The 71,306-nt window shown below is 41.0% G+C and overlaps 3 protein-coding genes across 4 annotated transcripts; 2 read left to right on the top strand and 1 right to left on the bottom strand.

Annotated features, from left to right (window-relative positions):
• Nucleotides 1–615: 615 nt before the first annotated feature.
• Nucleotides 616–29,217, bottom strand: PTDSS1 (phosphatidylserine synthase 1). 2 transcript variants are annotated; one of them, XM_084212140.1, is made up of 13 exons: nt 28,929–29,217; nt 23,573–23,664; nt 22,026–22,070; nt 19,773–19,897; nt 16,593–16,751; nt 13,875–14,026; nt 12,152–12,293; nt 11,127–11,239; nt 9,589–9,654; nt 6,625–6,724; nt 5,405–5,473; nt 4,805–4,874; nt 616–3,505 (listed from the first exon to the last, which is right to left on the bottom strand). In XM_084212140.1, the coding sequence occupies exons 1-13, from the start codon at nt 29,105–29,107 to the stop codon at nt 3,396–3,398; spliced, it is 1,422 nt and encodes a 473-aa protein (XP_084068266.1). In that variant the 5' UTR covers nt 29,108–29,217; the 3' UTR covers nt 616–3,395. The 2 variants fall into 2 exon arrangements, with proteins under 2 accessions (XP_084068266.1, XP_084068265.1); XM_084212139.1 differs by having other exon boundaries at nt 616–3,508.
• Nucleotides 29,218–29,353: 136 nt separating this feature from the next.
• On the top strand, nt 29,354–45,415 carry MTERF3 (mitochondrial transcription termination factor 3). Its single transcript, XM_084218469.1, has 8 exons — nt 29,354–29,472; nt 29,862–30,210; nt 32,510–32,662; nt 33,643–33,832; nt 36,795–36,942; nt 38,098–38,169; nt 40,899–41,060; nt 43,390–45,415. The coding sequence occupies exons 2-8, from the start codon at nt 29,880–29,882 to the stop codon at nt 43,582–43,584; spliced, it is 1,251 nt and encodes a 416-aa protein (XP_084074595.1). The 5' UTR covers nt 29,354–29,472; nt 29,862–29,879; the 3' UTR covers nt 43,585–45,415.
• Nucleotides 45,416–45,954: 539 nt separating this feature from the next.
• Nucleotides 45,955–50,628, top strand: UQCRB (ubiquinol-cytochrome c reductase binding protein). The gene is made up of 4 exons (XM_084226655.1): nt 45,955–46,017; nt 47,259–47,330; nt 49,043–49,209; nt 50,391–50,628. The coding sequence occupies exons 1-4, from the start codon at nt 45,999–46,001 to the stop codon at nt 50,466–50,468; spliced, it is 336 nt and encodes a 111-aa protein (XP_084082781.1). The 5' UTR covers nt 45,955–45,998; the 3' UTR covers nt 50,469–50,628.
• Nucleotides 50,629–71,306: the final 20,678 nt, after the last annotated feature.

Genomic DNA, 71,306 nt, shown 5'->3' on the forward strand with positions numbered 1-71,306 from the left:
CTTTGCAATCAATACAGAGCAATTCTACCCAAAAATTATTAAATATGTGGTAACATCTGTGTCCTCTTGTGATAACAAAGTAAAAAAAATTAAACGTTTTAACAGCTGGAACATCAAATGATGATTTTCACAGAAAAGTAACAAAAGAATTGGTGGAAACCACGCTCAAAATATTTAATAAGATGTGGTGTGTGACCTCTGCAGCAACCTTAATACTGGAATTCAGTACTCAAGATGAGCTCTGGTTCATTGTATAGATCTATGTTAAAACTCTCCATTTTTATTTAATCTACTACTTAAAGTTCTTGCTACTACCCTCTGCTTACACCACACTGCCTCAAATTAGCCTCCCTTCAATGACTGCCATTGACAGACAGCCTCTGGAGGGCCAATTCCAATCTCACCACAGCAGCACAGGAGATCACTGGAGGACAGAGAAAGGAAAGAACATCAGGAGCAGGAAAGCAGGAATGAGAGGCTGTGGCAGAACAAGTAGTTTAACACAGGACAGCACATCCATGACTGTTACAAAACACTGTTCAAGCAGCAAAACTCACACAGGGATGCTTGTTGCTAAACAGCTCAGTGATTTGTCATTTATAGGTGCTACACACATACAGAATTCAGCAACAGCACAGTAGCTGATAAAACTGAGATCACTAATTTTACAGCAGTGATCAAAAAGCACCTTTCCAATGCCTTCCAGTGCAAAGCTCACATCCAAAGTGATGGGCTGAAAATACAGTTGTCAGTCAGTGTTAGAACACATGTGAATTCCAGCCAGAACTGCTGATAGAAGAGACAAAGTGCCATTTACCAAGCAACACTTGAATACTTCACTCAAGTTTCCCTTTTCCCTAGCAATCTCTCTTTCAAGTAAAGTAAAGGAAAAAAAAAAAAAAAACCACAAGCAAAAAAAAAAAAAAAAAAAAAACCACCAAAAAAAAAATCCTATCAACCAAAAAAAACCCCAAAACTCCCCAAAACACTCCCAAAACAAGTAACAAAAAAACCCAAACAACCAACACCCTCCCAACGCCCCCCCAAATGAAACACCACACAACAACCAAAAAAATCCAATCAAACACAAAAATTTAAAGTAAAAAGACTTAATTGGAAATAATTTAAATGTGTTGTCAAACAACATTTTTTCAGGACAAAGCTGTTGTGTACAGAAGTCAGCTTCCGTCAAAATGACACTTCAATATTTCTCTTTCCAGTATTTTTAGGGTGCAGTTCAGGAATGTGAGCACCAGGCCTACATTTACAAAACACGTGCTTGTCCCCAAGGCAGGTAGATGATGTATTTCAGCATCTGTTTACACACATAAGTTTTCTATACATAGTTGGTGTGTATACCCCTTGCAAGTACAAAATAGGCTCTCACACTGGAAAACCACAGTACTTAAAATACCCAAACCATTAGATTTCAGATCTCTTGCTTTGGTATTGAATCAATAGAAAATTTACAATGCCATTCTTCAGTCTTACACAGGCTGAGTTTTTAACCAAGGAAATAAAAGAAATAAGTCTCAGTATCCAAAGAAATCTACAAATACATTCATCAATATGTAGTACATTACAAATACAAAGGCAATATATGGAATTGCTATAGTATGAATGAAAACCAAGTAGTTGTAGGAGAGCCTGAAAGTCTTCCTAACATATTTTTTCATGTAACATTAGAAGTCACTGTGGCAATGATGATACAGCAGCTTCTACTACATAACTTCCCAAGTTGTACACTCCATGTTTGATTGAAAAGCAGGGTAGGAAATTAAAGGCCTCTGAAGAGCTCAGCAGCAACACTTAAGTGCATTGAAAACATTGATAATCTGTGGCACATAGGAATTGATGGATTACACAGGGTGCTTTCTTCTATTTACAGTATCATACACTTGTATAAAAGTCTCTGCTGCATTTTTTCTTTAGTACCTAGCCTGTGGCAAATCACAGTAATATTAGTCAAAGAAAAAGCAAATCCTATTTTCTCATAAAGACTAAGTAACTAATGGGTATTACTTATCCTTGCTTAAGCTACCTACCCCTCTGAATGCCTTGAATCCCAAAATTTAATTGGCACTAAAACGTTTTAATAACTTAATACAGAAAGTGATTGCTCATGATTGCTTACCTCTTGACTTAATCATTACATTCACTGCTGGAGAATTATCCACTTTGCTAGATGTCACAATTAATACATTAAAAAAACCCAAAAGAACACCCAGACAAAAAGTAAAAAAACCCCAACAACCTGCAAGAAAGAAAAGAAAGAGAGACTTTGCTTTTGAGTATCTGATGCATGATAGGAAACACCAAAGCAATGGGGTCTATCACGTCACGCTGCCTCTCAGACACCAAACACTACTGCAAGTCTTCACAAATAATTGGGTTTATGCAGATAGTAAGCAACTCAGCTGCAGCAAAAAACTGCCTTATCACCAAGCTCAGTAGGGCATCTGAGCCTTCAAAGCAGTTTCTGATATCTGTCTGAAGGCAATAGGATTTCTGGGTCCAGCTAGGATGGAAGCAAATAGAAGGAAGTAGGAAGAAACATTGCACACAATGTGGCATAGATGAAAAAAAGACATATTTACACTTGAAAATGCAAAACACACTACAGTAGAGGAGGAAAAAGAATGAAATAACATGACCTTTGTCACTGAGGACAGGAGGCATGGCCCTCTACTATGAAGCAGATTTTTATATATGTATTTGAAAAACTTTAAAAAATTGAATATGTATGACTCAAGCAGGAGGACAATGTAGAACAAAAAAATCTCTGTGTTTGAAAATCAGTTTCACATCCTTTACAAGAAACCTGGACCCATTTCCTTCATGTAAAACCCTGACATAAGACCTAAAGAGCCTTTAAATAAAAACAAGCAATATGAAATTTTTAAATACTTACTAACAGTTGCAAGGGAAACTATTGTTGTGAGACTGAGAAAGAAGGGCAGAGCTGCTTTTAGTCAAAGGGTTGCATACTCATCTAGAAAACAACACAATAAACCAAACAAAAAAAAATTCAATCAACTACACCAACTCACTATCAGTTTACTAACCTTTGGGTTGAAGTCCTCAACTAATCTATTAAAAATGACCTTGCAACACCTGAACACAAAACAGGGAGTACCTGCTATGATAAAATGACATTTTTTGCCAGTATACCCCTCATGAACACTGAAGAAACTAGATTTATATCAGTGCATGGCAAGTGTCATCAGGCAACGATCTGCGCTACACTGGTGGCTCTACCTTCATCATCCTTCTCTTCAACACCTCCGTTTTTAAACTTTAATTTAAAAATTGATCTTCCATTTGGTAATTCAGAGCCAGGTCTGATCTTCTTTGTCACTTCTGGGCACAACGTAGGATGTCTTTAAATACCACTCTTATTTCTTCCCAATTCCATTTGATACTTTTGATTTGGAGTGTCGATTCCGCCTTCTAGACGAATGGCTTTCACTATTGACTGAATGTTTTGGTGGACTATTGTCAGCACCTGCTGAGAAATAAATATTTATTTAATGCATATATATATTTATTTAGTTGACATTGTCAAGCTCCTATCCAAAAGGCAGTAAGGCTTTTTAGAGCTACAGTGTTAACAGTATGGATTATTTCAGGCTAATACAAATTGGTTGATACTTGTACTCCATCTAGTGGCCTAGTTTATTTAAACCAATTCTTAAGACTCCTGAAAAATTCCTCCCTACCCCCCCTCCAAAAAAAAAAAAATTCAAAGTTTGCTATAGGAGAGCACAGTGGTGAAACATCTTCCAATTTAAATCATCAATATTAAACCTCCCAATTTTTCTTAGTGGCAGAAATTAAGAATTATGTAAGCAAAGACTTTTAAGAGTACACTTCTAGATTTCAGTCTTTCAGATGACAGAATATGTTTTCTTCTGAGAAAAAATGGGAGGCAGTGGAAACCAAAACAAGAAATCAAGAACAAAATGTGAAAGAAGCTTGAAGCCTGTAGTTAACAGGAAGTGACAGAGAAGGGGTTTTTTTGGTCAGATTTCTTCAGCATGCATAAATAGGAAAAACATTCTGAGTGCAAATAATTTTTCTCCAAAATATAAAAGTTCACAAATTTACTAAACTGGGAATAAACATCCAGAAAAATAATGGACGAAATATAAAGAAGATCTGCTTTAGGTGCTTTTCAAGCTTATGATAAATAAGAAATATTTTTAATTTTACAAACACATGGAACATAAACTCTAACAGATAACTTCCAGATGTGAATTTTTGATATTTGTTCAATAAGCAAGACCACACCAAAAAGCCTGTGGAGGAGGCAGATAACTGACCTCTAGTGTAGGGAAAAGAAGTAGTCAGAAAGAAGCTGCCTTTGCTTAGTGCAGAGAAAGCTGCTTGTGACCATCAGGACTGCAGTGACAAGGCAAATGTCAATAAGAACACAAGCTCCAGGGCCCATTGCTGACTATTTCTTCACAAGAAGAAATGAAAGTACAGCAAATCAAACATGCAATGTTCAGAGAGAAAACCTGCTCACAACAGTTATGAAATGCATAATGCCCAACACCTACAATAATGGCCTGCAGTAACAGCAGAAAAATCAGCTGACACATTAAAAAATAAATACATTTCCAAGAATCAGAATTTAAAAGTGAGCAAAGAAAAATAGCTCTGCAGATGATTTATCTGCATTGGTCCTGCAGAGATGTTAAAACAAGTCCAGCTGAAACTAGGCAAGTTTCTCAAGCTTCATTTTCTAGTGCTGAGCCTTAATTGTACCATTTCAGGAATACAGCTACAGAAGTACCAATACCTCTGCTGAATTTAGAATGAAGCCAGGAAGCATCCGGACTGTAGGGACTGTCTTCACTTTCTGATAAGGTCTGCAAAAACAAGGACACATGTCACTGGGATGCTGGTGGTTCATGTTATCAGTACTCCTCCATTTGCAAAGGGACTTAGAAACTGTAGCAGAAGTCCTCATAAAACATTCAGACAGTACTTTGGACTTTTCCCTTCCTAGTTAGAAATCACCACATAGATGATACAGTAAGAACTCACCACTTGCCACGTCATCTGTTGTGTAACCAAGTATTCTTAATATTCCCCTAGCATTCCACCTGTACAATGGGAACATTAGCTAACCATTCATCCTTGAACGCTGTGCTAAAATTACAGCCTCATTTTGAGTAACTAAGAGGACAGCATTCTTTAGAAACCACAGTGTAATTTGGGATCTGTCCAAGGCCTGCTGAATTCAGAGTTCTTTCTATTGACTTCAGCTACACTCTAGACCATCCCCCCCAGCCCTATTTACGCTAACTCTGGTAAAGAATTCCAAAATCTAGGAGCTTTGGAGTCTTAACTCTGGAATTAAAAAAAAAAAAAAAACAGGCTTCTTTTATATAAGTACCTTTTCTCGGTGGCCATAGTACTCTGCATACCAAACCATTCCATATAAACACAGGAAAGTTGTAAAGGCCTAAACAAGGGAGGAGAAGAAAAAGAACAAGAAGAAAAACTATTTGTCAAACTTTTTCCAAATTCCTTGCTGATTCAAGGTCTCAGAGTCCCTGGAGGTGCCACATTTAGACTTTCATGCTCTGTTTCTCCCTGCATCTTTTGTCAGGATGAGTAAAACTCATGTGTCAACTTCAAGCTACACACAGAGCCTGCCACCATGGGGTATGCAGAACAATTCTCAATGGGAGCAGGAAAATACATCCAGATCACCTACAGGAAACACTGACAGCAGGATTTCTGTCCACACTCTGTACAGTCATCACACAAGGGCAGTTGGTAGGCACTTGTAGGTATATTATCAGGAACCACCAGACTGGGAGAAATCCAAATTCTCCTTCTCTGCCCTGTGCTTCAGGCTAGGTTACATACTTGGTTTTGTGATACTCTGATCTGAGAAGCAATTCAGTACTTCTCTCCTCTGAAGTACCAGGAATAAAAATCACCATATTAAATAAGAGAACAATAAATTCTGACTCCCCATCACCTGTTCAAACTGTGTTCCCAATTAGAAGGGAGAAGTATTTATCTGTCAGCCCATTATAAATGCCTTATTTTTCACTGACCATGAAAAATGTGCTTGGCATCAGAGTTACAAGTCTGGCAAGACAAGCGTCCATTTACTGTTATAAAATGGGCATTTCATGCTGCATTTGCAGTAATCACACTGAAGCACAGAAAGTTACAGGCTTAGTGAGAATGATTTGCTTGATAAATGAGGGTTGTTTATGTAGTTGTAAGACTTCAGTGTGACACAACACACATTGCTTATTAACACTATCCATTAACTCCTGCTCATTTCAAGCAGGCACTACAGCAAGCTCCACCAAAGCTAGGCTCAATCAAACTGACAGATAAAACATCCTATAACTACTGTTTGTTTCATTGTTAAGCACCAGTAATCTGCTATGTCAAGAAATGAGAAGTTATTCTAGTCCCTTCAATGTGAGTTCTAAGCAATCTAGCATTTGTTTTTACTAGGACATGCATAAAGCTCTTTACCAGCATTACCCCACAATGATCCCCTGCTGCCAATGTTCCAGAGAGGAAGCTATTTAGATGCTTTCAATGCTTTTGTCATGCTTTATGTTTCACATGAGAAATTTCACTTACCACACAGAGAAGCCAAAAAACAACATACAGTATTTGTGTTTTGGAAAAAAGATCTTGTCCAAACTTTATGCACACAATAGCTTCAAGGAAGGCAATTACCCTGTGGGCAAATGAAAGCAGGGAGGAGAGTGATTAAAAACACCAAGGATTTAACTCACATGTTCACAACTCAGACCCCAGACTGTCAACTCTAAACAAGCACTACCCTCTAGTGAGCACACACCTCCCTGACACCACCATTAACTGAAACTCTTTGATAAATATAATTTTCTATCTATACTTTTCTCAGTGTAAACAGTACACAAAAAGTGATTGACTGGCAGTTCACTGTTCGATGGGGCTCAATGGAACAAGGAGTGTGTGCCAATAGCAGAGAATCTTCAATTGTGCTTACCACTGTGCATCAGCTCTCACCACATATGAATTTCTTTTCCATGCTGAACACCCAAAAGTCTCCCTTGATGGATGAACTAGAACTGTGCTTTGTTTATTTCTCTACTATATGTAAATTTACTACAATTCTAAATTGTCCAGTTCGTTTGCTTCACATGTATTTCCCATATTTTCAAATATAAGAAGATTCATATGAAACAACATTTCAAATTCTCTAAGAATCCATGCATTTGCTCTGGTTTATCTGTAAACTCAGATCCACACAACAGCCTGAGAGGATTTGGGGAGAAATGTGAGAGGAAAAAAATGCAGTTTTTACTTTCCTCTCTGACATTAAAAGGATCAAAAAAACTATCTCCATCTCTCTCCCTGCTACTAGGCCTTTACATCTTTTCAGGTTCAAAGCTATCAAGGCCTTTCCACTACTTGTTTATGAATCCAAAGTTTCTATTGTTTGCCATGAAAATAAATCTAGTTTGTATAGGTCCTGAAGAGAAAATTACATATGTTTAACAATAAGAGTGTAGAAAAGGAACACTAAAAAACCTGCATTAAAAGTGCAGGAAATTGACTCATCTCAATCTGAAGCAAATAATGAAAAACACTATTAAGTGTAATAGCTTGTTCAATAGAGACTTTAAGGTTGTACATCTGAGCAAGGCATGAAAACTCCTCCTCGCCTAAGTGCAGACACAGTTAACATCATGTCAAGTGTTCCAGTCTCCCAAGCTTGACACTGCAGGACACATTCACACATTCCCTACCAGCACCCTCAATAACCAGTTCACAAAAAAAAATGGCACTACTGCCTTTCAGGGAAGACCCAGTTTCCCCACAAAAGAGGAAGGAAAATGTGTGCTTGACTAAACCACTTGTATTGCAAAGATGGTCCTGGTGCAAGTAACAGATCTTAGCTTTCCCTGTCCTATTGAATGTGACTTTGAGGATGATGAGTGGGGCCAAAACTTAAAAGTGTGGCAGTAACACCCAACTGACCAATACACAAATCCATGAGATGTATATTAGCAAAAAACTGAGAGCAGTATTACTCTCTTTAGTCACTAACTATTTTTCTTTCTTGATTTTATATTATTCTTACTGATCCAGCTGCATAGCTGGATCATAAAAAATCATGAAACCAGAGTGAGAAGAGAAAGACCACCATCAGGAAACAAGCATAAGGTTATGATACACTCAAAGGCATAAACAAAACGATAGGCTATTTTTAATAAGGACTCAAAAAAAAATACAGCTGCTTGCCCTGAACTTACATATTCTTTCTGTTATTCCTGTCAAGAATACTTGGGTTAAACACATTTTACAATAGAAAGCTATTACAGCTGATGAAGTGGTAAATCAAGAGAAGGAAGGATCCTAACAGTGAAGGGTGTTAGTATCCTACTGAAGGGTGATGAGAGTACTCCATAGAATTAAATATGGTAAGTTTTCATTCAAGCAAAATGATCTTGTAACATTCTAAAAGATTTTCCTTTTTGAAAGGCTTCATCTTAATGAAAATAGTGCAATTTCAGTAGGGCTGTTGCACTGGCCTTGTTCATGCTTTACATCACTTACTGTACATCTCTCAAGAGTGATGCAATAGTCATGTCAAGTCAAAAAGAAACAGTTTCATACTAATGAAAGGCACTAATTTTAATTATACCCATAGTTAGGCTGCTTAAAATTCCCTTTGTGCCTTTAGAAGTGTCTCGGTTACCACAGAGATGAATGTATCATATACTTCTTTTAACTGCTTCAGAAATTATATTCTAGATAGTTACACTATCTAGAATACTGGAAGATTTCCTCTTTTTCTGCAATCAACAGGAACTCCTAGTGATGCTCTGCTATTTCTAGCAGATTACAGAAGTGAGCAGTAGGAAGAATACTTATTCCATACACATTTCCCATTATTAGATCAGACTGTGGCTGAATGTTCTATTGCAGTTCTTGTAAAGCAATCCTGCAGACATATTTGGGTATCTATTTATTGACACACGTTACATTAATGTGTTCAGAGAGCGCTGGACCAAAGATGATGGGTTCTGTAGTCCTTAACAATTTTTCAGAAGCAGCCATGCAAACTCTTCATTTAAAGGTATGTTCTAAGAGAAAAAGAGATTGCAGTCAAGGTCACCATGGCTCATAGTACACTCATAGAAACAGTGGATAACCACGCCTTGTTTCACTGTCCTCTGCTGTGATTCTGCTAACAGCAGCAATGCCCACCTTAGCAGCCAGGGAAACACTACCCTCACAACCATCAAGCAAAAGCAAGCTGTAGAGGTAAAGGCTTTTTCCTTCTCGCCTGACTGAGAATATGGGCAGAAAGGCCAATGGTGCTTTGAAAGAACCTAGCTTTATCCAGCAGTTCCTAGTTATTCCTTCTGTTGTCCTTACTCATTCCTTTACTTCCCATGTTCTACCTCCAAATTCAGAATCTCTCTTTCCTCTGAACTTGCAAAACCAAAACAAGACAAGGGACTCGCTCCACAGGAACTGCCTGTTCCTGTGCTGGACCCATCCTTGACACTTGTGCAAGTGTGTCAGGAATGCAGCAAGAACACTTACCCGAACACCCAGCACTGAGTTCCCACCCTCTTGCACTGTGTGTCTGTGAGGTAAGCATAGTATTGCCTGAGAAGGAAAGAAAGAAAATTCTTCAGTGCAGTTGAAAGTCCCCAGAATATTTACATTTAGGAAAAAAGCTTGTGTTACAGATGTATCTATGGTGAAAATGAAGTGCTGATGGTTACATTCACATGCAATCATTCTGGATGTCTACCAGATGGCTTCAATTCTAGTAGGACAGATTATCACATATCAAATAGCTTGAGACAACACAGAAAACAATCGGGAGAGCAAGGACTGGGAAAGTACCCAAACTAGTAGGCTAGCAACATTTGTCTCCTGCCTCTCCACTGAGTCTCCAATTCTTATAGGCAAACTGCAACAGTTTCAAAAGAATTAGAGAATCCCTATTTTTTTTTCCACAGTTCATCTTTTATTTATTAACAACCACATTTTCTTGAGAAATGTGGGCTTGAATCTTTAAAGAATATGGCTATTCTATATTATGTTTGAATGGTCTAACCATTGGCATATTTTCCTCTCAAGAACAGTAGAATTTTTCACTGTTCTGAAAACAGTATCAAGACCATTCTGCTCTGCTCTCTATGCTCCAGAAATTTAGGAGTTTAGAGAGGGGAATTCCAAAGAAGTGGAACCAAAATTTCTGTTCTCAGTTTCTGATTTCCACGGACAGATGGAGAAGACAAGTGTTATTACTCCAACAATATAAGGACTGCTAAAGAATAAAGACTTCTACAAGTGGGCAAGTGCTACAAAGGAAAAAAAAACCATACAAATTCACCTATACAAGAGTTCACAGGGTATTCTGGGTGATTTAATTAATAGTGTGAAATCACTGCACATAACTTCAAACACTATTTGAGGAATAAACCAATTCATGACTGCCATTTAACTGTCCAAGGTAACATCACTTTGGACACGAACAGGGTATTATCTGCTTCTAACTTCAGATCTGTGTGCACTCTGTCTACCTCCAACTATGGAATGGGGAAAAAAAGAAAATTAAGGAACTTTGCTAACAAGGTAAAATGGCACGCATGACCAAAAGCAGATCCATGTTCCTATACAGCTGTCAATGCTGCATAAATACTGTTCTGTTCTCATAATAAGCTACTGCTCAACCACAATCAGGAGCTGTTAGAAAAATCAACAGCTCTGTTTTTCCCCTACACTTTTGGGAGCACCTGACTCATTAACTTGAATAATTTCACATGCAGTCCTCAAGGATAACATATGCAGCTACCTCACAAAATGGAGAGATGCTACACAATCAGGAGAAGGAACAGACTGGCTCTGCATCCCTGTGGCAACACAGTTGTTATGTGCATTTTACCTCATTAGTTTATTTGTGAGGAAATAGATTTTATTGACAAGAGATGATAGCTTTGCATTTCATGGTGGCAAAAGCATACATTTTGTGAAATGTGCCATACTTATTCACAAACTATATGTAGTTCTTGGATGCCTAGAAGTTAAGTTACTTTAAACTGAAAAAAACACCGAAGCAAAAAAATTACCTGACAGTGGGTGCTGTAATGATTCCTATGAAGAGAATTCTCCCCCAGCTTAAAGGGTGGCTTGCTTGGAACACAAAGATATGTTTCAAAAAGAATGTGTTCAACTCAGTTAGCTAGATCAAAAAAAAAGCTAGTTAATAGTGTTCAACTTACATAACTCCTAATGAATTAGTACAGAAAATGTGCAAAGATTAATATGGAAACTAAAACATAAGGAATTCCTGCTCTGTCTTTTGCTAGGACAAGCAAGTAAAACAAACAATTCTCCCCTAGAAACCTCTATCAAAATATTTGCTCTCCTTCCCAAAACTCATTAAGGGACCAGACACTAATTCACCCTGTACAGGTCTTCTGATAGCTTGCATGCCCTAAATCAAGTACAAATAACCAAGGCAATTTTGGGAGAGAAGCAGAAGAGATAATATATTTAAAAACAAGAAAACAAAACAAGCCTCAAACAACTGTATCAAATATTTATGGTTTTCCTTTAAGACACTAAATTAAGATTTTTTTTTTTTTTAATCTCAAAAGTTTTAGTTTTAAGATTTTAAGGAATTGGGACACACTATAGAGTCTTGCTGGATCAATGACAGTATTCTGAGTATCACTGATCCATTCAATAGTCAATGGGAAAGGAAAAAAAAGCCAGGAAAAGCAAAGCAAAACAAACACACACCCTCCACACAAAACAAACTTAATCCCCTGTAACATCAACACAACAACACCAAAATAAATTAAAATTCCACCACCTAAACCCTACTGACTAGCAGTTTTTACATGTTTCAATTGCAAAAAGCCAATACAGCAATCTGTAACATTTGGCTTTTCCCACAGATTCTGTAATTACACTCCTGAACTACCACATAACTCCCGTGAAAGTGCCCTGTCCAATTCCTCATTATCAATTCATTTAACTGTGCACTTCAGTAACAGACATATACTCCATCAGAATATTTTTTAGTCCAACATAGCCAGCAAGTAACTGAGCTGATGGCAGCTCTGATTTCACAGAATTGATTTCTTACCTGCCAAATAATCATGAAAAGGTAGACTCCAGCCACTCTCTGAAATGAAGACTTTGGGTCAAACCAGCGGACATAGGTCCAGCTGGCCGGGGTGAACTGTAACACAGCTCTTTTGATCTTCCCTGTGGTTGTGTGAATGTCCCTGGGAAAAACAATGGCTGGAGTAAATACAAGGAATATGCCAGAAGGAAAAAACCAAAAAAGCAACAGCTCTGTTAGTGATGTTTCTGAGGAACAATCACATTTTTTGGGTCAGCAGAGATCTTCTCAGACACAACTATGTACTAGGCAAGGGGGGGATTCAGAAAAATAATCTATTAAGCATTTCAGTCAAGGTGTGTATTCTGCTATAAAGTCTACCCTTCTCTATCCTCAGTCTATAACTCAGTAACTAACTACAGAACACATTTATCATTCTCTTCGCAAAGAAACGAGGACAGCAATTTTGCAACTTCCTTGGAAAATCTAGAGGTTATTTCTTCCTAGTTTATGTTGCCACTGCTCTTACCCCAAACACTCCTTGTTCTAGAGCTCACTGACATCAATCCTTCAAGAATCTGTCAGATTCATTATTCATTATTTGTATCAGGAACTGGCTCCACAGGTTTAATAATACTACACCTCCAGCACACATAAGCCCTGCTGTTCTGATAGCAGATGCATATGGACCTCCTGGAGAGGTGTGATAACATTGTTAAAAGCTAGAAAGCATTTAAATTCCATTTTTAAAGGGGATTTTAATGCAGGCTCATCTGACGCGCTACTGATTCTTGCTTTTGATAATATTAATTCAGATGAGCAACAGCATCCAAAGGACACAGAATCTAAGAAAAACTCAGAGCTTCCTCCTCTGAAGGAAGACTAGCAGGACTAGAAGCCATTTTTCATCCTGTTATTTCTCTGGCCCTTCTAGACAAAAAAAAAAAAAGGCAGGAAAACTGAATTCAGACTAAAGGCTGGATGGTTCTTAGAGTAATTAAAAAATCTGTGAGTAAAAAAAGAAAGCAGTACAGAAATTCACCCAAGGTACATATTTGGAAGTCAAGATCTGAGTTCCTTTTCCATCTCAAGGCAATTCACTGCACTTGACCATGTTTCAGACATACCATCGGTAATGTGCAGATAACCATGCTTGCTACCAGCTAGCAGGGAAGAAGGCAGGAGAGGGGCAAAAAGCTATGAAGAAACCACACCTGGACAGCTAGGAACTGGCCATAAGCTGTTGCCCTTTTACACAGCAAATGCCTCTTTATTTTACAATTACTCCATTTATTTTAGAAGGTCAGCAACGAGGTAAAGCAATTCACAGCACAGGCACCATCAGCCCCATGCCCTTACTGCAATTACAACTAGTGCTGACAGACTGCCACACTAATGCATCACCAAGGTGAGCCCAAACCTAGCTGAAAAAGGTATGATGAAAAAAACAATCACAATTTGTTTTGCTTCCTGACTTCCCCAAAGTTTTAGGTATACAAAATAAACTGAAAATGCAAATAGCTTTACTATTTTGTATTGTCCATTGGCATCAATGCTTGTAACTTAAAATTGCAAAGGAAAATCATCTATACAGTCACATTTACAAACATATACATACAGGAACATTGCTATGACACTGATATTTAACATTTAAAATAAAACTACAGCACTGTTAGCAGAGGCAGATTCCATGCTACTTTTATACATGCAAAACAATGCTTATCAAGCTTTAATTTAGACCTACTTGAAGCTTGCCCAGTGATAGGTCCTCATCTCCAAGAAACGACAAACTACCATGCCCAACCAGATGCCACCCCCGTTACAAAGCAGGATGTCCAAAATGACTTGATCCCACCAGCATTCAGCAAAATTAGGCAGAAGGTGCATGAAGAAGAGCTATAGAATACAGCAAAAAGACTCTGGGTGAGGAACAGCATAGAATTAATATAAATTCACTTTTAAAGTACACATTCAAAAATCATCTTTTCAGTACACAGCATACTTCAAGGGCGTTGAGCCACAGCCACTGAAATTTGATGGACATCCTTCCATTAACTTCAGAAGGCCTTGAACAAAATCACACAAGGCATCAGAGGTTTCCTTCTCACTGTTTCCTGTTGAGGTTATGCTGTATATAAGGATATCATGCAGGTGTTGGTTTCTCAAAGATGATACACGACACATTAATAGAAATGTATGAAACAAACAGAACTACTGCGTTTCTTGGATGAGATAAGGTGGTTTGTGCTTTAAAAAATAAAATTAAGAGAATCTTTGTTTCATTTTTGCTAAATAGTTCTAACTGGTATGTTTTCTAAACTAGCAACAAGATGCAGCAAGTAAAATGGATGCATGTGTAAAAGCTGTCAGTACTAAAGCATGGTGGTGTTCAGGACACAGGCCTTCTTTATTTTGAAACTCTATTTTCATGAAATTTAGTGACTGTAAGAAACTTAAGAGTTCAACAACATTTCAGACAACATTTCAGCAAGCTTGGCTGCTATACTTAATACAGAATGACTCAAGAAGTTTAGAGGACATTCCACTCTACTGATGCAGTGAGGGGAACAACTGGCCAGTTAAGGCAAGATAGAAACATATTTTACTAAGAGCTAGAAACGGATTCACTGCCTCTCTTTCTCATTTAAGAAAGATAATTTTATTCTCTTATTCTATGAGAAAAATCACTGCAATCCAGAAAAACAGACGGGAAAAGTTATCCATGGACAGGAAATCAAGACAGACTTAAGCAGTCCCTCTGCAGTACTCAAGGAGATAGTTAACAAAATACACAGCAAACTAAAGAATGTACCTCCACAAACACAGCGCAATTCTTGTCAGTTAATGTACATATACTCTGGCTGTGGAAGATTATTGGTATGATTTTGTAATAAAGTATCTTTTGTTCAGAGATGTAAGCATAAAGCACTGAAAAAAATCAGATTTGAGAAAAGGAACAAGAATGTTTTCTGTATACAACAAGAATGAATGCTGGCCCATTTACAGTACATTACAGTGACTAATACAGGCAATGACAATTCCTGTGAAAACTCTTGCAAAAGTGTATCAAAAGCATTTGTTTTTCTTTGACAAAGCTATGTGGATTTCAACCTTTACAAAAAAGGAAATTTGAGTTTCTCTTCAGGAACCAAGTGATACAGTGCCGTTCATTGTCCTGGTAAAGTTTCCCTTTCATATTTTTAATTAATTTAGCCTGAGAGGGGTGATAGCCTACAAATGTCAGCGAGATCCAGGCAAAGACACCAGAATTTACAGATAATGAGGCAGCAAGACCCAGAGCACAGGTGTTAGCCTGACAGCCTCTAAGGTTCTCTAGCTGCTTTCTCACAATGGGAGACCAAGGTCTGCCTTCTTCGCAACTTTAATCCAACAACAGTATGAAACATGAGCCAGTTTCCAATTTCAGAACAAGGAGCTGGCTGCAATCTGTGAATGCTAATAGGAAAAACTCAGCTAAATCCCTAAGTAACTGCCCTGATAACTTCTGGAGGTTTCTAATTACTCTCCGGAATTATCTCATTTATCAAAAATCCATTTGAGTGGTGATAACATATCTGTGTTTTGAACCTTGTCCAACACATTATCTATTCCAATAATCTGCCTTCCAACAAGGAGAATACTAGACACCTGATGCTGTGTCAAATTGAAGATGAGAGTTGTGTGATGAACAAGAATATGAGTGAAACAAATCCAAATACATTCTTTTCCAGAGGGAAAAAAATAGTACAATACTAGCTGAGGTGTTTTTGTGAAAACCCCATCTTGAGCAATTTCAAGATCACTTAGAAACCACAGTATCAAAAACATATTTTGAAGAGGAACTCACAGCACCAGGATTTTCAAACACAAAATTTAATTTTAGATTAATAAATCCTTATCTATGTTTCTAAATTTACAAATGCTTTGTCAGATAAGCCAAGCATTCTCAAGGCAGCAAGCTTTACAGAAAACTGATTTTAAAGACTATGTTCAGATGCTTACATCAAGAAGATCCTGAACTCCATTTCACTTGTACATAATGCATGACTATACACAATGTGTGGTATTGTTGTTGAGGTACAGGGACCAAGAGAGTAGATCACAGATATTTCAAGGTGAAAAAGGAAAACAGTTGCTCTGAATCAGGAAATATGTGAAGTAGAGAAAGTAGTATGATCCCCATAACAGCAGAAAATAAATTATGGATGGCACAAATAGGCTGACCTAGACTTCCTTTCTATTCAAGCAGTAATAAATCACTTCCATAAAACCCAGCTTGTTGTTGTCTATTCATTCAGCTGCATAAATTATTCAGCATCTGGTTTATAAGACTTAAAAGGTAAACCTAGACCTTTTAAGTATAGGTTTAGTAGAGAGCCACCCTTCTAGTAACATTCACTCTTCCCCCAAGAACAATTCACATCTCTTACCTTTGCTGATAATTAAGATGACAGTGGCCTACCTCAGTGAGCTCCCAGGTGATGCTAATAGTCCAGCAGAGCCCATAGCTGCGGATCAGCAAAGCCTTCATAGCCCAGCCCCAGAAATGTCCAAAAGCAAATATATCAAAGTGGCTGAGGATTCTCTCCCAGGTGATAACATGACAGTTCACTGCATACTCCTGTTTTAAAAAAAGCCCAGAATAAAATTACTCCATCAACACACAACTTCAGAAAGAAGAAACATCTTTTCATCCAGTGCATTAAACCTGGAATTATAAGGTATTAAAATTAGCATTATTTCATTTTCTTATCCTTCTAAACTGTGGCAGAAAACTTCCAGCATTAAGACTCAGTGCCATCACAGTACAGCTCTAATTTAAAGGGAAACAGAATGGACGTTGGTGCCTGAAGAAGAATGTATTTCCTAAGTGACAGAGAAGCAACAAAAACAATAATTCCATAACAATAAAACCAGCAAACAATACTCCAGAAAATACTCATTTGCCTTTCTCTGGAGTCTTGATTTGAAATAACCACCTTTCTCCACATTCATGCTGTCTGGTACTCAGATGTGGCTCATTAGTGGCTAATCCTCCTCAGTTTCTGATGTAGTGTTACTTATGTCATTGTTTACTTGAGTATCTTTTGTGTCTTATTTTCCTCATGAAAGCAATTTCCCAGAACCCATTCATATTGAGGACATTCAGTCACAGGCTTGGATTGAAAAAAAAAATTAGGGGAAGATCAAAGGGAACTTGCAAACTTTTTTTTTTGCAGATGAGCAGCAGATTCCTTAAGAATACTAATTAATATTCTAGTCATCAATGACAAAGGAACCAGGCTCTCAATATGTTGTACAGCAAGTGCTAGAAGTCACTGCTCAAAAAGAAAAAGTATGCCCATGAGAAGGCTGCAATTGTGGGGTTCTGTCTTATCACTGGGCACAAACTGAACTATTCCTAACAGGAAACACACATTTTAAAAAATCTCTGCTCTTCATTCCTCCTAAAATACACATTGCCACCTACAGGTGACAACTCAGCACTGCTCAGTGCTGTTAAATCAAGAATACTCTTTCAGGCCAGAACTATTGCTAATCCTGCACAAATGAACACTAATCAAGTTGAAGATGAGATAGCAGCGGAAGATTTAAATCCTGGCCACCACAAAGAGAAGAATGCACATTTTCATATAAATCTGTCCATCAGCAGGCAGCTAAGTCCCACTGTGGGATGACTGGAGTTGTGTAGGTTACTCTTAAGTAACCCTTACTGCTGGTGCTTTCTTGTGCATGCCTGTGCTGCTGGTCAGAGAAGGGTGCACTACCTGTTCTAAGGATGGTAAACCTGCAGCTTTAGTGCACCAGGAGAACTGAAACTGGCTCCTTTGCCGGCACGAGAAGCATGGAATACACCACAGAAGGTGCAGGATCCTTGCTACACCACGACACCTATCATGAGTGAACACAATGAGGGCTACTCCAAAGGTTTTTCCATAGCTCTTGCTTTTTTCTTTTATTTTTACTGGGGCTTTTTCCTCTCTATCTCATTTTTCCAGCTCAGTTCTGCCAGCCATACAGTGAAATGTGTCGAACTTTTCTTTCTACCCAAGCAACTTTGCTAGTCCTGCGCAAGTGACCAAGCTGCCACCTTCATTACAGGTGCACTTTAAAAATTTACTCCAACTTCAAATGACAATATCTGGATTGCAAAGCAGACCAGGGCAAGTTTCCACTGACTGCTACAGTCAGGGAATCTGCTGTACTGTGGTTCTGTGCCAGTAGTAATACAAGACCCCCCCTGGTTAGAATCTATTTCTAATTTAGATGACAGGAGAGCCAGGTGAATCTTACAAACCAACAAACTCCTTGCCTCAGCACCCTCTTGTTGCTCAGCAACACCACTGACACCAGTGCTGGGGCTCCATTTAGCCATATGTCCTCCCCCCATCCTAAGGGCAGGCTGCCCTCACCTCTCCAGCAGCACAGGAGGCTCCTTGCAGAACCCGAAGTCACAGCCCAGAGATGCACAGCACGTACTGCTGACAGGCTGAGGTGCAGTACCTGAAGCATGCAGTTTTCCAGGCAAGGAGCCTGCATGCAGCCCTCACCATCAAGCAGCCAACATGAGCTTACTGCCCTGTAAAGATTTCCATTCCCCCATGTGCTACAGGGCACGAGTTTGCAGCCACTGCTGATGAGGTGCTGTGCACTGATTTGCATAAGCAGTAATTTGCCACGTGTGAAAGACAACCAGTCAATTTCCCTACTCATGAGGCATGAGCCCTATAGAAGCACCTAGTAGTCAACAGATGACCATGGTGGACAGATGCACAAACCCAAGGCCAAGGGAGCATGTTGGTCAGATGGTGAGAAGCAATTTGATGCGATAGTGAAGAGGGCAAGATTGGCAACTCTTGCCTCGCCATGCAGCCTCCTCTTCTGCTTGGTGCCCGACTGCTCACACTGTGCTCTGCTTGCCTCCCTGCATAACTCACACCCTTCTCCCAGGCCTCCTTTTACAAGCTCAGCTCCCTGTGTGCTTGTCCCCACCTGAAGGGGAATGTTCTCCATATGGAAAACTCTTTGCAAGCTGCTCAGTGAGCAGAAGAACAAGCCTGGCCTTCTATGCCATTCCAGGTTATGGTCTATGGAAATAATTTCCCAATGGTAACAGCATCAGTGCTCAGTTGCTGACTGACTGGAAGGGAGCAGAGTCCTGCAGTTGCCATACAAACACGTACTCCACAAGCTCCATGGCATGACAGTAATGTACTAAGCTCAGAAAGACAAGATGAGACCAAAGCTCTTTGAGTGCAGCACTGTGGCATCAAAATCCCTGATCTGGGACACATACCATACAGGCTTCATTTAGATACTGCCTTGCTAAGTCTATTTTCAGTATCCATGCTCATATCTATTATCAAAAAGCATACAAAGGCACCCCACTGCAAACATATATCCCATTTCAAATTGCACACTCATCCAAACATCAACATTAGGAAAAAAAAATATTCTCAGAAGACTCTTTTTCACACCAGCTGATTTTAATGTAAATAAATTGCTGACACAAAGGACTTGTTGACTCTGTCAAATACAGGCGCAAACTTGCACTGCTCATGACAACAAATTCAGATTTATCCATTCCCACTCATATAAAACATGCCTGAAGTATGTACAATAAGATGCCATGGATACATACCATAATATCTGCTTCCCTTGTGGCATATCGAAGATTAGGGTCCAGCCAGTACATCACTGCTTTTACCTGCTCAAAGTTGAGGAAGAGCACGAACACCAGGAACAGAAAATAAAGCACACTGAGACCTGCAAAAAGACTCAGTTTTAAAATCATGCTCACTCACAAAACTGCTAGGAACACAGAGTTCAAAAAGCTCCTTTCAAACAGTTGTTCTTCAAATGAATTTCTATATGCAGCAGCTACATAAAGACAAGCTGAAGAGACACCAGTCAGATAGCAATGTCTGAGCACTCAGCCCTTCATATCCCCTCCTGTGGTAAGTGATACAACACATGCTCAACTGCATCAACAAAACCAGTCTAATCAATTTAGACATGTGTACTACAGGGCTGTGATCAGGAAGCTCCTTAGTAAGAGATACATTAGGATCCAGGATTGCATTAGCTCTGTCCTTTGCTTTAAGTATTCTTGGTCTCACTAATGTAAGTCCCTAAGCCTTTACACAGATTTCAACATAAAGATCTATTTAATAATGCACCTGGCATTTCTGAGCTGTGCTGGTAATAGAGAGCAATTATAAACTAATGCGTGTCTGAGTTACTTTTGTGAGTTGGAAAATTTGGTGCTTGAACCTTTTAAAGATAAATATGATTATTATTTCTTTTCATGCCACTATAAATTATGAAACACAACTGCATTTGGGAGTACCATTTTCCTCCTCCATTCTGAATAAAGATTTTTTTTTTTTTAATAAAAACTTATTAGAAGTTGAGTCCTAGGTGGAGCTCTGTGGGTAGATGAAGCTTTTGTTGGGATATCTTTACATTATTCACAAACTCCCAGATATCCAAGACTACATTTGGAGGAGGCATACAAACACTACTTCCAGAGCCTCAAATGTATCCTGCAGCAATGTCATGGAAGGCAGAAAGATTGATGTGAATAAACTTAGGATCTGCCATTCAAAAGAAACTGCAGCAATTCTAAAAAGGCCTTTTAAACTATAAGCAGGACTCACGTGCAGATAGCTCCCAGTGTACACCAGAAAGCAACTTTTGTTCAGAGACACACACATGCACAGGAAGTATCTATATGGTTCTGTGCAGTCCCTCCCAGAAACACAAGGGCAACAGATGTCACCCTGCTAAATGAAGCACAGCCTGCAGGCCAGGGAGCATCTGGAAATGTTGAAGATGCACCAGTCCTGCCCTTCATCTACCAAAGGGTTCTGAGAACTGAAACACAGCTGAATGAACCACACCAGAAGAAGGAGAATTACACAGAGAAAAATGCTGCTCCTGATTTTGCATGCAGCCTTTCCCCAAAAGTACAGGGGTCAAGCTCTGACAGTATCAACATCGAGAATGACCTTTCACTCTACATGTGGTAAAACTTGAAGTGAGCAGTAGGACCTAATGTTTCCAGTAGGAATAGTGTTTCCCAAACTTTCCAAGAAGCAGGTTTGTTTAATGAGTACTGTCTAATCAGCAGTATCCTCTCAATGTCAACAGATGAGTAATCAGCTACTTTGGGAACCTACTTATTTTTAGATATAAGGTGGCAGGAGAGAGGAACATTTAGTTTGCCTAAAAACATAATCATATACAGTCTAGCATATGCTCTGTAAACCCTGAATTATTTGAAAATAAAATTCCTCATGATTTTGCTGCATAATTCAGATGTTTAAGGAGCAGGATTTCACTTGTGAGTTTTGCAGCTAACAGAATTATTTTTGAACTGTTAATGCAACTGATATTTACAGGTACTTTTAATGCAATAAGTTAAGAATATGAATATATACAGGTCAAGAATATTAATAAATGTTAACCTATGCAATGTCACAATTTAGTAAACAGATAAATTAACAGCATATTTTGCCAATAAAGAAAAGAAACCAACTACTTAACTGTGTTTAGAAATCAGACAGTGTATGTAGTAGCAGGGATTGGAAGAGCTGACAGAAGGAAAGGTGTGGGGGAAAGAGATTGGGAAGCACAAAACAGGATTAAAACTGTATCAGAATGAATGATCCCTTTTTTGTGATTTCATTTACACCATCCTGCCACAGAGTGACTACAATGATATTCCCAAACATGACTAAGAATAGATTATAAGCAACTGCTCAGGAGCAGGAGGAAAGTGACATTCACACAAGTTTGACACACAATTATGTCTCATGACAATTCCATTCATCAGAAAGCTAAAAAGGCAGGTCCTGCAAAACTGATGCAGAAGTTGGAAACGCAAACTTACCAAAAACCATCCTCCACAGAGCAGGGTGAGGACGTGTAAAGGGTCCTATAGCAAAACAAAAAGCAAAAAAAAAGCTTATTAGGAGACAGTCAGTAAAAACCACAAAATTTGAGTCTATTGCATGTGACTACTTGGCATGAGCATGGATCAGTTCTTCATCAAACTACGAAATAAACCTGAAAGCTGGAGCTCTATGCTGTTAAAAAAAAAAAATCAGCAGATTTCAGAGTGGAAAAAGGAGACTGCCAGTTGGTAACATGAAGACAATTTTTCACTGTTTTTATGGAGTCATGTCCAGAACAGTTGTATGCTGTTTGTTCAGCAGACACCACATCTCAAGTGTCACCTGAGGATGTCCTGACCTGGTTTCCAGACTGCAGCTTGCTCCCAATTAAGATATCCCATACAAATTTGTCTGTGTTAACAAAGAAACAGGGTGCTTAGGCTTCAGATCAACAAGAAGTGTTACCAAACAGGCTCCTGAAATTTCCAAACTGAGCATTATATATAGCTGACAAGAAGGAAGACACGTATGCCCTTTACTGGTGTCAAATTATTTACTTTAGAGCCAGGGATGAAACTGATTTATTAGACTAAAAACCTCTCAGCTAATGTGAACAGCAGAGAAGGTAAATCTGATGAAACTGGAAATCATCTAAAGATGAAGCATACATTAAGGTAGCAAGAAGTGGCTCAACAAATATTTTCAGCACACACTGGAGACCACTCTTTCACCATTTTATGCATAAAGCTCCTTTTTCTCTGGCATTCAGTTTTTCAGGCAGCAGTTTGTGAAAAATGTGCATGTAGGATTTTTTAACATATGAGAAAAACATATTCCAACTCTGCAGTACAAAGCTGCCCTGAACACGATCATTGTTTTTTCCTGAACATTGCCAACTGTGAGACAGTTCAGACTTGACTCAAGAATCATGATTTTGCTGACAAGAATAAGCAAAAATTAAAAAACCAAAACAGACAAACCATGTATAAGCATTTTTTGCACAGAATTAAGTGACACACAAATGTTCTTACATTTTTATACTTTCTGCTCCTCACACAATTACCAAAACTTTCGTCCAACTTTAATTTCTACTGAGCAACTGTGGTTCTACATTGTAAATGCAACTTAAACCATTTTATTACTATCTTCTGGTAAGGTGTTGTGTCTGAAAACTTTTAGAATTACACTTCTCTTGAAACACAATGAGGCAAAGTCCTCCTAAACATTATTTAAGGGTCTGTTAGCATCATTACTTACAATCTGAGCTGCAACTGCACATCTGCAAATAGGACACTGATTTTGAGAACTTGACTTCCTTGTTAAATACAGACTATAAATAACAAACTATAAATAACACTTATCTCTGCTCAGTATGACTACAACCCATTTTTAGACTGTTCCTTAATATAAAAGAATTCAAATGAGTAAAGAAAAAATACACCGAAAATTGGTATTTAAATAAAAGCCAAAGTAAATATAGTGGCAATAAAGAGAAACTCACATTTAAAAAACATGAAGTACAAGCTGTATAAACCTTACTCACCATTAGGAAAAGCTAGAACACTGATGATTAGAAAGAAGAAAATCACAGAGAGGATACCCCTCCAAATATTATCCTCGGGTACAGAATCATCCCTAAAGAGACAGACAACACAGTATTAAAGTATATTATAAGGATGAAGTCAAAAGGCTCTCAAGATATATTATTTAAATAAAGAATACATGGAAATTAAATATAAGAAATATGCATGCCCATTATGTAACAAGTTAAGATAGTAATTGCACAGAATGATTTTCACACTACACTTCTGGATGTCTCTTTCTTACAAGAGGGTTAAATATTTAGTAAACATATGCAAGCCATTAGCATTGTTAGGAGTGTAGAAGCAATAACCATTTAACATAAGGTGAAAAAATCTTCCTGCTTTAATACTTATAGAAACATCATCACATTATTTTTACACAGCAACTTTTACTTTTACACCTAAACTAAAACCTTTTACACCTAAACTAAAACCTTTGGAAGCCTGGATGCAATTCCTAGGTTCCCTTCTGCTGTTTTGGTGGTACTTGCAATACCCTTCACTTCCCTTTGGCTATCCTCAACATCAAATGCCTGAGACGAGGGAAGAAATAATGATTACAATCAGTCTTTAGAAATAATGAATGTACAGTTTAGAATCTGTAACAGAGACACAGTACAACTTAGAAGATCCAAGGAAAAATATCAATTTGAGTTAAGATCTATTAAGCCAAAGCTCTGAATATAGCATCATGCATTAGTTGTGCTACTGTTACATTATAGCCAGAAGAGAGACTTACGAATTCAATTTGGAATGCCAAAGCAAACCTGAAAGAGCCCTCTCTTTTCAGGCACGTAGAAGATTAACAAAATAACCCTCACCTAACTTTTTTAACAGCAGACAGCTTCTGGGATACTGCAGTAGTACAAACTTCAGTCTATCACATTATAAACAGTGAATATTTCATAATATATCACCCACTACAACTAAAGTCAAAGTTTTACTACCTGGGTAGTTATCATGCACTTAGGACCAGTTTATTCATTTGAGTATATTTGTTTATTTATTCACAAGACAATAACAAAAGAATTCCTAGCAAACTTTGAAGGTATAAAGCTCTTCCTGGAAGAGCATCTGTTACATTTCTGGATGGTTCAGTAAAGAATCCATGACAGCATAAATGCTCTCCACATTAGATACTTGCTGCAGTTAGAAAATATTTCTCACTTAGCCAGATTATTTTTCTTTTCCTCAAAACTGAACTTTAACAGCTTTGCAGCAGGCTTTCATCACTGTGAGGCATTTAAGCAATGTGTTAGTTTAAATGTATGGAAGGAAAAAGTGCATTAAACACAAATGGTTTCTCTGCAGGCCTTAGGGACTCCCCACAGCATTTTTTTTAAACCATCTGAGCTCTGCTTTACCAGCCATTTTCCAGCAGCCATGATGCACAGGCTGACACTTTATACCAGCTATAAACTCCAGGTCCCAGAGCTTAACTCTGGCTCCCCTGGCAATCCCAAGACCCTACACCCATCCAGGGCACTTCCTAGCCAGAGCCTCTGGCTCTGACACCTGTGAGAGCAAAACTATATTCCTCTTTTAACACATATAAACAACACACTGGAACATTCTGTCATGGCTGCCACCAAGAGGATGAACTATTTTTTTTTTTTTTGATAGAACAAATAACTACAGTTGCATCACATCAATTCATCACAGCCAACAAAGAAGTGAAAGACATTTTGATCACATCACTTAACTGCTGTATCAGGTCAGACTAAAGGTCCTCACCTTTGCATATCAGGATTCTGAGTACTACTCAGTTTCAGAAAAGCTCTCCTAGTCATGTTGGCACCACTTCCCCTCAAAATCAACAAAGATGTATGCAGTGTTAAACTGCAATTCATTCCAAGTGAGTGGCAAGGCATTTTATTTTGGCTTCCAGATACATTTCACAAGGGATAGACATCCAATCTTCTTGCCAGAAGCAGGTAAGAACAGGTGTGAGCAAGAAACTTGCTTCTACGCACTAGCTGGTATAAGAATTCTAGTGTTTACCTGGAAGAACTATTTTGGGGAATGCCAAAGGGAAAGATGCAATCATAACAAGCTGCAATTGGGAAAATGTGCTAAATCATCTCCTCACCTAGCCCAAGAATTGTTGACTCTGATTTTGAAATACAAGTATTCATGCAGCAGAAGGAAGGTTTCTAAGGCTTACATAGGAGGACAGATGAAAATTCTCTCCATTTTAACCCACTTTACAAGGGCATTTATCAATTCTGTGGCTTTTTAGAGAAGAAATTTAAAAAAAACAAAGTGCATAAAAACTGCATAATCTTTATTCCTCCTCTGTTCTTCTACAGAGCACTAGATTACAAAAATGTCAACGAGTGAGTTATTAGATCACAAAAAAAAGGGGGGGAGATATTCAATTGAGGAAAAAAATAGCCAGGACACTAAATTTGGAATGTGGGAGAAAGAGGAAAAACATCTTCCATAAACTCAGCCAAATCTAAATACACAATAATCCAGTTTAATCAAGCCCATTAATCAAGAGACATGGAACACAAAAGCCCTACATCCTACAGGTCTTACTCCTGCTTCCACAAACCCAGGCAGCCTCATCCCAGAAGCCACTAGTCTGTCACCCTTCTCAGTCCTATTGTTGTGTCCCAGGAAATATCCCCTCCAGGACTCACTCCTGCCGGTTGCCTCTGGGCTCAGAGAGGGCCATCCACCTCTATCTAGGGTGGAAGAGGACAGGGAAAGCTAGAGCCACTCCCCACCTCTGCCCCAAGGCACAGGATGGAAGCAGAAGAGCCCATGTCTGCCTCATTCAGCAGGAAACAAAGAAGGAAGCTGTAATCATTGTCAGAAGCACTAGAAGGATGTGCTTTAAAGAAAATACCCTCTATTCCCTACTTTAATAAAGAAAAATTTAAAAATACATTTCTTTTGGATTATTGTTATCATCATCATACCTGAAGATTCCTGCTATCTGAAGTTCAGTTTCACCCTTATCTGTCAGTTCAAAGACAGTAGCAGCCGCTCTCAGTGATCCTGAGGAGGACTTCATGTTATGTATGGCTTGCTACACACAAGGGAAGAGCATTTCCTAAGTTTCTCAGAACTCTCCACATAATTCTGACACAAAGCAATTACAGAAGAGACAAGAATTTAAGGAACACAGAATTTCCTCTGTCTATAGTGAAGTTCCTGAAAAAATAAATTTTACTTCACAACATCAGCATGAATCTATCCTAGAAAATCCCCCACTCAACAAACTGCCCAGGAGAGCAACGGAACAACTGACAGCACAGGGGAAGCAAAGAATCACTTGTGACACCTTACAGGGAACTCTACAGGGCCTCGTGCCCAGGAAGTGGGAAAATGAACTTAAACACCACCTTATTGCATGAGTCAGTGTAGACTCAATGCAAAAAGCTGATAGAAAGGAGCACAGACTGTAAAAGCATGTGGGAAATTATCTCCTCTTCCCCAGTTTCTCAAAGAGTGTATATGGTTTGGATAGTGTCCCAAATGAGGCCCAGAGGCAGCACTCTGGTATCACTCAGGAGATCTACAAAACTCCTACAATAGTTGAAAACAGCAGAAGGAGGAGAAGAGAGAAAGTAAAATCAGAGTACCTTCTACAACCTGAGAAGAAATAAGAGGAGAGTTAAAGAGAAGTCAACTGGTGTTTAAACACAGGAAGTGAGGCAGTGATAGACAGAGAAAAGAAATTGAAACTGAAGAAGTCAGTTAGAAAGACAGCAAAACAAATGGAAAGACAAACCAGCAATCCTCTTGGAAAAATGCAAACAAACATCCAGGCAGTGAAGAGATTTTATTTAGGCCTAGAAGACTCCAAAGTGCTGAAATTGCTTCTTAGCTCATCCTCTGCTTGAAACAATTAATGGCAAAATTCCTTCCCCAAAGGTGAGCAATCCATTAATCCATTAATCCTCCAGAATGACACTGTGATGAGAATTTCTTAGTGAGTCAGAACTTTGACCTAAATTAGCCCTTCAGGGAGAAAAGTGATCAGGCAAGGGGACGAGGAGCACTTGCAGCAAAGGTCTGTAATTAAACATTGTAGCAGAGCACAGAAATATGTCCCTGATTTTGGAGTTAAGAAGGGATCCAAGTAGAACAAGGGATGTGCTCACCAAAAGTATCTCCCCTGGGGCCATACACAAGTTGAAACAAGAAAAGGCACACCTCAGACCATCTGCAGTTACACTATTTTACTTTTCCTTATGCCCCTGTCTCAACTCAAGCCAGGCTTGGCCATTATTTCACAGCTGATGAAAACTAAACATTTGGATTCTTAGAATAAGACAAGATTATACACTGAACTGTGTATCAGGCTTAGTGACAAATAATAATCTTACATCAAATGGAGAGCTGCCATGAATTAATGTTTTAAGGTCACTCTCAAGGGGGGATTCACCACCATCAGAGTTTAAGCCACAAGACCAGTGAAATCCATGACTGTGTACTCACAGTGCTACAAAAGTTTAAATGAGCCTCAAATGCACTGCACTACCCAGCCAAAACCTTGCAGGAATCGCTGCCTACATACTACACAACTTAGTCTACAGGAGGATTATACAATCATCTTCCCATCCAGTCGGAAACAATAAAAACCATACACAACTTCAAAAAAAAAGCAGGCTACCCCTCAGACTGCACTGCTATACCCTTTGTTTTCAAGCAAGGTTCCCGAAACACCTGTCGGTTCCTGGCAGTATGGCCATGAATGACTGCAGGGGTGATGCCCACAGAGCCCTCCCTTCCTCTGGTGCCAAGGATGTGGCTAAGCCCACCCGTGCCAGGGCCTGAGCCAACCTGAGACTGGCCACAGCCAGCATGGGGTGCAGAAGCGGTGCCACAGAACAGTCACTGCCGTCCACCGCACGCCTGGGAAATCATCTACACCAGTGATGTCACTGCGGGGCTGCTCGACAGCCTAATAAAGCCCATTTCTGGCACCTCCTTGAAACACACATTTTAGTAGAGACTTCAGCAGAGATCCTCAAAACGATTAGCAAGTTCCCAGGAAAGGCAGTGGGGATGATAATAACCGCACTGTAAAGGAGAGGATGATGCCCGCTATCCATCCAGCACTGAGCAGGGGGCGCGGGCGCCGGGCGGTGCAGCAGCCGCCCGGGAAGCGCGCCGCAGGCACGGCACGGCACGGCACGGCCCAGCCCAGCCCAGCACAGCATCGCCCGGCCGGAGCCGCGCTGCGCCTGCTCGACCCCGGGTGGGCACCGACCCTCCCCACTCCCTGCCCGGGAACCCCCAGCGCCCCGGGGCTGCCGGTACCCAGGGGCGGGGCTGCGGCTCCCCGCGGCGGCCGCACACCTGGTGAAGGCGAAGGCCATGAGGCTGAGGATGGTGAAGCTGAGGAGGGTGATGGTGTGCGGGCGGTAGAAGAACTCCAGCGTGATGTCCTCCACCTGCTGCTCGTTGATCATGCGGAAGTGCAGGCGGTAGTTTACGTCGTCCTTGCTCAGGGTCCGGCTCCCCACGCACGAAGCCATCTCGCCCCCTCTCTCCCCTCGTCTCAGCGCGGCAGTAGTTGTGCGGGACGGCGCGGCGCGGCCCGAACCAGCCCGGCCACCCGCCCGTGCCGCGTCCCGCCGAGCGCAGCCGAGCGGGCCGAGCGGGGCAGCGCCGCGCCCGCCGCGCCGAGGGGCGGAGCTCGCCCGGCCGCGCCTACGAGGGGAGAGAGCAACGGAGCGCGAGAGGAGGGGCGGCGGGGCCACACCGCCCTTTTATAACACGCAGAGAAAAGGACTTTGCTGCCTAATTCCCCCCCCTGTTTCCTTCCGAGTGGTCTCGCCCGGGCCGGGCCGGAGAGCGGGGCGCGCACGTGGGCCGCGCCGCGCCACGCCACGCCACGCAGGTGAGGCTCCGGAGGGTCCCGCTGTTCCCGGGCCGGCGGGCACTGCCCCTTCTCCCGCAGGCTGCACGCAGCGGCCGCCGGCATGGGGAGCCCTGCGAGGGGAGGACGGCGGGCGCCGCCCGACTCAGCCTCCCCGCCCTGTGCGGTCGCGGCTTTACGCGGAGGGCGCCGTCCCCCTGAGAGGGTTTAGGTGCTGGCTGGGCTTCCCCCGTGCTCCCAAGGGAACGGCTGTCCTAGAGGGCGGCGGGCGGTGGCCTCGGACCCGGCCCCTCCGTTTGTCGCGCGTTTAAAGCCTGAAGGCAGCTAGGTGGTGCTTTGTAGGGGGGGATTCGTGCTCTACGGCGAGGCAGCAGCGCCCGTGTCCCTCCGCGGCCTTTTTCTGCCCTTAGGATGCCGTGCTGCCGTGGATGATGGCCCTGTGGGCTCGGCACGTCTCCCGCTGGGGCTGCCTGCTGAGCACGGCCCGTGCCGTTCCGCTCCCTCGGAGGCTCCGGGGTGGCGGCTGCCCCGCACGGGCCTGCCGTGAGTTTGCCCGCCTGGCTGTGCTGCCCGCTGGAAAGGAGCAGGTTCTGTGCCCACTGCAGGCCTACAGGCAGGTGTCCACAGGGAGCTGTTCCCCGCCCGACAGCGCCAAGGATGGAGCCTTCTCTTCTCCCGAAAGTAACTTGCCTTCAGTACAACAGGAACTAGCAAAACCAGAAATATTACCTGATCTGAATGCAAAGATACTGGACAAAGGTAAGAGGCTTTAAAGGATTCTCCCGAATCCTCAAATTATGTTTTCAGTATGCTGTGGTTTAACCCCAACTGGATTCTCCTTTTTTGCCCTGTTTGCCTAAAATATGTATCTGGAGTTCCCAATTTTTACTTCTGATTAGCTCCGTAGTTAATTCAGATAGTTGTGGTCGATGTGTGTATGCAAAGAATACCTTTAAAGTGAAATAAAGGTATAATGTTTTGGGTAGAAATGTAGGTCTGGAGCTGCTGTTTGAAGGAGTTTTCGTAACCCTACCTGCATATGTTTGCCTTTCCCTCACAGCTGTGTGGTACCAACTAAATGGTTTTGGTTTGGGGTTTTTTGGGTGCTTGGTTTTGGTGGTTTTTTAAATTTTTTGTTGTTGTTTTGGCTTGGTTTTTTGTTTTTATGGGTTATTTTGTTGGGTTTTTTTCTTGTTTGTTTGGTTGGTGGTTTTGTTTTGTTTTGGTTTTGTTTTTTTTTTTTTTTTGAGCGAGGCTGGGAGATTGCATGCGTGAAGCAGCTCACACTCCACGCTTGGAGGGATCAGGAATGACCAACAGGAGGCAGTGTTGTGAAGCCTCCTTAAGCACTGCTCTGATGAGAAATGCTCACCCAGCTGTCTTCTGAGGAAAGGACACGAAATGACATAAATACAGCGGCGCCTTGGTGTTGTTGCCCTGAGGAAATGTACTCACTTTTTTCCCCCCTATTTTTACATCTGAACAAGGATTATAATATTTCCATCCTTTCAAATTACTTTGGGTATGCTGAGAAAACTTGCTCTGAATTACAAGCAGCCTTGCATGTTCAGATTCTGTTTTGAGCCCAGCCAGCCTGGATTATACAGAGCTTATTATTTGGGGTGGCTCAGACCTGCACCAGAGATCTGTGTGTGTAGCTGGTTCTGAAACAGTGTTGTACCAAAGTGGTGGGTCAGCCAGCTGGTATGTGGCTGCACCTGCGATGTAGTTTATCCACTTGCCAGATTTTTATCTGCCAGCAGACTGGAGAATGTGTGTGTGTGTGTGTAGCATTTTGCCCAGTTGTCAGTCTCTATAATGAAATAAACCTAATTGATATTTTTGGGGGGTTTTGGTAACTTGAAGTATGATTCCCATTAGGAGTTAAGTGTAAGGACCTTAAAGCGGCAATGAAAGGCATGCATGCATCTGAAATGGACTTTATTGTATATTGGTTTGGTCCTCAACAAGTTGAAAAAAAACACTTGATATTCCAATAGATTCCTAGAGAGTTCCTGTTCAATGTAAGTGTTGATGAAAACATTTTACTGTGCTTTTGTTTCTGAGGCTTTGAGAAAAAGACAAGACCTTCAATAGCTATCAAGCTACTCTGTGCAACTCTTCCTGGAGCATTAGGCACATCCTAATTACTTTGGAATTACTTGTAGTAGAGTTCTGGTGTGCCTTTGTTTCTTGACTTGGAAGGGTGTTACCCTGGTCTCTCAGAAGCCATTATACAAAGGTAAAGAGCACTGAAAATCCCCTTCTTGAAGAGTTTATAATCAGGGCATCTGCTCAGTAATCAAATTAATTATTGATGTGGATGCTAGCAGCTAGCCTGCAAACAGCAATCTTAATCTTGCTGCTTTGAGCTCCTACCAATGGAAAAATAGATCTACTTAGAGAATTTGTTTTTTAAAGACACTGAGTTTTGTGACTTGGAACACTTATGGGAAAACAAGCATAATGATGTTCCCTTTGAAACCTTAGTGAGTAGGAAGTTATTCCTTTTGCTGTTAGAGATAGTGGCAGTCAGCTGCCTTTCTGTAACAGATAACACATAATAGCTTGGCTGGAGTTGGCTATGAAATACATTGAAAGTTAAAACAGCTGCATTTCAGGCATCATATTCAGGAGAGCCACAAAGTAGTGGCCTGGTCAGGTTATGAAAAATTTTCTTTGCAGAAGCCTTTTATCTGGCTGTGATCAGGCAAGAATGCATTTGTGAAGACATGAAAGATAATCCTTTTCCAGAGGGCGATATGATCTGTTGTCTGCAGTGGTCTAGGCAGCAGACTGAAGGCAGGCTTGCTGGGTACTACTCTCAGATTTGGCCATATGACTAAAAGTTGATGGGCAGTGACCAGGAGATGGAACAGAAGCAAAAAACGGGAGCAGAGTCTATGGTTTTATGTTCTCAAATAATAGGCTGGCTGTTTATCATATGTCATGGTGTTCCTGCATTTTGGAAAGGATTTTAAGAGATCTGTGTAGTATTTGGTGGGAGCAGCATTGTCTTTCACAAAATGCATTTGGGTCTTCTATATTTGTTTCTCAGACTGGGATGACATCCCACCTTCATCTGCTTTGGAAGTGATTTCTGAGGAAGAAGCTGTACAGATCATTGCAGAACCACTTCTCCCCATTCAGTCTTCCACGCTCCGAGATTATGTTGATCACTCAGAAACCCTTGCAAAACTTGTCCACCTAGGTATGTGTGCTATTGTTTGTGTGGTCTCCCTATGGCAGAAGCTATGCAGATCCTGTAATTTGTGCTTTGCTCTTACTGGTTACCTCATAAACTTGAAAATGGGAGCAATGACCAATGGTAAAAAGAATGTTATCCAGGGTAAACGGACAAAAGGAGGGGACTGTGTGACTAGCAATGCCATACTACTGGGAAACAAAGCTGGCTGGGGTTAGTCCCTTAATGCTGTGGGTGTTAGAAGGAGGCATCTCCCACAGCTTCAGAAGGTGGGGATCACTGTAATTTAATTGGTCTTTTGTCTTTTGAGCTGGTTAAGGATGCTTTAATTTGCTGCAAAACAAGGTGCAGTTCTTCATCCTTGGAAGGAAGGAAAGAGAATGGTTGCTATGCATAACATTAGGAGTGAGGCACAGCACACTGGAGAGTCAAGAGGGAAGGGATTGACAAGAACCTTCCTTCTCATCAAAAAACACTTGGACTACAGAGATACCCAAGTTCAAGCTTTCTTACCACCTTGTTGCCCAAATGTGCAAGGAAGACTAGAAAGAGGTTGGAGAAATTAATATTTGAGAGGGGGAATCTGTCCCCATGTAGTAAGAAATTGTCAGGTGTGAGTCAGTATACAAAGTCACTTCACTGCAAAATTGTCATCTTCCCTTTTATAACAGGTTTGGAAATTTCATGCACATATACTTCTGTGCAAGAAGGGCAGGTCTCTAAATGTGGCACATGCAGGATTCACTGCAAAGGTCTTTCTTCAAAAAATAAACTCAGCAAAAGCTTCTAATATGACTGCTTATTTTATCTGGAATCTTTCCACAATATACAAGATGGTGTAGCTTTGCTATGTTGAGTAATTAAAGTATGCAAAATCAGTGCAAAAAATTGAGTAGTCCTATAAATTCCAGCATGCCTTTGGGAAATACTGACAGAAAGCAAGGTCTGTGTTTAATTAAAACAACGTCTAATTTTGTTTGTTGTAGGAGTTGACTTATCCCAAGTGGAGAAACGTCAAAAGGCAGGTCAGCTCTTACTGACCTTGGACTTTGAAAAAGATGTTAAAAAAATACTCCTGTTTCTTAAAGATGTGGGTGTAGAAGACAATCAACTAGGACCGTTCCTGACCAAAAATCCGTACATCCTGGGTGAAGATCTGGAAGCTTTAGAAACCAGGTAAGCCTTTCAAGAAGTAGCAGGGTGTTAAGTCCCTTGGCTTGAAGATCTTGTTTCCCAGTTGGTTTAACCTTGTCTGAAGGAACCTGTGCTGCCTGCTGCCTCCTTTCTTACTCAACCCCTAGCTGAGTATTCTGGTGCCCCCTCATCTGTTGGCAATAATGTGTGATGGTATCATAAGTAAACACCTTCATCCACCTGAAAACTGGCTATTAACAAATTTTACTGCCCATCCCTGTCTCTCTCACAGAGGAAGCAGCTTGCCATCTTAGGTCACTTGGTTTACTTGTGTCAGCTTTCTTTCCAAAATGACATCCCTGAGGCTTCACATAAATTTGTAGAACAATATTAAACTCTTCTGTCACAATTTGAAACCTCACGAATTCTGCAGTCAAAGAAGCAGACCAGATTTATTCTGTGTTGACATCTAATAGCAGAAGGTTTTGGTGACTTTTTTTTCTTGTTGTCCAGCTGAAACTCAACACAACACTACGATGAACTAATTTGTGTGTGTGTTTGTTCACACTTGTATGGCCCTAAACTGTTTTTCAATCCTTAAAATGAACCTTAATTTTTAATATTATTCTTGTTTTGATAATTTTTTTCAGAACAAATCATGTGTGTATATATGTGCATGTTTAATGAACTCAAAACTTCCCAGTACTCCAGAGAAAAAGACTCTTGTCTTGGCTCTTGCATGTAGTAGCATTTCTGTCTGAAACAGAAATCTGAAAGCACCAATACTTAGAAACAGGCACACAAATATATATCTTGTATAACAGAGACCTAACTTCTTTCCCCTCTGTTCTTTTAATCTTGTGTTCAATACGTGGCCTTTCACAAACAATATCCAAAAAAATACCCTATGTCATTTTTCCAGAAGTAGTTGTGAGTTTAGATATCAGACCAGACTGTTTATGCTCTTCTGAAGAGAGATTTGGGGATTTTTTTGTGATAAATAGCCTAACTCTTCCATGAAGTCAGATTTTATTTTCAGTGACACTCCTGTGGCACTGGCTGGTTGGTAAAGAAAGGGCTAAACAGAGCAATCTGATTTCTTCATATTTTCTGCAGTATGATTCTTCTGTAAGTTTGACACTGGTGAATGATTTCCTGCAAGCTTTAAAGTAAGTGTGCTATAAAGTCTGCGAAGTGAGTGTGTCTCAAATAGCTGTCTTTTGAAAGCTGAGTATCACCTTTGCATAAACAGTTTGGTGCAGATGGACGTGGTATTGGTTACATCACTCTGGAATGTTTTATTGCTATGGATCCCATGTTGCCAGGAAACAAAACACAAATTTCAATAGGTTTGGCATTTGACTTCAGATAAACACTGTAAAAGTCAAAACATTCCATAATTCCTAACAATTTTGACAGTTGCAAATCAGTGTCTGTACTGCAGCTGCACCAGATGCTTTGTTTTATGCTGGTGTTCATGATGACTTAAAACTGTTAACATGCTACATAGAACTGCTGAGCCCTGTAGTGGAACGAGGGCTAACCTCAGTGCCAGCGCGCACAGATGTATCTCAGACTTTGGCCAGGTTGGATAGTTGAGTTCCTTTTTAATATTCAATTTTCTACAGTCAGGTTACTACAATCTTGCCATCCCTCTTTTAAGTTTCTTGCCTTTCCAGGAAGAAATGCTTCAAGTGTGAATCTTAATGACTTGTTAAGAGAAAAGAAGTGGAAGTCAGGACAACCAAAAGATTTGATTTTAATCTGCTCATTTAGCTGTTTCTGGGATGCTTGGAAGCTGTGCCAGTTCCATTTTCATTGTCTGGAGCCTAGAGTGCCACCTTCTGTGTTGGGGTGCCTGCTCAGTTAGGAATTGGTCCTCTAGAGCTTGTTTTTATATCTTCCATCTGGGAGTTTTTGGCTTGTGGTAACTTAATTTCTGAGGATTTGTGGAAAGAGGGAAGTTGTAGTGACTGGAAGGTAATTTTATTTTTTTCTCTGCACAAGACATGGTTTAACAGAAAGCCCATTTTTTGCTGAATATCTGCTTCTGCAGAATATTCTGCATCCCAATTATTATCTTAATTACTACCAGATAAGCCAATTCTTGTATGCTCTAAGTTGATCTTATTGCAAATACTTCTCTCATTGCAGCTACTCTCATCTAGTACCAGAGGAAGCCTCTCCAAATTGTAGTTTAGTTGTAAATTTTCTCTTTACTTGGTGTGCTGTATTTTCCCTCTTCAAGCCTTTTCTTCTGGGAGCTGTGGTAATCATCTACTGCAAGTGGTACTTGAAATAGGATTTCACTTTCACTGAAATCAAAGTTTGGAAAAAGTTTTGACTTGGAAAGAAAGGAAAAAAGCAAGCCCTGTTAAATATCAAAACTTAAGTCAACTCCTCTTGCTTTCTGACAACCAGATGTTTGTTACTCACTTGTTAGACAAGTGACTGAAAATAGGGACCTATTTGTGGCAAACACAACTTCGGCTGATATAGAAATGTCTTTTTCGACAACATCTCTACACACAGTATCATTGTATGATATTTCTACTCCAGAGCAATTGGCAGAACAGGAGTGTATGAGGTATAGAACTCCGTTCTTTCAGCAGTAGAAATGGAATTCATTAAAATAGCAAAAGACTGTATATATCTTCTTGTCCATACCCTATTAATGTGTTTGCGATGTAGAGACAGACTGGTAGTTAGCTGTAGGTTAACATAGTTATCTGCTTAAGTACAGCTGGAAGGAATTAAAATCTGTCTTCAGTATTGACATACTGCTCTGAGGTTTATTTTACTTCTAATTAATTGGAAGGCAGGGTATTTTGCTTTTACGATAACTGCAGATTTCACCCTAATTATTTTTGGCAGGGTTGCATGTTAATGCTAGAACATCTGTCCATTTATAAGATATCACTGAGGAATTTAAGTGATCACTGAATAAATGGAGGCAATATAATTTTCATCACTGGATTTTATTTTATTTTTGTTCTCTTTCTAGAGTGGCTTACCTAAAATCAAAAAAATTTGGTAAGTCAGAAATTGCTCAGATGGTCTCAAGAGCTCCATATTTGCTGTTGTTTTCAGTGGAAAGATTGGATAACAGACTGGGTTTCTTCAAAAATGAACTTGGTCTCAGTGTAAAAAAGGTAAAGACTGAAGTGTTCAGGTATTTTGTTAGTGACAGTGACAGGTGTTGCAATATGAATACTCCAAGTGTTTGGAGGTTCAAGAAACATTGTGTTAACGTTAGTAAGGTCACTAGAGGGTTATAGGAGGGTAACATGGTTTTAACTGTCTATGGAAGTGATATGGATACGACATTCAGAGGTCTTGAAGTACATTTTCTGAAGATGACCTGCTACAGGTTATTATCAAATAAGCATGTGCACGTCCAGTTCTATTATTTGAGGTGGGTCAGAGGACTGAATTAATTACTGAAACAGCAAGCAGCTCTTTTAACTTCTGGAAAATTATTTGGTGCTCTTCATCTCTTCAAGATACTTTAACATACTTAAAGAATTTTAAAAAAAAATCTAATTTGTGAGTATCTTATCAAGATGAATGCCGAGTCATAAGCACAGCTTCCCAGGCGTGACCTCTTGTTTGCTCATTTGCTTAGTGGGTATTCAGCACCGTGCTTTGGGATCTTCAGGGCAGGTAGTAGCTGAACTTGCCTGGAGTATGTGGGCAGTGTTAGCTGTGTCCTGCAGTTGGTGGGGATTGCAATGAATACTAAATTCCAAGTGGAATCTGGGGTTCTTCTGTTAGCTGAATGGTGCTACAGTGCCTTGTTGCTGGCCTTTCCATATTTGGTGAGACATCTCCTCCTTTAGCCACTGCCTTGTACTCAGGGTGGACTACAAGTAATCAGACACTTCAGGGAATGTGGAGTATGTCTTGTAGTGCTGTTACTCTGTAGTCTAACCAGATTCAAAAGTTAGCTCCACTGCCACTAAAAAATCCTTTTATAGCCTTCATTGGGTAGTGTGTTATTTACTTTTTTTTAAAAGATGGGAAGAAACAATTTTAGGGCTGGGAGAAATTGGGCACTTGAGCATACTTTCTCCTTTTGATGCATGCTTTTACTCCCTCTTCCTGTTTGCTTTACAATTGTATTATTTTTTGTTTTCCAAAAGAACATATTTGAGTAAGATTTTGCATCCTAACCTACTGCTATTTCATGCAAATTCATCTTTGGTGTAGAGATAAAATGAAGTGCAAAAACAAAAGTTTATATAGGATCTTTCTTTCGAAGTCTTCTGTAAAACTCTTTAATTTATGTGGTTTTTTTCTGATTGTAGACAAAGGATCTGGTAATTCGTCTTCCAAGGCTACTGACTGGCAAAATAGAGCCTGTAAAAGAAAATCTTCAGGTGAGCTTATGAATAGATATTAAAAGTGTATTGTACATAGTTTAAGAGTTGTCAGGAGATAAAATTCTTGTAGGGGATTGTGTGTAGAAAAAATTTAATTAAATAATTTTGGTGGTGATATAAAGTAACTGTTAAACCATGTATTTTCCTCTATAGCATGCCAGCTTACTCAATGCATGGAGCATTACCTTATTCTCTCTTCTATTCTGGTGTATTGCCTTCCTGCCAAAAGTTGCTTTATGATGACATAAATGGTTACCCATTTTTTTAATGAGTAGAAAAATACTCAGTCTTTTTTTCCCCTCCCCTTAATTATTATGTTTTTTTGCTAACTTGGATTGTCCATGAGTATTTACGAGCAAGAAATGTGCAGTTGATTATTTTTCTCCTGGCAGGTAAGTAGCCTGCCAAAATGTGCATTTGACACCTATTGTCTGATAGCAGATGGTCATTATTAACAACTGTTGGGTAAATAACTTCAAACCCATGGGGATTCCTTTCCCTTTTGAAAATGAGAGTGTATTGCTTTAATTACTGTGCTGTAAAGCCATCGAGGCCAAACAGCATGATGTAGTGTAACAATTTGTGAAATTCCATTATTCTATAACAAATAACTATAAATCAAAATGTATAATTTTCAGACAGACTCACTGTTCTGAAACTATTAAACACTAGAAATCTTGCAATCTGAAATGTGTGTGTGGTAAGGGAGGAGACTGGAAAGCAGCAGACTGTTCTAAATAATAGTGCTTTCTTTTAAACACACATTGTTTCCACAGGCTAGGGAGCCATTATTATAATGAATGTGGTTTTGATGTCTTTAGTTCTATGTGACTATCTTGTTTATCTACCAAGAAATACAGCATAGCACCTCTATTTTTAAAATGTGTGAGAAAGGGAAAGAAAGGAAGGATTTTTAGGTCCCCACTTTTGGAATGTACTAATTCTTAAAAGCTCAAGCTTTTCAGGAGGTTGGATTCAGAATCTTGTGTTCAGACCTGTATGTCCTAAAGTGATGGTGGGAGGACAGTACTTGGAAAGTGAAATCACATACCAACAGTTCAGAAGTGGTCAGGTTGTACCCCTCATTCTGAATGGACTGTTACTTAGAAACAAGTACATAGCTGATCTTGGTTGTCATACCAGTCATGGACTAAATGTGCTGAAGGATTGCTTAGTCCATCCTCTGAGGGTTAATCAAGCACAATTAGAGATTCATTGACAGGGTAAAACCTGTCAAAGCTTTCACTACCACTGCCTATTGTGGGAATGAAACCTACTTCCTTGAGTATTGCTGAGGCTTATGCAATAAGGATATTAGCATGTGTGGCCTAGAGAGTTATTGAATATTAAACACGTTTGCTGTCAGACTGAGTGCAGTCAAAGCAACTTACACTTGAGCTCACTGATCATGTTGATGGAGCTGTTCCATGTCACAGAGTAGAATATAAAAGCTCAAGATTCTTGCCACAATTACCTCTACAGTGGGCCTGGCTTTATCTCTGCAGTGATTTAACATGGGGTCTTAACTCTGGTTAATGCATGATGCAGGAAGTTACCCCTGCCAATTCAGGTCCATGGAAGATACCACTCGTGCAAACACCTATTTCCATACTTGAGTGCTGTCTTAGTTGATTGGTATTTTGTGTGGTGCACAAATATTTATAAAGAAGAAAAGCTAAAATGAGGAGTGGAAAGACCTGATTATAGTTGCCTCTAGAAACAGTTCCCTGTAAGGATTTGGAAGTCCTAAGGTATAAAAACAGATTCTAAGTCTTTTCCTTCATATTTGACAAGCAATTCTGGAAAAGAGCTGCAGTCTTGGCACATCAAACTGGCAAACAAAAACGCCACCTTCTTGCCAATTGAAGTACCTTAGTTTGATATGAAAGTGTGGTTATGTTAGCTGGCAAGCACACCCACTTCATGACTGAAAACAAGCTGCTTGTAAGTGTCACTGGAGGATAGAAATGACTGAGTTAACAGACACTCTTGTATGCTGAATTCTTTCTCAACAACTCAATGAATTGCTTGCCATTCTGCACTTTGGGAGGAGTGCTCATGATTTTATTGAAAAAATGTGTTTTGTTTTCCTTTTGGGAAATCATAATTGAAGTCAAGGCAGTCTCTGAAAAAGACATCTTACTTCAGAATTTATTGAGCTGTAGAATAAATCGAATGCACTATGTATTCTACACATCTCTTTTAGGTTCAGCAGTCTTAAGTTGAAGACTATAGAAATTATACTCCCTATTTTAAAAAATGTACCTTGGATACATTAGCAAAAGTAGGCACTAGCTATTTAATTGCTGTGTTTTACAGAGCTCAACAGCTCCACAGGAAGAAGGTCTCTTGACAGCGTGGTATTGAAAATGATAAAGGACTCTTAGGGGAGAATTTTTATGCTTTTAGCTGCCATATGGAGATGTGGGTTTTTTGTTCATATCTCAAACAAACTGAAAAATACATAACATTAACAGAAATTACCTTTATTCTGGGGATATTCTATAGACAAATTACACTTTAATCTAGAACAATAAATAATTTGCATTGTCTGACTTGAGAAGAACTGAAGTGGCAGATATTTTTGTGGTTTGCATTCCTGTTGCTGTGTAAAAAAGAATAGAAGAATTTTGCACTAGTTTTTTTCAGTGGCACGTTAAAAGAAGCTGAGTTTGCTGTTTGTAAAATAAGCTGACTTGCAAAGATAAAATTGTGTTCTTTTTCAGGTTTGTAAAATTGAACTTGGTTTTCAACGTAATGAAATTCAACAGATGGTGTGTAAAACTCCCAAGATTTTAACTGCAAGTAAAAAGAGACTCAAACAGACATTTGACTACTTACACAACATAATGGGCATTCCCCACCACATGCTTACTCGCTTTCCTCAGGTGAGCTGTTGATCTGGGAATAAATTGTAGGTGCTCTTGTCACAGCCACTTCACTAATGTGCTCAAGGTGGAGCCTTGCTCTATACAGAACATAAGTGAATCCTTCAGCTAGCCTGTGGCTTTTACTCTAATTGGGATAACTTTTATTAGCAATCCAGAAACTTTTGAGGATTTCCGTGTGGAACTGCTTCTTTTTTTCCCTTAGCACATGTGACATCACTACCCACAGTCTTGTGATATTTAAGGTTTTCAGCAGAGGTAGTCATGCTCATTTCTTCTGTGTTCATGCAAGAGAGATTACTGCCTGCTTAGGGATTTGCTTGTCCTGAAATCTTACCTAAGAGATGCAACAGAAGACAGATTATGCAGAAGATCTGTTCATTAGATAACATTATATATAAATATAAACATTTATTTCAGGTTTGTCTACTTAAAAAGTAACCTTTAGAAATTTTAGGATCTGAAAATACAGTGTAAAGGAAAGAGAAGTTCTGTCAATTAGACAATCAGATTATCATTGGTCTTCTTATTGCTGCAGCAATTGCTAAAATACCATGGGATTGAAAATAGATTTGTTTCTTGATTACTATTTTTGGTTTTTTGTCTACATCCTCATTACTGCTATTTCATCACAAAAGCTGAAAGTGTTAGTCACTTTATCCAATGCCTACATGCAGTTGCACTGTCTTCTTACAAGGTAAAAATGAAACCAGAAATTTCAACTTCTGAACTGTAGTATCTTTCTTTCTAAAGCAAGTCTAGTAGAGAATCTAAGTGGCTGGAAAGCTAAAATTGCATGGGGAATAAAACTATTCCTCAAGATTTTGATTATCTTGCTATTTAATCTTTACTTGACAAGGATGCTTGCTTGTATGCTCATCTTTGTCACTTTGCCCTCCTTGATCTGTAAATTATCACAAGTTTGCTCACTTCTTCTCAGTTGTGTTGGCTTTATGGTGGTTCACCTCATTGTTTTTCTTCCTTTTGTTTGGTAGGGTAAGTGGAGTGTTTCCTCTGTTCCTTATTCTTGGCACAGTCTCTCCCTCTCTTTCCCATTCTTCCCTTTCACCCTTGAAAACTGTGAATTGCAGGATACAGGTAGTGCACATCAGTTTATATACGGTTGGGCCTTTACCTTGTGCCTTCACAAATGCATATTTATCTCCATCTGTACTCACTTTATCCTGAATGACAGTAATGTTGAAAGTAGGAAGTATACAGGATTTTTTTTTTGTCAAATTCTCTCTGATGTTACAGTTGCTCTTTTAACCATTCTGTCAGCTATAAATGATGGTTAAGTGTTTTTTAATTTCCTCCTGTATTTTGACTGCCTCTTAAAATTCAAGGAAGGCAGAGGAGGAACAGCAGTTTTGTTTTTCCATCCTTGTTTAAATTTGTTTGTATCCTCATGGAGCTCTTCTTCCATCAGTGGAGTCTCTTTTTTAGTAAAATCTCTGTAGCATTCATATTTTCATCATTATTGCCTCCAGCAATAGTATATATTAATTAATTTTATATATATATATATATATATATATATATATATATAGCATCTCTCTCTATTCAGCATCTCTTCTCTATTCTCATTCCTGAGCGGTACAATGGTACTGCTCAGGAATGAACTTATATCTTTGCTTTTATGACTTAACTGTGCATCTCATCTTCCCCACTTCCCTCTCTTTTTAAATATTCTGCTGATTTCTTTTGTGTTTCCCCTACCATTGTTCTCATCTTTGACTGTCTAGATTATTTTTTTGTGGCAGGTATCTTCAAAGGTAGGCATTGCTGTGTAGCAGAAGATAAATGGTTGCTTTGAACCACCACACTTTGCCTTTTGGCCATGTTATCATGACAGGAGTCAAATCCACTGACCTTTGCCCTTGCCACTGTGCCAGTTTATTTGCATTATGGCATGTGGTCACCTCTTCATTTCTTCCTTGTAACAGTGGTCATTTGAATCTGTCTGATACCAGAGGGAAAGTGTTCCATGTTACTGAATGTCTCCACTGTCTTGGCTGTGATTACACAATAATTACAAAGTAATAGAGTTGTTACATAGAAACAACTCTCAAGCACATTAGGTTTTTTGTATCACTCCCTGTTTTTTGTTGTGTATGTCAGCACATTGTATTGAAGTGTTTATTTAGAGTTTAGATAATTTATATATAAATGTAACCTACCTGGTGTTTGACGTAAATTACAGGAAAATAAGCATATTATTTGTTTGCTTCCTAGATCTCCAGTTTGTCTCAAAAAGGCTCTAATTTTTGATGCTTCAGGGTCTGAAATTTCAACAACCTAAAAAACTTTTCCCCTTTTTCTTTCTTAGGTTTTCAACTCAAAGCTATTACGAATCAGAGAGAGGCATATGTTTCTTGCATTCTTGGGAAGAGCCCAGTATGACCCAGCACAACCCAGCTACGTCTCCCTGGATCAGCTGGTATCCTTGCCCGATGAGGTGTTTTGTACAGACATTGCCAAAGCCTCTATGCAGGACTTTGAAAATTTCATAAAAACACTTTGATTAGTAACACATGTAAAAAATTATAGAATTAAGTTGCAAAATAAACATATTTTATAAAACTACTTCCCTTTAAGGTCTCTCAACTTTTTAATTACTGGTTTAAGAAGTCATTGTTTATGAAGTGGGTAGGATTTAAAGGCTTACAGTAATACTTATAGTAACTTAAAAATGTATTTCAGAAGGATTGAGCCAATATGTTGATTGCTACTAATGCAAACCTTGTAATTAATCACTAACTTAATTCAGAGTGGATGATGCAGCACATTATCAGAAAGGTAAATTCAAATTCTTCTTCTTTTCTTTTGATAATGGCAGAATTCTAGGAGATTGGAAATCTAGCTAGTGACTCCCTGTCTTGCCCTCTGTTATCTTCTCCTTTCACCCTCTTCCCCAAAAGTTAGAGTAGCAAGATAGTGTGGTAGTGAAGTAATGTTGTGTTTACCTGCTTGAGCTAATAATAATAATAATGTTATTCTTTTCCTTGTATGGTAGAAAGAATCACACCATTATTATGTGAAGCTCCTCATACAGAAAGGCATTCTTTCAATAGGTTACAAAGGTGTTTCTTTTTGAAGCTGGCTACTGAAATTAGTATCCTAAAAGCTGGTTAGAAATGTCAGAAAAAAAAACCCAGCAAATGGAATTTAGGAAAACTATAAAAAGAAAAAAAAGCTGATAATGTCCCTGAGATCTAGAAGAACTTTATTTTAGTTACTTTTCTCTTCCCTGTGTTGAGTTTTTCTCCCCCCCATACCAATGAGATTCGTGTGGCTTTGATACACAAGTAACCATATGAAAAGAGGCTGTAGTATATATTAAGGTGATACAGTTGGTCAGTTGTAAAAGCTGAAGTAAATTCTGACACTGGGCATCATGGGAGTATTGAAAATACTTAATCTTATCATTAAACAAAGCACATTAATATGGAATTATCAAATGCTTCACGGTGTATTTGGGAGAAATGAAAAAGTTGCCTAAATCCACATGCAGAACTGTTTGATGTTGTTTAGAAGTTTGAATTCCTTCATTAAAAACAGCTCAGGAAATCTGAAATCCAGATGTTTTAATTTGGATTTAAACTTATTTAATGAAAATGCCTCAATGTTTTAAAACCTCACTGTTGAAGCTAAAAATAGCAATTTTTATGCACACAGCAAAATAAAATCCAAAAGGCTATAAATTCTGCTAATAGGTGGCAAATAAAGTAAGATTAAAGAGATTTAAAGAATGAGAATAGTAGTGATCTCTGGATTATGAGTTTGGATAAATTCTTATTAATCCAAATTAAGAATTTGAAAAACAAATGCTTGAAACACATTGAAAAACCACATTCATTGTCTGCAATATATATCTGAGATTACCTCTTTTGTCTTTTTTCTCTTGTTTTCTGTTCCATTGGCCTGGAAAGATTGCTTGAAATACTCTATTAAATAGATTGTTCTTGGTGGAGATGCATAACAAATTTCATGGTGGCTCAAATGTGCTAACTAAGCACTTCCCCCCATTTCCTCCTCTTAAATAAAAGTATCCAAAGTCCAATATGCTTACTTAGATTTTTTACTGTATTAAATGCTAATATCAAACTGTAATCTTCAAATTATATTGTAAAAAATAATGTTTACGGTAAAAATGTTATTAGAAATATGGGTTCATAATGTTGGAGTTAACTTCTGTATATTTTCTCCACTAGCCTTATTACTATGTATTACATGTGACAAACCATTGTAACAGAAATTGTATTACAGTCTGTATATTTTGAATGTCTCAAATGTTGAGCTTTAAATTCCTTTAATATTTTTAAATGTAGGAATTTAATATTTAAAGGTAGGTTGCTGCCAGAGTTAAACCAGTTTCTTTGAACTGTTGAATGCTTAAGCCTCTGCAGAAATAGCTTCCCCCGAACCACGATGAAGAATGGGCACAAAACATTTAAAGGGAGTGCTAAAATTGAAGGGGAGAGGGGGTCGAAGAACTTTTTGAGGATCATGAAAAAAACGTTGTGGCTTTACGATTAAAAAAAACCAAAAACCCAGACCACAAGCTTTTCTGGCTGACATTGCCCACGGCGTTACCTACTCGCTGTTTCTGTGCTCCCCCACGTCCGCATTTTGTATCTTTCAAATCTCAGTGCTCCCCTCCTGAAGGAAGGCCTGGGCAGACGCAGCGCTCTGTGCTCCCCGCTCACCTGGCGGCTGCCATACCTGAGCAGGGATAGGTTTCTTCTCCTTGGTGTGGCCCATTGTTGCTTTGCTTACCGTGCTTTACAAAGCGAAATTTTTATTTTTCTATTGTTTTCCTCCGTCACTCATTTCTGCCCTCCGGCCACAGCGCAGGCGCCGGCGCCGGGCCGGCATTGGCGGGCGAGCCCCGCCCCGCGCCTTACCCAGGGGGCCGCGCGCTGCGCTGAGGGCAAGATGGCGGCGAGGGCGCCTGGTGAGGCGAGGGGGCAGCGGGGGCGCTGAGGGGCGGCGGGGTCGGGTCTGTCCCTGGCCCCCTCCCACCTGCGGTGCTGGGCTCACCTCGGCCCGCGCTGGGCAGCGAGGCGGGCCGTGACGGAGAGAGGGGGAGCCGGGGAGCCGGTGTGCACTTTATGCCCTTGACAGGGACAGCGAGTGCCGGTTCCGCAGTCGCCGGACGAGTCTCCTCACCGGCCTTCCGCGGCAGCGGGGGTAGCCTGGCCCCGCTGGCTGAGCTTTCTGGGGGAGCCTGGCCCCGCTAACTGAGCTTTCTGGGCGCAGAGAGCGCTCGGGAGCACGAGAGGAAGCCTTGGGCTGCTCATGAGGGGCCTCGGGCATTGCTGCCCTGCGCGGATACCCGCTCGGAGCGCAGTCGGTCTGAGGTTATTCCTTGTCTGGCCCTGAAGGACGAAGGAGTAACTAAGTAACCTGCTGAGGTAGTGCTCTAATGAGCTCTTTTGAGGTGTTTTGGGGATGACCTGGTAAAACAGATGACTTAAAAGTCAGGTAAACCAGCTCACCCGTACTGCGTTGCCCGTGTTGTGCCGTTCGTGGCCTTCTAGACCCCTTGTTGGGGTATTTGATTTTGTGTAAAAGCACCTCTGCCGTCCCAAACGACATTTAAAGGAAGGTGAACGTGCTATATGTGATGTGGAGGTCTGGGTTTTTTTGTCTGATTAATTTTTTTTGTTTGTTTGGTTGGGGTTTTTTTGAGGCTTTAGTGTGGATTTCACAGCAGCTTCTTGAAAAAGGAATAACATTCAAGTGTCTGGAGAGGAGAGCAGAAGGTTAACAATATAATAATATGCTGGTCTTGAAGTCACATAGCGAAAGCCAAGGAACTTAGATAAATTATTGGAAAAGCCTGATGGTTTTGCTTTATGCAGATGCTATAGGTTTGGCTCGTGTATGTGTGTGTGTTACGGAGTCTAAGAGTTTTATTGCTGTCTTTGATGAGGAATTGGTAGCATTTTCCAAGTCTAAAAGCAGCCTAATATTCAGACTTAGTGAAATGGGTTAAACTCTTGTATGTAATGAGTTCAGTGTCAGTTATGGATACTGACAAGTAGAGGCCAAGTCATGTATGGTCAAATTCAAACTTGATGCAATGTTACATTGCTGCCTGTGTTGGAGGCCAGCAAATATTTGTGTACTGCCACAGTAATGTGTAAATGCTGAATTTTATCTTGCTGTGCGACTGATGATCGTCATGTTCAGTCGCAGGAGGTGGTCGCCTCTTTGAGAAGATTTGCAAGTGGTATTATAATGCAGCTGGATTTAACAAATACGGTAAGTGTTTCATTGCGTTTTAAAAACTGCAAATGTAACACTTCTCAGACTAGTTATGGTTCATAGCTGGCATATGTGCATGCAGGTTGGCATAAATCCTTTTGATCAAAACTAGCTGCTACTTCTGGGGTGAAAAAAGTTGGCAATAGCTTCAATTGTTTCTGTTATTTCCGTTATTTCTGTGTTTGCTCATGTTCCAGTGAATTAACTTATAACAGCTAAGGCCAAGCTGAGGCAGTTGAAAAAACTCAGTTATTTACATTTCCCCACCAAGTCACTTTCACTGGCCAGTGTCTTCTAACCCAAAGACTGCCCGTGAACCTGGAGAGGTTCCCACCAACAGTAGTCAGCAGTACTTATGAGCAGTACTTATGCAAAGTATCCAAAGTGCAAAAAAGATTATAGTTATTTTGCCCTTTGTGTCACCATAACTTCAGCTGGCATCACTCTGGCCTGCACAGTGGTGGAATAGGTGTCAGAACAGGGCTTCCTTAAGGAGAAGAGGGTCCCTTCATGGTTTTGTCTTCAGTTTATTCAGAGTTGTTACCAAGTTTGTTTCAGCCATACAGATGGCAGAACAGCTCTTGTACGGCAAGAGTCTGAATATTCAGATGCTGCAATTTATTGCTCGCCACAATACAAACAAATCTCTTGAAGGAAGTTAACATACCTGCCCTGGGGAAGTTAGAAAAAAAATACAAGAAAACTGTAAACAAATAGCTTAGATCCTTCCTCTAAAGATGCAGTGCTTAATTCCTCTCTTATAATGCCTGTCTGCTGAAATTCTTACTTCTGCTGCTTTTCTGGAAATGCAAGTAAAAAATTAGAGAAGCACCAAATTTAATATAGTGATTAAACTAGCAGCAGTACTCCCTGTGCCTTTGAAATAAATTACAAAATTGAATTTAAGAATACATGACTCAAAAGAAATTTTTGTTTTATTGAGACACTGCTGCCAAATCAGTCACATGAGATGAAAACTTACCCACAAGTCAGTAGGTATCATCTTGGAATGCCACAGAAGTAATATTTTGTCCTATTTTGTTAATACTGAACTGTCCTAGTTGGTTAGTACTGAACCTTACAGAAAGGTTGTTTGAGTTTCAGGAATCCTTTGTTCCACAGAAGGTGTGGGAGTGTGCTTAGTTTTGAGAAGACTGGGTGTTTCTCCCTGATTTGACTTCTAATTTGGAGCTCACGCACCAAGATGGAGTTTGGGTTTCCATAGCTTCATATAATCAGCACAGGTCTAGTCATTATGAACAGGGCAGTTTAGAGAAAAATTCTTTAGTACTGAAGGAGTGTCATCTGTGGCTGACTGACTTTAATGGATTCAGAGCTCTCAAAAACCCTTTACCTGGACAGTCACCTTTAACAGAGATATAAAGTTAGATGCACAGAAGTTCACCCCTTAGATCCAGGAAAGTTTTTGTTCTGTGTATGTATATTCTCATGAAACACATTGAATTAAGTACCCATTTTCCTTATTCCTCTTTAAGAAAAGGAGTGAAAAAAATGAATGGAGTCTGTGAAAGTCAGTGTTTAGGATTGCATGTTCTCTCTGAGCAATTAGTGGCTCTCCTGGATTAGTTTGACTTTTCTTAATAATTTTGTGCTGGAAGTGTTTTGCCCATGGTACGTGGGCAAATGTCAATCCTAAATCTTACTGAAGAACATTTATTCCGTGGTACTGTAAATTCTTCTTGGTACAGGGTTAATGCGAGATGATACATTGCATGAAGATGATGATGTAAAAGAAGCATTGAAGAGACTTCCAGAACATCTGTACAATGAGAGAGTATTTCGCATAAAGCGAGCACTGGACTTAAGCTTGAAACATCAGATCCTTCCCAAAGACCAGTGGGTGAAGTATGAAGAGGTACGGAGTGTTTCCAAGGTGCAGGTCTGAAATGGCACTGCAGGACTGGCAGTTGAGATTTTTATTCTCTGGGGAGACACGTGTTTACATGTTCTTTATAGTGTATGAGTCAGTAGCTCATGGAATACCTCTGGAAAACACTTTTGATTGCAGTTTAAAAATCTGTTTTTCTGTACAAATTTCTAAATTTTTATCAAGATGACAGAAGCTTAAACTTCAGCTCAGAATCACAGCACATTGTGTTCAGACAAAATACTTCTTCTAAGCTGTCAGATAAAGAAATACAATGTAAATAGCTTTAGAATTCTTAAAGATTTCCTGCTTTTCTGATTAATTTCTTAATCTTGCAGAAAATCTTGAGCCAAAGCTTTTATTCATGAAGGTACCAAGGAAGAATAATTTGAAGGGAAATCATGCATGAAAATAATTGTCACCTTGTTTAAAGTCTAAAAAAACAAACTGCACTTTCCTTATCAAATGTAACTAAATTTAATTTTTTTGGTAGTGAATTGGTTGACAGACTTTGCATCACTGTCCACCTCAGCTTTCTCCAGATTACCTGGCAGAGAGGAATTTTATCGTTAAACTTTTGACTGTAGAAGAGTATAAAGGTATTAATGAATCTCTGAATAAGCAGAGGCTGTTTCTTTAGGTCTTAGAGGTCATATTTAGGTAGTTGCTGCATTGAATAATTAGTCACTTAATTCCTCAAGCAGCAGTTTAGTTTGTAAGTGTTAAACATGGTGAGGGTGTTCTATCAAATACAAGTTTACAGTGCTGTTTAGAAGTTAAGCTCAAAAAGAGATTATCCGGAGTATTATTGTTGGACTTTGAACTAATTAAAGTGGATCTGGTACATTTGAGTATCTGCCAAAAGGAACACTGTTTCTAAAGGCATAGCTGGAAGCATCACTTTGCCTGCTTATGTTGATGAGGCATTAGGAATTAGTGGTTGCTGCAGCAGAGAACTTGTCATCACAGACTTGGCAGATACAAAGTTTGCCTTTTCAGGGTAAGTAAGGCCGGTTTTTGTTTGTTTGTTTGTTTGTTTTTCTTGATAGGTTGGTGTTTAGTCAAAGTGAAGGAATGAGAAAGAAATAGTCTGTAGAAATGACTTGAGATGTTTCTGGACTTTGCTCTAAGTTTAAATGTATTTCTTCTATATATCTCTTCTTTTTCAGGATCACCGTTATCTTGAACCATACCTAAAAGAAGTAATCCGTGAAAGAGAAGAAAGGGAAGCATGGAACAAGAAGTAACTATTGAACTACTTCATGCAAATATCCAGATATTTCTGATATTTTAAACATTTGGTTGTAGAAGTCCATAGGGAGGCAGTTGTGGGCCTGAGGAATACTGTTTCAGCTTGTTCATTGAGTCTGATCATCCAACTAAAATAAACATGTCAAACTATAAAAATCTTGGAAGAGTCTTTCTAAATGTTAACAAGCTAATGTTCGGATCTTTCCTGTGAGTATATACATTACACATTAGCTTAGTGGTATGCAGTCTTCATTCCAGCTTTTGATTCTTGCTCTTTTCATCATACAGCTGTTTTCTGCAGTAGTAGAATTAGGTAAGAAATGTTCAAGGCTGTTGGTGCTAGTTGCTCTCTTAAGTTAAAGAGGATTTGGTATTCATTTGTCAGTTGTCACTGTAGACAACAATACTGAACCAGTGCTGATGTTACAATGGTATTGTGAGACAGCAGAATGTAGTATTCTGTGTACCCAAGCAGATGTATATTGTAAAAATGGAAAATATAGATGATTCCTTAATCATAAAATAGGAAATGTTTCACTAAGTTTTTTATACCGTATACATTGTTAAGCAAGCCTTAAAAACTTTTCATGTAAACCATGACTGTCTCACTTCAGCTTTTTGAGACTTTTTATTCTTTAAAGAGTAAAAGTGGTGTGTGCTTTAAACAGCATAGCACTTAACATAGTCAGCTTGTCATGGGGTTTTTTTCATCACCTAAAGCCTGCTCTAGTTTTTAGTGATTCGTATGCAGAAAATACTGGCCCTTACTGGCTGAAAACCTGGAGTTTAGTCTTCCATAGTTCAATGGTAGTGTGAATGTGAGGCAGATACTGGTATAAGGCATGAAATTCAGAGCCTTTAGTGTAACCTTCTGGATAAAGTACAGAATCTTGCATGATGGCCTCAAGGTTTGCTTTTTTCTTTTTGTTGTGCATGCTTGTCTGCCAAATACAACACTCAGTTTACCAAAAGAAAAAGGAGCGAACCCCATCTGCAGTTTTGAATTGGCATGACCAAATAAATAAAATACTGGATTAGAAGCTTTTAGCTTTGCTCATCACTCTCTTACTAACCTTCACCTGCTTGCTTAAGTCCCTTACATCTGTAGGATGGATGCAGTGATCCCTCAGAACTTGACAGCCTGATGTGGCAAAACAAAATTCTGCAAAAATACATTCATTACCAATATTCCTATTAAGGCTGTGTGGAAAATATATTAAGAATTTGAGGTTTCGTTTTTCTCCTGTAGTAAAATCTAATGATTGAACCATACATAATTTGATGTGTTTTTAGGAATTTTATTAATTTCTTCCAAGAGACAAATAGGGCATCAAGTTTCACACCTCTCTTCATGGAATTATTAGAGTATAGCTTTCTAATGAAATTAGAACTATTTCATTATCTCTTAGAATTATATTAGAAGACTTAATTACATAGTGAAAGTAGTACTGTAAAAGCATAGCTGGTCAAATTTCTACAAAAGATGGAATTCTGTGGAATGACTCTTATTGGCTTATTTGACCACAGGTTTTGATTAAGAAAAAAGCCTCTCAAAAATTACTTTGTTTATACAAAAGGGCTTTGTTGGCATAAGGTGCTCAAAAATAGGCTAACCTTTGAGTGAAGTGCAAAGCAGCCACACTGCAGTTGGCCGAAACCATCTGAAATCACTGACCCCTTCACTCTCAAATGTGAGTGACTCTTAAAGAGTCAGAGGTGAGTAGTAGAAGTTCATAAAAGCATCTTTCCAAGTGATCTGGGCAGCTCAAGGGAAAGAGGAAAAAAGGAAGCCATGTTAAGAGCTTTCCTCTTCACTGAAGCTTCATTTAGATGAGTTTTCAGAAGCTTCTGATTCGGATCGATAATTTTTAACTTTAAATTTCCATAACGTCTGAAGTAGTCTTCTATCAAAGCATTTTGAAAAAATTTACTATTGTCTAGTTGTATCTTGGAAGGCTATTAATAAGGAAAATGTTATTTGCCATTTTTTGGCAGAGATGGGTGTGTATTTGAAACATTTAGGAGTATCTAAAAATAGTGAGGAATAGGGAGGAAGGAGGTTGCTGTACGAGTGGCATCTATTGCCTGGGAACCAGGAGCTGTAGCAGCTTTTTGTTAGAGACCAAACTCTTCTTTAGGATGTGTGGTGTGATATTTGTATGCTTCTGCTACTGGCTAATCCATGAGTAGCTTGGGGGACATTTCATAATGCCTTCTGGTGTTCCCCTCTGTGCACACCAAGGTGACAAGCATTAATCTTAGCCAGAAGATATGGGAGTTTTCTTGTATGTAAGATTTGAATCCTGCTGATTCCCAATTTTGAATGCTTACAGTTATGCTTAAAAATATCTGGGATGGGTAGGAATGCATTTGCAAAAATGGAGTTTCAGACCTGCAATTTCACTGTTGATTCTACCCCACCTGTCCATCTCTCTGTGGGATCCTGGCCTGTGCAGCCATCAGCTTGCTATCTGCAAAGTTGCCTAATTTTAAGGAAAAGCGTAGTAACAGTAAAAGGGGCCAGATGAGGAGGGGAGGACAGGACAGGACATAACATTCTGCTTTGGAGAACTGGGATTTCTTTATTCTGCTATCACAAGGTTCTTCTGTAATACTAAGCAAGACACTTGGTTCACAGAAGCTCCATGAGAATTTTGCTAATTGCTTAATATATCTGTGCTTGGAGCTACATCTGCAAAAGTACAGAGTAATCACATCTATGTCTGGGTTCAGTTCATCGGTTCTGAAAATAATAGGTGTAAATGTTGGTATTTATCCATACACACAATGGTAACTACAGGTGGTGGTAGCAGGAGCAAATTTCACAGGGATTCTCACAATCCTCATTCCTCTGGTGGTACGTGCAAAAATACTTACATAGAAGATGATGTATTTGTGGCCTCTACCTGGTACTTTCAGAAACCAATGATGAGTCGTGCACTGAAGAGGATTGTAAAGAATTTCTGAATGAGAGGAGTGCCTGAAATGTGAACCTGCAATTTAAGGTCATATCATCATGTACAATGCAACAGCAAATCTTGGATCTCCGTATTCCTGATTTTGAAACCTTCACCTTTGTCAATGTAGTTTTATGGATATAAATTTTGTAGGGATTCCATAAATTACTGAGGTGTTTTTGTAGCTCACCACACCCAAATTATGTGTGTAAAATTTAAGAGTCTGAGCTGACATTGCTAGTCCTCCAGTTTGATGATAGTTTTAGCTTAAATTATTCTTCATTGCTTTTGAGCAAACCTGTGCTTCACTTGAAGTTCTCTTTATTTAATACATAATGAAATATAAGAATACATTTTGCTATGTCAGACTGATTCCCTTAAATTTTTGAATTGGTCAACCCCAAAACAATGGATTTTTTTCAGCTCTGTAACAAGAAACATATGCTTGTTTTACATCCAACTTCCATCTGAAAGAGAGCTACAGCAGATACAAATCCCATAAGAATTTTGATGAAACATCGTGCTTGTCATTTTAATGGAAGCGTTTTAGCATTATTATGGTAAACACATTCTGACTTGAGGCATTTTCTCTCTTGATAGCAAAGGTCAGAGATGACCTTCAGGATTTGTCCAGTGTTGGCAGTCGGTTTTCATGGACTGAAACTGTGGCCAGGGCAAGGGCTGTTCCTGGGCAGCAGGACAGGCAGAGGCACCCCCTCTTCTCATGGCCTCTCTTAGCTATCTAGGGCCCAGAGGGGCTAGCATGAAAAATTTTAGGCCATGAACTTCATTGTAAACTGTGTGTTAGCATCTAAATACCATGGGGCCTGATCCCAAAACTGTTTCTTCAAACTCCCCTGCAGGCCATGTGGAGCTGTAAGCTTCCTTCAGTGTCAAGGAGTTCCTGACTCAGCCAGAACCTCTGATGGTGTTACTGGGATGAGGTGACAGGCAAGTGTGCTGTCCCAAGGTGCCACAAAGCATCTGCACCCCTGCCTTCCTGGCAAGGTACATGTTAAGACGTGTCTGGAGAAGGAGCCCTCAATGCCTTCTGCTCACTGGTGATTTAATGCTAGGTTATGCTGGCAGCCTGTCAGCTCAATTACTTTTTCTACACAAAAGGTGTGGATTCACAGTTCCCTTCTTTGTGAATGCTTACATATTTTACATAATATTTACATATTTTCTGGAGTGCAAGTGGGACTGTTCATCCTTTTGGCTCTCTTCTGCTATGAAAGATCTGATAAACTGTACCAGGAGACAGAAGGACTCAAGTCCGTTGCTTAGAGCTTTTTTGTAGGTTGGTTTATGATGTGCTTCAAAATAAGGGCGATGCCTGACTACACCTGCCTAGAGGCACTTGCCTATCTGGGCAATTACTGCCCACCAGCTTCTGCCCTGCTCTCTCCTGTAGTACCTGAGCCCTGGCACTGGATTAGGGAGATAGGCCAAGGGCTTGAGTGAGGAATACAGGGTGGGTGAGGGGTTGAGGTAGACCCGGGATTAGGGAATCATGTGCAGGGATCTGAAGGAAGTATAAGGAATATAAATTGACCTCAATCCCCTTTGCCTGCTTTGGAGGTGCTGAGGATGAGGTGGAGTTGATGCATTTATGTGCAAACATGTGGTTTAGTAAATTTTGGGAAATGGGACCACTGAGTATGAGCATGTGGAGAGAGGTATGAGGTAGTTTGACAAAGATAAAGGTTCTTTTCAGGCCACTGCGGAGGGTGACACCTGTGTGTCCTAACTTTGGGAATGCCAAGTTCATGGCACTCATTGAGGCTTAAGTTTTCCCTAAAGAATATTTAAAGATCATCCACTGAACCTTCTTGTGAGTGGAATCCAAGCTGTCCTTGCCCCTCCAGGGTGCCCAGACATGGCCTAAGCGTTCATCTCCTGTGGCCCAACCTCATCTGTTTTCTTTCATGAAAACCAGAACATTTTCAAGAAGATGCCCCCTCAGGGTAGGTCTGAGTTTTGGATGCTAACATCTCTGCTGAAATGAGGAGCACTGAATCTTTCTTTTCCAAAGCCTAAGCAAGTGCTGGAATTGTTGTTGCTGCTTTATGAGAGTGTGCTGCTTTGGTTCCTGTGCTGGGAAAGGACCTGGAGCATGAAACCCGATCAGAAGGAGGTAACTCAGCACAGCTGGGCTGTGCTCTCCTCAGCCCTTCCGAAAGTGGTTCCCCACTGGCCTGCATGAATCTGGTTCTTTGTGTCTAAATCTTCTGGATTGCAAGGGGCGGCTGCATAGTGAGACATGGAGTTAAGCACTGCTGCACTCAGTATTCCAACACCTAAGCCCTTTTATGAAGCCTCATACTCCCACTGCAGCCTAGCAGATTGAAATGATTGTTTATAAGCAGCAAAGTTCAGAGTCCAAAGCTCAGATCTCTTCAAGGCACTTCAGAGGGTTTTCTGTCCGCAAGTTGTGTTCCCCAGTGGAGTATTAGTTTAAAAAGATACTATTATGAAATAGTCATAAAAGCAGCTTGATTTGTTTGGTTTGCTTCAATTAACTAAAAATTCTCCAAGTTCTCCACGTTTCTCGGCTGCGGCCTCTCATCCTGAAGAAGGTGGGTGAAAACTCCATCACTGTGCAAGCAGGCCCCCAGCAATGCTCAGCACTCAGCCAGCCTGCTGGAGCTCCCCACCCTGTCGTGGCAGTGTAGAGGTGGCTCTGCTAAAAAGCAAGATGCATCCTGCTGCCAGGTGAGGCTTGGCTCAGCTCTGCTTTGCACGCTGCAAAAGCCAAGGTACCAGAGGAGGGGTGAGATCATCATTTCAGAGCTCTATGGAGGCAGTCATCCCTGCCTAGGAGCACTTAGGTACCTAGGGCAGGGCAAAGTCAGGACATAGGGCTGCACTAACAGCAACTAGACATGCTTTATTTATATATTTTATATAGCAACAACACCAAAAAATTCTTGAGAAAAATAAAAGTAACAGACCATATTTCCCTTCAGAAGTACAGCTTTGTATTTTTATCTGGTCACAGACTCTTGCTCTTTCTCGTGGAAAGGAGGAGCGCAGTCACCTTTACCTTTGGAACTCTGGGGGATCTTTTTCATGAATTTCCATCCTTAGCTTTTCATAAGTATATCAAACCCAGTGGTGTGTCTGAACATGTCCAAAACAGCCATTAAAGCCTTATTCAACAAGCTACTTCAAAAAGAGCAAGAGGAAGTATGCTTTGAAAGAGGACTTCTCCTCCAGCTGCTTCCACCCAGCACTTTAAAAAAAATAAGACACAATAAAAGCACATGTTGACATAAGTGAGCCACAAAAAAACCATTGGATTATTTTGAAGGAGTATAATCTTAAGTGAGGAGAGTTATCATCCTTTACCCAGCAAAACAATTACATCAGTGCAGCTTGGACTGGGATCTGCCTTAAGATCTCCCAGATGTTGCAAATGGTGTAGTTGCTGATCAGTTGCTCTGGGTAATTATAAGCTGTCAGATGGAGGAGGGGAGGTTGGTTCTCAAATGAAACAACATAAAAGCTTTTTGGGGAATTGTAGAGAGGAAGATCCACTGTTCACAGCTGACACTGAGAGCCACAACAGTCTCTGCTTATGCCTGAGTGGACATGTCTCAGAGCCTATCTTAGACCTGAGCTATGGCCTGCTGCATAGAGATGAGCCCTACAGCAAGGGGTTTGCTGTGGACTGATCCTAGCAAATCTGCTCAGAAATCATTTTAGCAGAATTTTCTAGCCTAGAATGAGGGACCTGCTGCCCAGCTCACTAGCAGAAGCCCATCTGATCCCAAGGCAGAAGATGCCAGCCCTTACACTCAAATGGAAAGAGGCAACCTGGGTAAAAACTGCCACTTTACTGGCCCTGGGGGAAATCAGCTTTCCCAGCCACAGGGCTGGTCCCCTGCTCAGAGCTGGCCTGAGCAGCTGGAGGACAGAGCTCCAGATGAGGTGTTGGTGCTGTGCTGCAGCACAGCAAGAGTTCAAGACTCTGGGAGCTGCAAGAAGATGGGGAGCAGGTCCCTGATGCTGTAGCTGGGTGACTCAAACACTTACCAGAGCCTGTCCCCAGCTCCAAGGTTCATTTTTGTGCAGTTTCTCTGAAGCATTTGTTGTTTGTAGCGCAAACAAGTGGTGGGCATGGTGAGCTCATGCCAGAAATAAGCCTGACTCCTCTCCTTGTTGCGTGTGACTGCTACCTCCCTTAACCTCCAGCAGGTCACTGGACTCATGGAGCGTGCTCAGGTCATCAGTGACCCTCTGCTCAGCCCTTTGAAGGGTTTGGGAAGGCACCAGCACCCTGAATGGCCTTTGGAAATCATCTGGGAGATGCTTCAGCCTTAGAAAGAGAGGGGATGTTGGAAGTACCCCATGCTGGTGTCTCCATGGGTAACATGTACTGGTGAACTGCCTCTCCAAGGTCCCTTCTGAGAGCCCCAGATCACAGTCCCCCTGGGCTCCAGCCATGCCATCTGTCCAAGCAGTGAGTATCTGGGGTGTCCATCCAGCTCCCTGCAGCCCAGGCATGTGACAGAGCCATGTTTGCCAGCTTGAAGCAGTACCTCAGGCTGTGAACAAGGGCAGGTGAAAGCATGGGTGGGTGTGGAAGCTGGGTGGGCAGCAACCACCCCCACATGGCCCGCAGCAAACAGTACCAGCAGCTAATGCTGCCCCGTGCCACGGCAGAGGGAGCACAGGCTCCCAGCCCACGGCTCTGGCCTCTGTTACCAGCACATTGCTGCTTCTCCACCACCTGCTCAGTGGGGTTCCTGAGCCCCTGTACAGACAGGGATGCACTCAGGGAGGCTGTGCTCAGCCACCACCCTGTCAAGAGCTGCCCAGTGCCAGAGATGCAGGTGGCTTCATCAGCACACAAGGGTGACAAGCTCAGCATTAGGTCAGCTACACAAAAATGAACCCCTGGCAATGCCAATGCCCCAGGTGGAGGGGTGGTTTGGTCCTGGACACAATGATAACAGTGGGGAAAAACACATCACCCATCTCCAGCATCACCAGTCGAGGCCAGCTCACCCTGATGCAAGGTGGGGCTGTGCTGTAACAGTACAAGCACCACCAGAATGTCCTGGCATTGTCTTCTTCCCTTTTTTAATTTCATTTTTCAGGATGACAACACTTTAGAGGTTTATGACCAACAGGAGAATTTACTACTAAGTCATATACTGATGTAATGAAATCTAATATATGCTGTGTAATGAGTTATGAGATGTTATTTAGTTTCAGGGTTTTATTACTTCAATCAGTTATGACCATATTTCCTTTTATATGATTGCTCACCCTTTAAACATACCAGATGACTGTATAAAGAACACCTAATAAAGTCTGGAGATGTTAAAATATAAATGTTTTAATTTTTGCCATAAATTTGTTTTAATTCTACCAAAGGTGGCTTTTGCACTGGAAGCCACGCAGTCCTTGTTAGCAGTGCAGACCCTGGTAGTGTTGACTTGTTCCTTTGTAGGAAGGAACTGGACAACTGTGCTTCATTACAAAGCACAGTTAGTCCCCAATGCACATCCTTGGTGATTATACACAGAAATGGGAAGTTTTTTAGAATATAAACAAATGAAAGATAACACTGATCTGTGATAGAAGTCATTATCTCAATTATCCTCTCATATTTACCCTTGCAATTCCAACATACACATGCCCTGGTTTCTATCAAGAAAGGAGGATCAGGTTTATAGTCTTCAGTATCAAGATCAAATCTAGGGATGTTGTGCCCATGTACCATTTGGCAATCCTCTTAATTTTTCCACATTTATGCATTGTATTCTAAAGTCTTTTGGGATAATGTCATAGCAGTGGAATTATATAGCTGTGAAATAAGATCAGGATAAAGTCTTTAATAAATCAATGTTTTAGCAAGCAAAGGACAATTGCAGGAGTAGAGTCTCGGTTGTGACGTGTTCATGGTGAGTGTGGAGTTCTCAGAAATTATTGTAGAATGTATTTTATGGTGTTAACAACTCTGCAGTAAGAGTTTGTGTCCGAGTGGATACGACTGTTGTAAGCCTGCAGCATACGGCTGCCCTCTGGTGAGCCACCCACTCCTGGGAATGCAGAGGTCTCCAGCTGCTGGCTGGGGTCCTGCAGGGGTGTCACCTGCCTGGACATGACACCTACATATAACAGATCCAATTGCAACGTTCTAATTTCCTCCCCACCTCTGCAACAGGCAGCACCCGCATGATTTGCTGAACCTGGTGGAAGTCCTCGCTGCAGGGGTCCTGCAGGGCAGGGGAAGCCAGGCTGTGCTGTGCTGCTGCACTGCTGCTGAGCTGGCAGGAAAGAGCCTGGTAAACCTGGGCCACTGTACATGTTTTCTTGGCCAGCTCCAAGCGGGAGAAAACTGCCTTTTAGTTACATTTTAATTTAGTCTTTGCAGCAACCAGAAATATTTTCATCATGTTTAATCTGCTGTGACTGTGGCTGCCACATATGTCATGGCCCAAGGATGTCTTTGTAGGGATGATCCCTGCTGTTCTATTGCTTGCAGCAGGAAGGTACCAGAGGCCCAGTTTTACAGAAGTTCACTGCCCATCTCCATCCCAGCCTCTGAGTCCTGTCTGTGACCAGCCTGTGCCTTGTTTTAGCTGTGGGTAGTATTGCTGCCATATGTATTCCTTTCCTTCCAATTCTGTCAACTCAAAGAGTCCTTCTGGACAGCTGTTAATCAGTTCAATGGTTTTTAGTTACATGTACATCAATATGCTTTACTTCTCCTAGTATTTATTCTAGTATTGATAGAGATACTAATGGAAGGGAAAAATTTCTAAATGATCCATCTTACCTCCCATTCTATTAATATCTCTATTGCTAATTGCATAAATTTTAGGAGAACTACAGCAAGAAATGAAATAAAGAATTTACTATTCACAGTTCCAGGCTAGTAATTCTGCCAAAGAGAATCATACATCAAATAAATGGCCAAGTGTACTTAAAATGTGTCTTTGTACAGTAACAAGACAGAATTTAATCCCATTAAGAAAAAGTTGGCAGTGGCTCGGTGTTTGGGAGTATGCCACTGAACTGTCCTGCTGTAACCTTGGATGTAGGAAAAGTTGAGACAAAGCAGCATACTCAGTTTGACACATCTTTGCCCTTTAGGTCCTTAATGATGCAGTGATTTACTGAAACATTTAATATTGTTTAGCTGCAGAAATTGTCTCATACGTGGAAGCTAAGCAATTACATGCTTGCTGAATGTGCCCTATCTTCTGCTTCATAAGCAAAGTTTATTTGCAACTCCATAAAATACAGATTTCTGAGTTATCTCAAAAAAACAAGTCCACATATTAATTAGTAAGAAACAAAATCTTTGTTCCATACATCTTATTTAATGAATAAAAAGATGGGTAGGTTAATATCTCACTAACCAAGGATTTAAGAAAAACTTTTTTTTCCCTCAGGTTTTAGTTTTAATCTGGGCTACTCTGCTTTTACTTTGCCCCTATTATTCTCAGAAGGATCCAGAGTACTTCTCTATTCTCCAGGTACTTTGTATATGGCACGCTGCTGCCAAAACAATTGACTTCTTTCCAATTAAGAAGGATTTCATATTTACCATAGAAAAAAATTGTATGACTAGATGCATTTCTCATGACCACATATTGCATCCCTATATTTTTTTCTCCCCCTTGGATCTGGGGGAAAATGCTCTGTGAATTAATGAAAGCATTCGATTCGACAAAATCACAGCTCATTCAGTATAACCTACCTCCAGCAGCATGCTGGGGGCTCAGCACTGCTGCTCTGGAGTGCTCCCCACGCTGCTTCTGCTCCTCCCCATGCACATAGCTTTCTTCCCTTCTGCTGGTGTGGCACCTCCCTGATTCTCCAAGCATGGAAGGAAAATGGGTGCTTTGAGCGTTACTGAAATGCACAAACACTGTGGGTTGGAAGTATCAATGTTCAGGGCCTTCCACTGGTCCTCTATTGAAAGTCTTGTCCCTAAAGTATCATCTGTGTGCTCTCCCTCCACTGTTACTTGCAATATCAGGTTGTTGTGTGGAATGAATCACTTGACAGAGCTTTGTGTCTCTTTGTACTGCAACAGCTTCTAGAAAGATTCAAACTGGCAGTTTCTGTCATAAGGCATGAGGAAATAGATCTGAATAGTGCCTGTGTTTTATAGTGCAAGGTCAGAGAGTACCCATACATCAGGGGCTACAGTGGAGAATAAGAGGAATAAGTGGGGAATAACTATAGATATATGCCTAACATACAAACATGAGTGATTACTTTTTAGCTCTCATCCTCTGGCATTTGCTGTCAAACCAAAGAGAAAAAAAAAATGCTGTCTCCTTTCTGTGTGATTGTAGGAATCTTCACTTCACAGAATACAGTTCAGAAACCACAGGAAGCAAATAGTGTGGCCCACAGAGGTGAGGTGGCCCCATTTCTCTTGCACTAGCCACAGTGCTAAGGATCTGGCAGAGATGCTCAAAGAGGCTGTGCTCCTGTGCTGGCACCCCCACGGTCATGGCCAGGATGGGGTAACTGTACTGCTTCCAGCAGATTTGCTTCAAGGAGCAGAGGGGCAGCACAGCATGGTGGGGTGGTGTACCCTAGCAGGGCTCAGCACCAGCACTGGCTCCTAAGTGGCTCTTTGCTGCTGACAACCTGGTGTTGATGTTTTAAGGGCAGCTTGCTGTCAATGGAGGTAATTTGACAAAAATTAGGTAGGCAAGAGGGATTAAAACATGTACAATATTGCAGAACTTGTTAGGCTCAATTACACGAGTCAGGAACTAGTGGAGTGTTTGAAGACCTGGAAATAATTCCAATTTGTCATACCAGGAGACTCCTTCCCAGAAACCGGCTGTATAAGCAGAGGCAAGTCCACCATATGGAGAACAGATGTCTCAAGGGAGCTGAAAAGAAGATACTTTGCTAGTACTAAAAATATTCAGTATGAGGAGGTGATAACAAGTGCTTCTAAAGAAGAAGCAATTATTTATCATTGAGTAGACAATTTTTACTGTTTCCTAGAACACAAACCTATATGCTTGAATAATCTCAGACTGCCAGAGTGAAGAGGCACTGATTCACAGGAGTAGAAACTATAATAATAAGCAGATTACACATCTTGTTTAACCATCTGATTTTTAAAGCATATTTTATCACAGTTTGTATCACTCTGGAAAAAAAAAAAAGGAAGCCAGAAGACAATGAGTTGTTGGTATACAGGTGTTTTGATGTACAAAGCAGTGTGGTTGCCTTTGCCCTTTTTAGCTTGGATGTTTTACTTTATTCCCTTTACTTAGGAACTGTCAGGGAGATTGAATCAGTTTACAACTCAGTTTTGTTAGAGCGGTGTCTGTGAGAGCTGCCTCCAAGATCAAATCTGCTAAAACATTAGGAATGAGACTTAATGAGACTTGAGAGAAGCATTTCATTGCTGTCTTTGGGTGCCTTAGAAGATGTGCTAAGGGAAGATCCAACTGAGCAAGGGAGCCCAAGGACTGCTTGAATTGGAGCTCTGCAATGGCTTGCTGCGGCAGCTGTGGCTACTGCCCGTGTGAGTAGCAGCCATGGTGCTTTCACACGTCCCAGGCAGATGGCTGCGTTTTCCTCCTGACAGAGCAGCAGAACAAGAGCTATTGGCACAGCTCCTTCAGCTCCAGCTACTGCAGAAAATTACTGCAGGGAAAGATAAAGCAGTACCAGCAAGGGCCCAGTGGCTTATTCTCTGGTGCTGAGGTGAGAAGAACTGTGACAGGCTGTCTGCCACAGCTATTCATCGAATCTGTTCTTAAAAACCTCTAATGACTGCACTCCCCCAGTCGACAAAGGCAGCATGCTCCTGAGCTTACATTTGTTTATAGCTGGGCAGTTTGTCCTACTATCTAAGCTAAATCTCCCTTGCCTCCTGTTAAATCTATTACTCCTTATGTCCACTCTCAGTGGATATAAAGATAACAGATTTTCATCCTCTTTACAGAAAAATATTTGAAGGCTGTTATCCCACTCCCTTTGGACCTATCTATCTTCTCTTCACTAGACTAAACAACTCCAAGATCTTTCAATCTCTCCTCACAGGTCAAATTTTACAAACCTTGTAATACCCTTGATGGTCTCTCAGGGTTTTCTTATTTCATTTATGTCTTTTCTAAAAGGTGATGTCCAGTTGCTCGATGCAAAACTTGAGTAGAGAAGTTCCCAATGCCATGAAGTTAGCACTCAGCCCTTAGCTTTCCCATCCCACACCTCCCCTTGTGGCTGTCACTGTGGTCAGCTGGGGTGTGTTCACCTCAAGGTTTCTTCTGCTGCCTGGTTGGTCACTCCTTGTTTCAGTACGAGGCCTTTTGACCTCCTAGCACTTTGCATATATCTCTTTTTTTGTTCCATTTGTTGATTCTGGAAAAGCTCTCCAATTTTTCATAACTATTTTGAATTTTAATCCTGGGCCCCAATATGCTCACAATCCTCCTGGCTTAGTGCGATGGGCCGATTTTATAAGCATACTTTATTCCATTATCCCAGTTACTAATGAAAATATCAAACTGAAACAGGCCCCAAACAGACCCTGGGTGACCCTATTAAAAATGAATTTTCAGTTTGATCACAAACCACGGTAAGTTCAGTATGTTTTCCAACCACTTGTCACCCAGTGATCAATGATTTCATCTCTCCTTAGCTCTCTGTATGAGAAAGTCATGAGGGAAACATTCATATGCCCCACTCAGTTGGGCAATTGCTATTTTAAAACCATAAAAAACCCATTATTAATTACATTGTCTTTTTCTGCTGATCAGTGCTGGGGTCTGCAGTGATCATGAGTCTGTATTGCACCAAGCACCCAAGGAAACAGCTAAGAAGAGAAGGAGGAGAGCAAGGCATCATCCCCTGCAGGCAGCAGCCTGTACTGAGGCTCCTTCCCTCTCATCCTGCATCTGCATGTGGGTGCTCCAAAGAAAAACCCAACATCTCTGGTAGCCAACAGTGAGAGCAGCAGCACCCACAGCCCCTGGAAGGCCAAGGGATTGTTGCCAATTCAAGGTGAGAAACGTTCTCCTTGATTCAAGAAAGGATCAGCATTTCTGTGCAGCCCTCACATGCATGGGGAAGCCTCCTCCAGTGAAGGATCCTTCAGAGAGAAAAGGAACATTCTGCTAGGAGAACGCAGGAGAAGACTGCGCTTCTCAGGCTCGAGCTTGAAGAGGATGCTGCAGGAGTGACAGAACTTTATTGCTAGGGAAGAGACAAATAGTTTTTAGTACACGTTTGGGTTGCCCAGGGCTGAGTGTATATTGGGTGTCACAGCAGCTTCTGCAGCCACAGGATTCAGGACAGAGCCTTTTCTGCTGGTAGCTCTGGGCTATGTATATTACACCTTTATATTCAATATGATACTGCCTTTAGCCTGCTGGCCCCCTGCCAGTGCAGCTGCAGAGAAGTTGGGGAAGTTTGCCATAATTTGCTTGGGAATTCTTGTGGAAAGTGAGTTTCACCTACTGCAGTGGAAGGGGATAGGTTTAAGGGGTTTGGGTTTCTTTTTGTCCTGAAATGCTCATCCTTACTTAGAAGTAAGGTGAAGTTTAACATTAAAATATTCCAGCTTGAACATACAGGATAACTGGAAATCAGTGTTGAAGACTGTCCAGAAAATGCACTGAATTCATGCCCCAGATTAAAACAAGGCAAATGTTACTTTAACCAAGATCCTGTGGATGTTGCTTATACCAGTGAAGAAGATAGTCTCAACCAGAGTGGTGGACACCAGATTTTGGTGGACACCTTTAGAAAGCACCAAGACGGGTGTTTTAGTCTCTGCTCAGCCAGGAGCACAAGCTCAGCAGAGTCAGGCTTAAGGCAGCCTTGCCCACATGCTGCTTGGCCAGCAGCCAGTCTTCCCCTGCCTTCAAGGGGTGAAATCCTGGCACTAAAACTTCTGCTGGCATCAAGAGCCCCAGCTGCTACACCCTTCAACGGCAATACGGGTCTGTCAAGCCTAGAGGAAGAGGACCACAAGGGTATGGACAACTAGAGAGAGAGACTGAGAGGACTTTTATCTGTTTCCTATCAGGAAAAGCATAAGTGATGTTTTAGGTTTTCAAGAATACCCTAACTCAGCATTTTGCTGCAGCAGGGTGGTCACTGGGCTTTGGACTGCAGCCCAGCCAAACAGAATGGAGCTTTTCGTCAGTTAAAGTCCAAGAAGGGAATAATGATCTCAGAGTTTTGTATTTATCATTGGACTTGGCCTCCTGACCCTCCTAAAGAAAGGCAATGACTTGAAACAGTTTTCACAAAGCCAAGAAATAAATGGTTGCAGTAAAAATTAATTTTATCCTGATCTCTTTTTTTTTTTACCCCCAGATACACAACTTCTATTATGTTTGGATAAATCTTACCCCCTGTTTCCCTCAGAATGGTCAATGCAGTTCTCCACATTGGAAAGCTGTGCTGGTCCAGAAATGTCACTATCTTGGCAATAGCTCTCACAGCCTCAAACAGGGCTATGTGGAGCTATGTGAAGTTTTTATGATTCAGCAGCAACAAGTGTGAAAAGGCTGAGACTGCTAGCACTCACCCTTCCTCAACCTTTTCATATTCCTGGCACTCCCTGCGAGCATTGCTGGCCGCAGATATTTAAAGAGCAAAAAGAGTGAGTACTGAAGTTAGTTGTTTTTTTTTTTTTTCCCTTAGCATTTTTCCCTCCCTCTTTTTTCATTTAGGCAGCTCTTTATGCTTTTATGGACATGACAATCTTCCCCTGGTTTATTAGCACCAGCACAGATCATCTTGTTCTCCCAGCAAGCGCTGCGTGGTAATGAACTATACTCCTTGTCCCAGCAGCCTTTCTCCTCACAGCAGGCACTTTTCCCCCTCACCCAAGAAAACAAGCAGGGTTTGTGTGCTGAAAGCACAGGGGTTTTTCTGCCACATAGTGGGTTCAGCATGGTGGAGCATGAGCACTGGCGAAATGATGAGGTATCTTGTATGTTCCCCTTTACAAGCTGCACTATACCAAGAGGTCTTTGAGTGTTTTTCAGAAGGCTGGGCATTACTGCTCTTTGAAAACTGAAAGGCCTCCACATAAAAAAGACTCAGGGATTTCTATGCTTCCCAATACACCTATGTAAAATGGAGACAAAATCGTTCCATGCTACACCTACAAAAGCATGCTACAAGATTCCTTTATGCCTGCCACAGCTTGAAGCTCCGTGTTTTGTCCTTCTAGTATAATTCTTCTGGTATGAAACAGGGGCAAGATCTAGCTAACCTAAAACACATCTAAATTGGGACTTTAGACTCAAAAATCCACCTGATACTAGGCTGTGATTTAGTTTCCAGGGTTGTATTCTCCAAAGAGATACTTAAATTAATTTGGTACTTCCCAGGCCACTGGCACCTAACTTCCGACATCCATGTGCTCCTCAGGCATAACTGTTAATCAATGTTACATTAATTTGTTGGTGGCTGGAGGTTTTGAGAAGGGGAATTCAGAGAGCCAAAGCACTTGACAGGCAGGATTCTTGTCCACCTGCATTGGCTGCCTCGGCAGAGATGCCAGTGATTAAATGGACAGAGCCTCATCTCTCAGCCAAAGATGGCTTTCCAGGTGCCCAGTGAACAGCACTGCTTGCTGCTGAATGCAGAGCTGAATTTCCTTTCAGATAAAAGCAAATTCAATGACAGTCCTGACATTGAAAGAAATCACATACTTGGTTTTATTCTTCTTTCTCACAACATACATAATGGCTGGAAATTTTTCCTGTGCACAATCTTTTCTTTTTCTGTTTATCTGTCCTTATTCAAAGCTAACAGCTGGTTTTACCTATGAGAACCAGCTCACAGATGCACTTCAGGATATAAAGCACATTTATGATAAGACACCTGATAAATCCCTTTATGTTCCATACCTTTCCTGTAAAACTGGGGAGGGGGCGAGGGTAGAAGGAGAAAAGACCTACCTAAGGATGATGTCATGGCTGTTGGGCACATCTGCCCCAAATTAAATTGCCATCTAAAGGGCTTATTTCTCAAACATATTTCTTTTCAGCTTGGAAGGAGACATAAAGCAGTGTATCCCTTCAGTTTGCATTTGGGGAGTCTGAAAATTTGGGATCACCCTCCACAGTATGCCAGCAAGATTTACTAGTGCTGAGCCTCTCAGGTGATGATGCTGTACACATTGCATGAAAAATGAATCTTTCTTGGTTCCTTGATTAAGTTGTGACTCCTAATAAATCTTCCAGAGACATCAAGCCTGTCTTGCTAAAAGCATGAGGGACCTTTGCAAAGCCCTCTAAGAAGGTGTGAGAAAGAGGTCTCATCTGTAAGAAGAAAGCCTTAAAAAGTGAACCTGTTTGAATTTAAAAATATTCATTCTCAATCTTTCACAGTAAACTCTATGTGCACGCCAGAACTGGAAGACTAAAATGCAGAATGCATAGAAATAAGCAACAATATTTAAACACACCGAGAATGAAACATTTGCAAATAGACTGCTTTGTCTGCTGTCCTACCATCCCCACCCTGCCCGCCCCAAAAAAAACAAAAAAGGAAACAGGAAAAAGGAGGAGGAGACATGAAGGGCAACTGTATTATTTTTTATACTTTCTGTGTGATCTTTTCCTATGAAGGCACTCAGCCTCTATGGTTTGTGGGTGAAAAAGAGGAGGAAAATGCTGCACCAGATAAAATCCTCATGCTCTTGCTGCCTCTCAGTGCCAACAGCAGGTGTCCCCAAAATACTCACGGTGGCAAAGCCCTGTGTAACAAGGGCAAAATTTATTTTCTCCTGAGCAGACCCCCTCGACTCAGTGGCCATGACAGAGCTGTGCATGTGTGTGGCATCTGCTGCACTGGAGGAAAAGACGCAGCACATGCCACACACATGTGCAGCCTTGTAACTGCTTGGCAACTGTGTTGCCTCTCAAAGCCCCTGCCAAACAGCATCAAAACACAGCAAAACCTGCCCGCCCATCTAGAAACCATGGCCCTGGTTTTCCAGCACTCCAGTTGGTGGAGTTACGCTCATTTACACCAGCTGAGGAACTGTTCCTACATTTCCACCTGGTTCCTGAAGATTTATATACTAATTCTCTGCAAAACATTACAATGGATAAAGAAAAAAAAAGCCTAATTGGGTCCACAAGCCCTATTTCATAAGTGAGTTATCTCAGCCTTGCTGGGTCAGATCTTACTGAGAGGACGATACATCCAGGGCTGTCATGTAAATCATTTCCTTTTGAATACTTATGTCTAATCAACTTCAGACCTTGTTTTGGACACATTGTATGTTTCATAAGCTGAAGAACTCTCTCTGATGAAATCCTTGCCTCCTGACCCCAAAATACATCTGAACAAAATTGTCCCATCAGGAGTTCAGATAATTGCTTGGCCTTTCCTGTCAGTCATAAACCAGACAGATGCAACTTTTTTGGACACTTCCCCACACTTGACTGTTCATTTCAAACATATTCCAAACAGTGTAAGAGAATAGGAATGGTTGCTTTTATAAATGTGTGGTAGTTCATATGCTTAAGCAAAGAAAACAGACTCTCTTTGCTGGTGCCATATGTATTATTGTGTGATAAAAATTTACCAGCATGTAGTTCTGCAATTAGCTCCATTAATCTTAAATTTTATTTATTTCTGTAGACGTTTTTCTTTCACTGGAAATCCCAGGCTCTCCCTTTTCTTGCACCAAAGCTCACAAAGCACTGAGTAGTCCAGGCACAATCTGAAGACTCCGTCTTTCTCACACCCAGAGAGATTGTGTTTAGGAGTGGTCTTCCTGCTCCCACTCACAAACCCCTTGCAGACCTGCGGCCGTGCAGCTCTGTGGATGCAGCAGAGACAGCCAGTGGCTGACCCAGCAGGCACTGAGCGAGGCTCACACCCCCCAAGGCAGCATGCACCTCACAGGGCTGCAGCTCACAGCAGGAACAGCCCAAAGTCCTCACTGAGGGCTGAGCTGGGACGCTGCCCAAGCATGGGCAGGGTCAGCAGGGAAGGCGTGGCATGGACTCTGCAAAAGCAGGTGAAAAGTTTTCTGCTGACTTCTGAGGGGACCACGATTTTCTTCTCCTTGTCTTCCTTGACAGCTTGCTGATGTACACAGGAGAACATGGAGAGGTGAGAAAAATTTGCAGGAGGAAGCCTGGAACATATCTGTTGGTGAATGGCAAGTCACCCCATGCACTTGGATGGAGCTAAATCCTGAACAATGAGAACTATTACAAATATTCAGACATCACAGACAAGAGTTTATAGAGATCACAGTCTTGAGTTGAAAGCCTGGGAATTCCTCAAGGAGAAGGTGTGGTCTGGTGCAGTGCATATGAGCCAAGAACTTTCCAAGTGCCTCTGCAGCTCCCAAAATCTGATGAGAAAATTAAGTTCATGGGCAAAACACATTGTGAAAATGGAAAGCAGGCTGCTACACTCATCAGTAAGTTAAAAGAATGGAATGTATGTGAATGTTAGAAAAGAAAAATCATTAGAAGCTCATTCTACATCAAGAAGAAAACTTTCCAAGGAGTGGAAAACAAGGACCTGCAGGGCTTGGGTGCCACGGAAGAACCTCACTTCTGCACCTGAGTCCTGGTTGTGCAAGCAGAGCTGCAGAACCACATGTATCATCTCACAGGCCATTTGGACGCTAAGCCTGTGTGTGGTTCCTGCAGACAGACAGGCTCTGTCAGACATTACTGTGCCTGTTAGCATTGCCAGCCTCTCGGTGGTTTGACAGAAGTCATTGCTATCTAGCAGAGGTGACAAAACTGAACGTAACGTGACTCCATCTGCCACAGTTGTGGTCCAGCACTCTACACCTGTAGCAAAGAGTAATCTGGAAACAAAAGTGGTGTTTCTGGCACTGGTGAGTGACACATGGGGCAAGGTTTGGCTCCAGGACAACCTCACACATGTGCCCAGGTCTGCATGACTTACAGAACCGCTCTTGAAGCTCATGCTGGCTTTATCATTTTGCAGGGTACCTTTGTGAGCCTGTAGTCTCAGGCAGAGCTCACACAGGGTTTACTTACAAAGCTGTCCTGTGAGGACATGGAAAAAACCATAAATAATTGGACAAATTGTATTCTCTGTGGGAACACCTGCTGCAAAGGCCACAGGAGTCCCCTGGGTAGCTGCTGCACCCATCAGGTTGCCAACACCCACGGACCAGCACATACTGAGCTGCTTCTCTCCAAACTTTTCACTCTTTCCAGACTTATGCTAAGTGTAGGAAAATAACTTTCAATTTTCCATATTTCTGCATTTCTCCTCTTCGCTATTGTGATAAACCCCCTTATCTCATAATCCTGCTGTGTGATTTAGTTGGATGCCCACTGTTTCAGCTTTTACCTTCTGGTTTCCTCACCATGGATGCTCTCTGTAGCTGCTCCCTGTCTGCGCTGTCATTTCTGCTACATCCTCGCCACACGCAAGGCAAGCGTCATATAGGAGAATCGGTCTGTGGGCTCCTGCTTTGGGGACTGGAATAAGCACGTGGAACAAACGAACACAAAAAGGAGGTCAGAAATGTTTGGGAAATGGAGGCCCTCCAGCAGAACAACCCAGGGAACGGGTTGCTCCAGCAGAGCTGCCCCAGGGAACGGAGACAAAATTAAGGGAACCGTCCTCGAAAAGGCCCGTGTGGCTGTCACAGCGGCGCTCAGGGACACTGAGAGCGGGGAGTGAGCCTGTGTGTCCCAGCTGGAGAAGCCACCGGAGGCCGTGGGGGAGGGGCTGCCGGGGCCCGCCGCGAGCCTCGCTCCGGCCGCCAGGTGGCGCTGTCGGCCCGGGCACGGCCCGGCCGCCCTGGGAGGGAGCGAGGCGGCACCGGGCGGCACCGGGCGGGATCGGGCGGCACCGGGCGGCACCGGGCGGTACCGGGCGGGATCGGGCCGCACCGGAGCG

This window comes from Fringilla coelebs (assembly GCF_963513975.1).
Source record: "Fringilla coelebs genome assembly, chromosome: 1".
Classification (NCBI taxonomy): Eukaryota; Metazoa; Chordata; class Aves; order Passeriformes; family Fringillidae; genus Fringilla; species Fringilla coelebs.

Bases quoted from the DNA above. Each gene is read 5' to 3' on its own strand.
- PTDSS1 (XM_084212139.1), bottom strand. From the start codon at position 29,107: ATGGCTTCGTGCGTGGGGAGCCGGACCCTGAGCAAGGACGACGTAAAC. The intron at 16,752-19,772 runs GTATGTATCCAT...TTTTTAAAACAG, and splicing joins CAAGGGAAGCAGATATTATG to GAGTATGCAGTGAACTGTCA. The intron at 4,875-5,404 runs GTACTTATATAA...TTGTTTTTGCAG, and splicing joins ACTATGGCCACCGAGAAAAG to ACCTTATCAGAAAGTGAAGA.
- UQCRB (XM_084226655.1), top strand. The intron at 47,331-49,042 runs GTAAGTGTTTCA...TTCTTGGTACAG, and splicing joins AGCTGGATTTAACAAATACG to GGTTAATGCGAGATGATACA. The intron at 49,210-50,390 runs GTACGGAGTGTT...CTTCTTTTTCAG, and splicing joins AGTGGGTGAAGTATGAAGAG to GATCACCGTTATCTTGAACC.
- MTERF3 (XM_084218469.1), top strand. From the start codon at position 29,880: ATGATGGCCCTGTGGGCTCGGCACGTCTCCCGCTGGGGCTGCCTGCTG. The intron at 30,211-32,509 runs GTAAGAGGCTTT...TTTGTTTCTCAG, and splicing joins TGCAAAGATACTGGACAAAG to ACTGGGATGACATCCCACCT. The intron at 41,061-43,389 runs GTGAGCTGTTGA...TTTCTTTCTTAG, and splicing joins TGCTTACTCGCTTTCCTCAG to GTTTTCAACTCAAAGCTATT.